The sequence below is a fragment of the Mizuhopecten yessoensis genome, unplaced genomic scaffold (assembly GCF_002113885.1).
Source record: "Mizuhopecten yessoensis strain PY_sf001 unplaced genomic scaffold, ASM211388v2 scaffold10227, whole genome shotgun sequence".
NCBI classification, from domain to species: domain Eukaryota; kingdom Metazoa; phylum Mollusca; class Bivalvia; order Pectinida; family Pectinidae; genus Mizuhopecten; species Mizuhopecten yessoensis.
In genome coordinates this window covers 624268-680815 of record NW_018408441.1, presented here as the reverse complement: position 1 = coordinate 680815, position 56548 = coordinate 624268, and the positions used below count along the sequence as shown (strand labels likewise).

Here is a 56548-nt window from a genome sequence, read left to right as displayed (position 1 = left end):
ATCCAGTCATAACCTTTCTGACACCTCTCTAGATAACCTTCCTGACATCTCTCTAGATGTAACAGTGTATAGTCCGGTATGACCTTCCTGACATCTCTCTAGTTGTAATGGTGTATGCCCCGTCATAACCTTCCTGACAACTCTCTAGGTGTAATGGTGTATGACCCGTCAAAACCTTTCTGACACCTCTCCAGTTGTAATGGTGTATAGCCCGTCATAACCTTCCTGACATCTCTCTAGATGTAACAGTGTATAGTCCGTTATGACCTTCCTGACATCTCTCTAGTTGTAATGGTGTATGACCCGTCATAACCTTCCTGACACCTCTCTAAATGTAATGGTGTATAGCCCGTCATGACCTTCCTGACACCTCTCTAGTTGTAATGGTGTATAGCCCGGCATAACCTTCCTGACATCTCTCTAGTTGTAATGGTTTATGACCCGTCAAAACCTTCCTGACACCTCTCCAGTTGTAATGGTGTATAGCCAGTCATAACCTTCCTGACACCTCTCCAGTTGTAATGGGGTATAGCCCGTCATAATCTTACTGCCATCTCTCTAGATGTAATGGTGTATAGCCCCTCATAACCTTACTGACACCTATCTAGATGTAATGGTGTTTAGCCCGTCATAAACTTTCTGACATCTCTCTCGTTGTAATGGTGTATGGCCCGTCATACCCTTCCTGACAACTCTCTAGTTGTAATGGTGTATAGCCCCTCATAACCTTACTGACACCTATCTAGATGTAATGGTGTTTAGCCCGTCATAACCTTCATGACATTTCTCTAAATGTAATGGTGTATAGCCCGTTATAACCTTCCTGGCACCTCTCTAGATGAAATGGTGAATAGCCCGTCATAACCTTCCTCACATCTCTCTAGATGTAACAGTGTATAGTCCGGTATGACCTTCCTGACATCTCTCTAGATGTAATGGTGTATCGCCCGTCATAACCTTCCTGATATCTCTTTAAATGTAATGGTGTATGGCCCGGCATAACCTTCCTGACATCTCTCTAGACGTAACAGTGTATAGTCCGTTATGTCCTTCCTGGCACCTCTCTAGATGAAATGGTCTATAGCCCGTCATAACCTTCCTCACATCTCTCTAGATGTAACAGGGTATAGTCCGTTATGACCTTCCTGACATCTCTCTAGTGGTAATGGTGTATGACCCGTCATAACCTTCCTGACATCTCTCTAGATGTAACAGTGTATAGTCCGTTATGACCTTCCTGGCACCTCTCTAGATGAAATGGTGTATAGCCCGTCATAACCTTCCTGACATCTCTCTAAATGTAATGGTGTATGGCCCGTCATAACCTTCCTGACACCTCTCTAGATGTTTTGGTGTATAGTCAGTCATAACCTTCCTGGCACCTCTCTAGTTGTAATGGTGTATAGCCCCTCATAACCTTACTGACACCTCTCTAGATGTAATGGTGTTTAGCCCGTCATAACCTTTCTGACATCTCTCTCGTTGTAATGGTGTATGGCCCGTCATAACCTTCCTGACAACTCTCTAGTTGAAATGGTGTATGGCCCGTCATAACCTTCCTGACACCTCTCCAGTTGTAATGGTGTATAGCCCGTCATAACCTTACTGCCAGCTCTCTAGATGTAATGGTGTATAGCCCGTCATGACCTTCCTGACACCTCTTTAGATGTATTGGTGTATAGCCCGTCTTGACTTTCCTGACACCTCTCTAGATGTAATGGTGTATAGCCCCTCATAACCTTCCTGGCACCTCTCTAGATGTAATGGTGTACAGCCCGTCATAACCTTCCTGACATCTCTCTAAATGTAATGGTGTATGGCCCGTCATAACCTTCCTGACACCTCTCTAGATGTAATGATGTTCAGCCCGTCATAACCTTACTGCCATCTCTCTAGATGTAATGGTGTATAGCTCGTAAGGACCTTCCTGACACCTCTCTAGATGTAATGGTGTATAGCCCGTCATAACCTTCCTGGCACCTCTCTAGTTGTAATGGTGTATAGCCTGTCATAACCATCCTGACACCTCTCTAGATGTAATGGTGTATGACCTGCCTTAACCTTCCTGACACTTCTCTAGATGTAATGGTGTATGACCCGTCATAACCTTCCTGACATCTCTCTAGATGTTATAGTGTGTGGCCCGCCATAACCTTCCTGACACCTCTCTAGTTGTAATGGTGTATAGCCCGTCATAACCTTTCTGACACCTCTCTAGATGTAATGGTGTATAGTCAGTCATAACCTTCCTGACATCTCTCTAAATGTAATGGTGTATGGCCCGTCATAACCTTCTTGGTACCTCTCTAGATGTAATGGTGTATAGTCCGTTATGACCTTCCTGGCACCTCTCTAGATGTAATGGTGTATAGCCCGTCATAACCTTCCTGATATCTCTTTAAATGTAATGGTGTATGGCCCGTCATAACCTTCCTGACACCCCTCTAGATGTTTTGGTGTATAGTCGGTCATAACCTTCCTGACACCTCTCTAGTTGTAATGGTGTATAGCCCGTCATGACCTTCCTGACACCTCTCTAGTTGTAATGGTGTATAGCCCCTCATAACCTTACTGACACCTCTCTAGATGTGATGGTGTTTAGCCCGTCATAACCTTTCTGACATCTCTCTAAATGTAATGGTGTATGGCCCGTCATAACCTTCCTGACACCTCTCTAGTTGTAATGGTGTATAGCCCCTCATAACCTTACTGCCACCTCTCTAGATGTGATGGTGTATAGCCCGTCATAACCTTCCTGATATCTCTCTAGATGTAATGATGTATGGCCCGTCATAACCTTCCTGACACCTCTCTAAATGTAATGCTGTATAGTCCGTCATAACCTTCCTGACACCTTTTTAGATGTAATGGCGTATATCCCGTCATAACCTTCCTGACACCGCTGTTGATGTAAAGTCGTATGGCCTGTCAAAACCTGCCTCCTAGTAGCTCTCAAACCCATCATGACCTTCCTGACACCTCTACCGACAAAATAGGGTGAGATCCGTAATGACCTACCTGACACCTCTACCGACAAAATGAGGTATGACTCGCTATACCATACCTGATACCTCTACCAACAGAATGTGGTATGACCCGCTATTACCTACCTGATACCTCTACCAACAGAATGTGGTATGACCCGCTATGAACGTCTTGGCACCTCTAGAGATATAATGATATCTATGATCTACCTGACACCTAAAATGACGGGAACAGGCTGAATTGTTACAGTATGATAATTGCAGATCATATGTGAAAAATACATTTAATTTTTTTGAAACGTATATTGATATTGTTAATGAAAGCATTGATGAATTGATATTGTTAGGAATACAAGATATTTGCTTTCATCGGTTCACTCAATCGTAAAGAAAGTATTCGGCCACGAGGTATTGCTCAACGAATCAGTGAACAAGTGAATCACATGTGTCCCGTAGCTCCGTAGATTCAGTACCATTCACTATGGATTCCTGTGTCCAATACATTCACATTAAGTAATCATTTGTTTTCCTTTATCCTAGACTTGCCTGTGCAATTATCTGTTCCTCTCAGAGAATCTATTCACAAGTATTACTAAGCTTTACAATGGATTCATCAGATTTTCTTTGCGATTAATTTACTCATTTTCTGTAACCTCGGGATAATCATCACCCAAAGACGTTGGGGTTATAACTTCCCTCCTGATGTAGGGGATACTACCACTATCAAGGGAGAATGTGATGATTACCATCACATATAAGGAGTAGGACATACTTACCATCATCAAGGGATTAAAGGTTAATACCGACACCTAGGGAATAGAGGGTCAATTATAATACCCAGAAAATCAAGGGGATATTAACCACCACTCAGACAGTAGTGGTTGATGTCACCATCAAAGAACTAAGGAGTTGTTCCCACCACCAGGAAGTGGAGGTTGTTACCACAACACAGGAAATCGTGGCTATTACCATCACCAAAGGAGCGAAGAGTTTTACCCATAACAATAATAGCCCATACTTCTTTGGTGGTGATAGTAACGCTCTACTCCCAAGTAGGTAATAATAACCCTGTTTCTGTGTGGTTGTTAACGAAGATTGCACTTATATGCAACTAAAGAATGATAATGCAGATTATTGAGGGAATTAAAAGTCCATTTCTAAACAATTTGATCAGAAGAAATAACGTAAGTAAATTACCCGAAAGTTATACAAGTGTATGTGTTCTGGTTTAACCCAAATGTGTATCAATTTGATAGCTGACTATAGCGTCAGGCCTGTACAATTAACAGTTTGTATTATCAGTTTGAATTCCCTCTTTAGAAGTAGATAATGTGCAAACATAACATATATATACTCTCGTTAGTAAATTTTCCAATTGTAATCGGTAAACCTCGTGCCTGCATACAATTTGAAAATTAACTAACTCAACTTAGATAAACCTGATAACCAACCATCACTCGTTGGGGGACCTCTATTTATTAGTAACACATGCAGACATATTCAGATTTTGATTTTCAAGTGTTATTTGCATACCAAATATCTACTTAAATACTATCGAAGAGATACAATAAAAAGAAAATGTGTTCCTAAAATCTAATTTTTAAGCCGCTCTTGGCGATAGCCGAGTGGCTTATTAATTCTTTCCAGAGAACGAAATGACGGACCCACTTCCGTTCGGGGTGCGTGCGCATAATTCAATCTTGCATGCTTCCGCTATATAGTTTCGTTATCGTAAATAGAAAGTAGAATCTCTGACACTCACCTGTGGGCTACATAAAGTCTTCTGATACTCTTCTCCAAATGATACTCCATAATTGCTGAAAACAAAATGTTTATCTCCGGTGCATTATACGAGGGTTGTGATGGTGAAATTCGTGCACTGGGTTTGGGCGTTTTAGCAACTCGGATTGAGGTCTGATGAGTGTTACGCGTGTGAAACACATATGATTCGTGAAAGCTAATGTGGAGACTGTCAGGCATTGACGCTGTCTGTAGAAGGAAGAAGTAAATATATATATTTATAAACAGTATGAGTGATGAAGTATAACCTCTATTTTGATGTTTCAATCGGGAACGTAATATTTAGGTTGATAACGGTAATGGCTCCGAGATGAGACGCTATGTGAACCGTGTATGCTTGTAAATGTAAAATGTAACAATTTAAGAACATGACAAAACTGCCGCTGCTGTTTGACAAGAATAGCGCCATGTCAAAATATTATCTAATCCAGTGTAAGGGAAATAACTCTTACGTTGGTAAAGTCAAGATTCAAGATTCTATATGTAACATAATAACATTAGCACTGTAGTGCTATTCTTGCGACAAAGTCGCATTGAGAAATATAATTCAAATATATTCCAAGAACATTTGTGAGATTTTGTATATTCAATGACAGTAAATAAAGTCACTACATATATGAATAATTATTATTAATATGAAAAAAATAAAAATAAAAATGGAGTACATTGTCTGTTTTCTCCATGCATGTTTTCCCACTACTGTTAATTATCCTTCATTTCACAATCACAAAATGCACCTATTCTTTATTATCCATTCCCCGATTGCCATTCTGCACGTAAATGCTCATGTCACATCATTGGAGGATGCTAATTAATGAAAATTACAACAATGCGTTACACTTAAAGAGGGTGAAAAAAATGGTGAGGGAGAAATGTTTTTAAGGCATCATTTAAGAGGTGAAAGATTTTGGAAATTCCAAAGGCAACATCATCACATGACCTGATTTTCAATTAGCAAAATACAGAACACATATCTGAGGTATTATAGTAGATATTGATGCTCAAAGTGATACTGAAGCAATTAAATTGACGCGTGTTTGCATAGCTATACTGACAACACGGCCAGCAAGGCAGGGACTATAGACTGCCTCACCTGTACGGGCTTCGCCGGAGCGCGGCTTCATCAAAAGGAATACCGCTGCGCGAGTGAGCGGGACAACGACTTAATTAAATACCAAATCATGCGTAATAAATGGTAATGATACATCCGACTTTTTCATGTGCAATGTCGGGGTAAAACAAGGAGAAAACTTATCGCCATTTTTGTTTTCCCTCTTTCTTAACGATTTAGAGGATTTCCTCAATCAACGTAATGTTTCTTGTTTGAATGAAGTGTATGCTCTTAGTGATCAAAGTTTAGGTTTGTACTTAAAATTGTTTATTATATTATATGCTGATGATACAGTGCTTTTATCAGAAACACCAGATGGCCTACAGAACGCATTGAATGAATTCCAAAATTATTGTAATATATGGAAATTAACAGTTAATACACAAAAAACTAAAGTTTTGATTTTTGAAAAAAGAAAAAGTAAAAGAGACCATCACTTTACGTTAAATAATGAGATTTTAGAAATACAAGATTCGTACACATATCTTGGAATAATATTAAACTACAATGGTGTTTTTACAAAAGCCAAAAGTAAACTAACAGAGCAAGCAAAAAAAGCTTTATATGCATTGTATATTAAGATTAGAAATATTTCCATTCCTGTAGATCTTCAACTGAAATTATTTGATGCACTTGTGTCACCAATTTTATTATATGGATGTGAAATCTGGGGCTATGAAAATACAAAAAGTATCGAAAAAATACACTTACAGTTTTGTAAGGAAATTCTTAACATTCGGAAGAGCACCCCAAATTATATGGTATATGGTGAGTTAGGAAGGTATCCCCTAGAAATTGAAATCAGTGTTAGAATGGTTATGTTCTGGCATAAGCTTATAACGGGTGGATCGAAATTATCTAGTGTAATGTATAAGTTAATGTACAATTTGCACCAGAATTCTTTATTAAGTTTTAAATGGTTAACGTATATACGAGATATCTTAAACAATACTGGATTTAATAATTTATGGACTTTCCAAATATCATGTACAATTAATAGACAATGCTTGAAAAATATCATTAAGCAGAGATTATGCGATCAATTCATTCAAAGTTGGTTTCATGATGTTGAAACCTCCTCGCGAGGGCAAGTTTACTCCTTATTCAAATTTCAGTTTAATATTGAACCATATCTTTTAAAGCTAAATCGTAATGAACGAAAAGTAATATGTAAATTTAGAACATCAAATATAAAATTTCCTATAGAAACAGGAAGATGGAATCGAGTCCCACGCGAGGAAAGGTTATGTCCCCTATGTAATAACTGTGTTGGGGACGAATACCACTACTTATACCAATGTACTAATGTATCTGTTGTAGCTCTTAGACAACTTTATATACCAAATTATTATTATGTCAACCCAACTTATATCAAAATGAAAGGAATGTTCTCAATTTGTAACACGGTACTCTTAACAAAAGTAAGTAAATTTATACAAAGAGTAATGAAGCTACTTAATATCTAAAATAATTTAGCTACAAGAATTATTGAAATGGGTTGTTATTGTATGAATTGTATCATGTGTCATATTATATTATGTGAGTACTATGTCCATCAATGTATACTATGTATTATGTGACCTCTTGTTACGCACGTATACGTGTGGCGTGAGTGTAAAAATAAAACTTGAAAACTTGACAACACGGCCAGCAAGGCAGGGACTATAGACTGCCTCACCTGTACGGGCTTCGCCGGAGCGCGGCTTCATCAAAAGGAATACCGCTGCGCGAGTGAGCGGGACAACGACTTAATTTTCGGGCGCCAATGACTAGTTTTCGGGAACAAAGGCATACTCTTAAATGAGGTGTTATGTTCCTAAAAATTGGTTGTTGTTCCTGAAAATTGGTTGTTGTCCCGATAACCTGGATATGGTTTATAAATTTATATAGTGCTCCGCTAATTTAGAGAGTGTTTCCGTAATTTGGGCCATGCATATATGATTTAGATGGTACGTCATTAAGTTAGGCCATGCATATATTATTTAGATGCTACGTCATTAAGTTAGGTCATGAATTTATGATTAAGATTGTGTTCTGTAAAATTCGATGGTAGTTTCAGAAAACTAGAATAAATAGAAATTTTAAGTCGTAGAATTGATTTTGTTGCTTTTTAGTGTTTCCCAGTGATATAATTCTTTTTTTTTGTAAATTTCGTTTAAAATTTACATATGATTTGTTGGGTTATATTCTAGTCGATGATGGCATCCTCGTTGTACTTCATTTCGTTAAAGCTGTGTTGCTGACAAGAAGACATGTGTATATTCATTTGCCAGATTGGACGACAGGGAAAATACACCAAATCTTTGAGACATGACATAAGATTCACAAGACTTTCACGAGAAACCTCATAAATATCGTTTTTACGCTGGCTGTTCTACATGTAGTTCTTCAACCAAGCCATTGTCCGAAATTCTTAGTATAATTCAAAAATGCTTTTGTTGACACTTCCGTTTGCTCTTGTCGATTTGTTACACACTCAATAAGGTAATTTTTCCTTTGGTGTCTCATTATTTGTTTTAATCATTGTTTCATCGCATGGATTTCAGCTTGATGCTGTTCATTGAAGAAATTATTTTGTTTCTTTAAAAAGTAACCAAAGAATACCAAAGCGTTAACCTAACCGTAACTGGAACTCAAAATCGATAGCACTAGGGCAGACTATGAACAAGGTCTAATTGGACCCAGCGAGGCACCGCCTGATAGATTAATTACACGTGTGTTACAGTATAACCCTCGTATCATGTCTGTGATGATGGTGACAGTGTGAATGTATATAGAACAATACTGTACATGTTCAGGGGGATTAAAACTTGTAGAGCTGCTAGAGTGAACAGCCTCCGAGTTCTCTGTAACATAACACATACCTCAGCCACTTTTCTGTGTAATGCTCACAGCAAATATAAATAAAGCTTTCCAAACAAAAAAGGGCGAAAGCTCATTGAGCGAAATATGTTTTTAATATGATATACACAATATCGGCTTGTCATTGTACGTGTACAGTCATCACCGTAACGAAACGGGAGTGATACTGCTGCGCAGGTAAGTCACCAAATCCTGCAATGAACATACACTTAATTAACTTTAAACGATATTTCATAGCTGCATGTCCGGAGATATACTCAAATATTAAAATTGCCATATATTAAAATCAATCTTTAACGGTATATTGCAATCTCCAACAGAAATACTTACAATCAGATGCAAGAAGTTCACGTATTATATCTTTGAAAGTAAGGATACCAATGCCAAACTCGGCCTATATATATATTATAATTCAATACCATGCAAAACACTTTGAAATATACTATTCTTTTTAACGAATATTTAGCATATTGCTTACTGTCCAAATACTTGTGAAACACTTCCATACCCTTTTATGAAATATATATAACTTACTTGTTCATTAAGAAACACAAAATACTAAAGTGTATGGAGTCGACGTTCTCTCCTGGCCAGGTATTGGAACTCAACGCCTGTACCTGGGAAGGTGAAAATTACATCGATGGATGCAATGTAACCAAGTGCATTTATAACAAAAAACGTACTTATAAAGAAAGATTCGTTGAAGCGTTTTTCATGCTGTCCAGTAAGCGGAAAACAAGGACCAGGAACGTGCTGCGAATATATTAGGACGACCTAAATGATTGCTTAACACTTTTTCAAACAAGCTGGTATGAGACAATAACGTATCCTTGTTTTGGTTACAAGATAGAAAACAAGTCAAGAAAATATCTTTTATTAGTTGGTTGTATCATTCAAAAGTTTAAATATTTTGTCAATAGCGAAATGGGAGTTGAGTAACGAATTATTTTGTAAAAAGAAATATAAAGAAGTTTATTGACCAATCAAATTGGAAGGAGGAAGACGTCCTCCACGTCAGAACCTTGCCACACTACCTACTGCTTACTATATCTAACCATATTACAATTTGATTTGTTCTTGTTCCGAGCATCAGGAAGGTCATTCATTGTAGTTATTCTTCAATTGTCACGAAATATACTTTTGACTTATAATTAGTCATTTTTGTCAGATTAACTACATACCTGTGACATCATGCATTAATTCATCGTGTCGAGTGCACTGGTAACTCCCACTACGCTCAACAGTGATCTGTTCGTATACCATTGTATCAAAGGTAATGTCACGGTTAAGTGGACTGACGACAGGAAGGCGTCTGTCGCCAAAGCACACATCATTCGTATCACCAAGTAGATGTTACTACTGGCAGGAATCGTCACGTAGTTATGTGTGCTCTGATCCCAGGCTCCCAAACAAATGTGATGTATAACTTATGACTTAAAATCACATGCAGATAAAGAAGTCATTATGCAAACAAAGGAAATCATTACACTTTAAAAGAACATTTTTACTTCGATCAATACACTAATAAAATATTTTCCAGGGAATGGAGATACTGATGTGAAAACCATCAATGACAGATTTATACTTGATGTTTTAGATAGTTGGCATGTTTCTCTGATGCTTTCTAAATTGGCATTAATTAACTGATTAACCTAGTGGCGGTAACAAAAGCCCCATTATTTCTGTAGATTGAAAACTGCATTAAGGAAGCAAGTTTTACAAATAACTAATCTGTGTTATATTAATTTATAGCTTAGAACAATCTATAAGCACTAGTAATTAAAATCTGCCGTGTCTTTTACCGTGTTTAACCAATCACGTATTGACTTTGTACTTACCACAGACCCAAGTCAGAACACAGACCAACACTCCAATAGTACATACATGTTATCAGATGAGGTCAACAACAATGTTATGCTGATATGTTGTATGTTGATTTCCCTTTTCAGGTGATCACGCGCTTACTGACAATGGCATGAATCACATGGTGATGTGAACACTCTTATTTATTTGTATTTCGCTGGATGACTTTTGATGAATATGCCATTTTGAATAAAATTACTATTTCGTTTTGTAACACATCTAACTGGATCATACTTTTGTTCAACCTAGATTTCCAAATCTTAAACAGGTGACTTATATTGTAGGAAAGAATATAAACGTGTTCTGTAGGCTAATCTTCGACAGCGTCCGTTAAAAAAATTGGATATCTTAGAGATGATGAATGATTCTTTTCGACATTTGGACGTTTACAGGCATAGCTTGAAGTATTTTATTACAATCGATTCTATGCTGTCTACGAAAAGAACCATAACAGAAAGTCCTCTACCGTGAATTGCTGCTTCGACCGTTTATAGCCAAAATATTAAAAACCAAATAGTTGCATACAAAAGAGAGAAATCTCTATTTTTAGCATACGGTAGTATATGTATTTTGAATGATTTCTATGATTCATAATGATTGATATTAGTGATGAGGCACGATTGTTCCAGCCTACGCAGCTGTAAATGAGTACGTGGCTGGGAAGTGCTAAAATATTTTAATGCTAGCTCTGAGCGCCGAAATGGCAGCACTGGCTGTATACTCCCCGGGGAATTGAGAAAGATGTTGGCTGGTTGCAAAGGCCCGCTTTGAGACGACCAACGTACTAGGTTGTGATAGAGCGGTATAGAAGAACCTCGAATTATTATTGTTATCATTATTAACTATAAGAAATAGTTGAACCTCTGCTCCAGATGGAGCGTTATCAGTCATGATACATATGCATAGATTAGAAAAAATAATGATTTACTTAAACTTTCACTGATTACGTTTAAAAGCATATCACCAAGACCTGGCAATACGTAAAAATGTTTGATTATATTTTGCTGTGCATTTTTGCTTCAGGAAACTGCAGAGTGATATGCTCTTTTGCACAGTATGAGCTTACATCGATTTGTACAAAATAGCATACCATTTTATAAAACGCGTAATTAGAATGTATTTAGTGGTTTATATATACCATAAGTATCGGGATATATCATTCCTGTGTATTTCTGAAATTAAAAGCTAACAACTGTATAATAGAGTACTATTCGGTAAATAACAATTCTGCTTTGTGTAGCGGGTTGCATTTAACCTATAAATCGCGCATATGTTGCCAACGTTCCCGAATCAAATTTAATCGCCTAAACATCTGGACCATAGATAGTCAATCATTAATGCATATTTAATAACGACATATTTAAATACAGGTTCATCGACACTGTAATGGACAAATATTTATCCTTTATGTAGAAAAGACATAAATACATGATACCTCGCTATAAAAGTACAACAAAAACATATAATTTATAAACATTATGCAGGATTCCCATGACAGACGCTGACACAAACAACCTGATAAAAGTGGATATACCTAGTTACCCACAGTAACTACAAGTCCTCGATAAAATAGCCTGTTCGACAGTTGTCGTCTCACGAAATTCAACAATAACGCTGTCGACCAAAAACAATGTGACACTGTGTTACGCTTTTATGATATCGTTCGATAAAGTACTAGTTTCTTTCCTATTGACAGCAAGACAGTTTTAACTTTGTTTGCAAGTACAGTATTATAGAACAGGGATACCAAATTTTCAAATTGTAAATACCTGTATTTTGTTTTTTGGGAGAATGGTGGTATTCACTAGTCTCTTAAATATCAACCTTTCCGTTCCACCCCATTTGGTTACGGAGTTTTTGTTTCTGAGCTTCAAAAACTCTTTCCTTTGATTTGGTGTCTTATTAGTTAATCATTACCTTTCGGGGTTGAGTGTATTGACGCCTAGTGTCTTTTTTATCTTGCAATTCGTTAACAGCAACGCTGTCAGTGTCAGCAGATTATTAATGATTATAAAACAGTTGGTAAGCTCGGGGCAGGTCGTGCCTGCAGCCTTATCATTATTCAGTTCTAGCTTAGTTGTTATAGTAAAAAAATGGAAAACCTGCCAAATAGACATGACGTGATATTTCATTATATCACACACACCAGGCACTTATCTGCATATATGATACTGATGGCCTGTCTAAAACCAACAACAACAACTACAACAACAACAACAACAAAACCAACAACAACAACAACAACAACAACAACAACAACAACAGAATACAAATGTGTCAACAAAACCGTAATTAATTCGAACTCAAAAACGATATAAAGATTCTTCCTCAAAGTGAGAACTGAGTAAGTCATAACGAAACAGCAAAACACACTAATGACAATAATAATACAGGAAACTTAAACATTCATATTACAGAAAGAAATAGCATACATACAACATGTATTTCTCAGGAAATTGTGATAAAATATGTCCATAGTTTTCTGTTATCTGCATCTCTTCAAGCCCGTTATTGCAAGTTTGTCTATCAGCAGTCGATATTTATCATAGTTATGATATTCGGAGCGATAGCTTAATAGCAAATCAATCGCGAGGGTTTTTAGGAAGCAGGGTTTTTGCTATCAAGAAAGGGAAAGTTCACCATTGGAAAATCGAAATCATTACGCTTTACATTAACTTTAGCATAGTGACAGGCCGTGGAAAGTCAGAGTGTAAAACATTGATCAATGCCATATTGAAAATATCAAAAATGCTTTTTACACGAACTCTTTCAGACATTATAATCACCTTAAGACTGGGGCTTGATGTTGCTTCGAGGTTAGGCTATGTACTCCTGCTTTACTTTGAATATAAGTAAAAATGACTTTGGGCTAAGTGTGGAAACAAATTTGGTTTCAGTCTGTACAACATCTTAATTAAAAAAGACGACTTTTGTATCCTTACAGTAATCATTGTATCGGATATATGTCCTTAGCATTTAAAAAAAAAAGTTGGATGAAAAGGACTTTATTATATTATTGAATTTAAACAGATGTTCTTACAAAAGAAGTCACAAATTATAAAATCCTGTTCTTTTTCTTATCGATTCACATATAAAAAATATGTCTAAGGCACGTAATACAATGGCTTAATGTATTGATGACGACTTACAGCGAAAATGAAAAAAATGATACAATTTATCAACTATTTAGCTCATTGGCATTATTCTTTACACTGTTCTATTTATGTTACAATATTTGCAATGTTTTGACCGATCCTGTAAAAAGTTGTTCCAGGCAAAGGTGACTGTCAAATGCCGCAGTCAGGACACCTACCAAAAAACTTGATATCTTTTTTCTTCATTAACATTCTTTTTCTGGAAATTTCATATATACTTTGTGATTACTTTGTGCTTTTAGGCTATTTTTTGTATCATGAAATAACGGCAATGAGGGATGCCTAAATAGAAGGAAAGAAGGAAACTATATATCAATGTATCCAAGGTGGTCCTAAAGGTTATGACTGTTAGAGGGAAACAAGATCGATCTGAGTGCGATAATGTCTATGTATGTGTGTGGCTATACCATGATTGCCGCAACAGTGCTACACATATAAAGATGTTTTTAGCATCCAATGAACGATGAAAGATGCATGATTAATATATACACTAGATTATAATGTTAATGGATTCTGATTTGGGCTAATATAAAATATATTATGTATATTGTCGCCAGTAATAACACATTATTCGTCGGGTCAATTTTTCAAGGTCAACTTTGTGTATAAAACAGACAGCAAAAAATCGTTCACTGCCAGTTGCCGTTATAAAACCTATAGGGACCGGAAACACCATTTTTATATAACCAAAGGCTGTCTGGGTAAGTGAAAACCAAATAATAATTTGTTACTCTATGGAAATATTATCATACCAAGGCTTATCGATTCGGTATGATACTAAACACTTTTTAGCAGGTTAATTGCGTGATGACAGGTCATTTGTATTTACGTTATTTTTTCTTGTAGACATTTGTTTTGTATTGTTGCATCCATTTTAGACATACTTGTACCATTTGATAGGTCCTTTTGTAAACCTTATTATATACATATTTATTATGTACAATATGTTTTATTGCTCGAATAATTCTAGAATAGTTTATACAGACTACTGAACAACAATAACCAGGTAAGCTTATGATAGGCAATTTCATTTTTTTTTTTTTTTTATTACGAGGGCACAACCGCTTTGAACTATGATTTGACCCATACATTCGTGCTCATAGTTCAACAACATAATATTTACTTTCCCAAAAAAACATAATTCATATCAGAATGAAATGCATTTCATTTCAATCACCGGAAGGAAATTGAAATTTGTTTAATCACAAGTCAAAAATTCAGAAATGCACTACATTAATGTGTAACGAACCAAAAGCATTATCTTTAGTCTTAGGACGGTGTTCATGCTATGTAGGCGTGACCTACGTACATTTATCAGTCATAATAACCCTTCCTTGTTTTGTTTTATATTCATTCGAATTAAATATGATTGTATCCCTTCATAGTCACACATTGCAACTGTTTTTAAGACAAAAAGCGACTAGAAAAGTAAAATAACATAATACATTACAGTTATTGTTGGAATAGCTTGATAAATAATGGCTCAGGTCCTTCTGACGATTTGGCAAGTACCTTACTGCTCATATTAAATAACAGTCGGCAAATATGTGCCTCCGGGAAATATGAACTCTACAATGTTTTTTTTATTTGTGAACAAATAGATAAAAGTATAGCAGGTTTTTCTATATTTACCGATGGATTGACATTGGAGGAAATATGAAGGTTTTTTCCCGTCCTAGTCCTTTCGTTAAGTTTCCGTTTGTTGGATGCGAATGTCGGGGATCGTAAATGTTCTTGTTGTGACTGACTATAATTTAGACTGATTTGTTGTTGCAGGACAATGTTTCTCCTGGTTCTGATATCATGCGTTCTACTTGTAAACCACGTTGATCCAGGTAGTGCAGAACACATTCTTGTATTGGCGGTACCAACCTTCAGCCACACCCGTAACCTCATGAATGTTGTCCACTATGTGACTCGAACCTATGGCCACACAGCCACCGTCGTAACATCAACACTGATAGCTAATAAGTTGAAACTTCGGTCTAACGCTGCAATCGATATTATCATTTCAAGTGTATTTGACAAAGCAGACTTTAAGGGCGCCGAGACAACATTAGCTAAAGAGATATGCCACTTGAACATAATCGGTAAAACATCAAGCCTTTCAGAGCAAGTAAACATAGTAAAGGTATGCGATGATTTTCATAACGACACGTCACTTCTCACACTTCTTAAACATAGACAATTTAAGTTGGCAATTGTTGACAATATTCCTCTAGCCGAATGCTTTGCATCCTTGGCTTATAAACTTGCTTTGCCCTACATCTATTTTGGAGTTCTGTATGACCCCGTGAGGATGCGGATTCCATTTTCTCCAGCATCAACTCCTTTCTATCATCGGTTTGTTTTGAGTGACACAATGAGTTTCTCTGAAAGAGTACACAATGTTCTAACATCTATTGTGATGGAAATAGCTCCTAGCTACCTAGTGTCAATTACAAATATCGCCAAATACACGTCAAATAAGTCAACAATCACAGCAAACCAGTTGACGTCGAAGGCCTCTTTTCATTTAGTGGAAACTGACTTTCTCATTGACTATCCCAAACCGACTTTGCCTCACATTGCATTTGTTGGAGGAATATCTACCCAGCCGTCTAAACGTTTATCGGAATTGTTTCAGACATTCATGGATTCGAGTGTGTATGGTGCTGTTATCGTGTCGCTAGGAAGTGGACTGAATGGTTTCCCTCAAGAACGAATTGATACTTTTGTCAAAGCATTTAAACGACACACTGACTTAAATTTCATCTTAAAACATGGCAATTCGGGATATATAGATAAAAATATCATGTTTTCACCCTGGATACCACAAAATGACCTTTTAGGCCACCCTAAGACTGTTGCATTCATGACTCACTGTGGAAACAATGGTCAATTTGAGGCCTTGTATCACGGTATTCCGATGATAGGATTTCCACTGTTTTCCGATCAATATTACAACTGTGAACGTATGAGGCAAAAAGTGTATGGCGTTGTACTCGAATTTTGCACATTTGGTGTCAATGACATTGAGGAAGCTTTAAGGAACATTACAACACAGAAACGTTACATACGGACTATAAAGAATGCGTCAACGATATTCCGTGGTCGATCTGAAAGTCCCCTACAGCATGCTTCATATTGGGTAGATCACATAGTTCGATATGGAAACAAGTTTGTCCATTCGTACTCGGTAGACATGCCCTGGTACCAGTACTATCTTCTAGATATTCTTATGTTTGTGGGAATGGTCTTGTTTGCTGTCGTTTACACAGTATATGTACTCTTTGATAAATGGAGGTATATCTATTGTCGGAGGAATGGTAATGGTCTGTTTAATAAGATTAAAAGGAACTGAAGAGATCTTGAATACAAGCTTTGCTATATTATTCCATATTCGGACGACTTTCCATCAATCTTGAAATATCTAGACAGTTTTGTTAGTTAAAGTGCGGTGATGGAATAATTAATTTGCTATTTTCTTCTTTGTAGGGTTTTTATTGATTGTAATATACTCATTTGTTAGTACAGTACAATATGAAATAAAAGCGTTTATCGTAATTAAAAAGAAATTTCGTTATTTATACATTAGCGGTAAAAATATATTTACACGTAGATACCATACTTGGGATGCTTATTTTTAAATGAGGCCGTTAGTTCATTGTATGAGTATAGACGCTAGAGTGATCATCAAAGTGAAGTGTTTAAAGTAGCACGGTGTAGACCCAATATCGACAACAACGTCACAAGCTTTGATGTTACTGTTATGTCTGCCCATTCAGAGGAAATACAACACAGGCTGTAGACGTGACTGTATATAATAAGTGTATTGACATGGAATACATGTCCGACACACGACTGTTAAACAGCGACACTGTCAATAAAACCAATGGCAGACATTATTTTCCGGTGATTAATGTAAAGGTCGTATCAAGTTTAGCAAATAAAAGGATATATTAGGTTTCCAACTCAGAATTCATTATGATCCATGCCAACATAGCAGAATTCGGAGAAATACAAAGGTTAATATAATAATATTATAGCAATAATACTATATTGTAGATTTACAAAGTATACATTTATTGGTCAAATGTTGAGCAAGAAATCAATTGAAATGTCTTATTTTCATGTTTTATCAAGTATGGAAAACAAATATAGGAAATATTTAAAACTCCTCTCTTCAAGTTGTTACAATACAGCCAATCCGGATTGATTGTTGCCAATCTCCAAACGGTAACTCTTTGCAATCACCTCTTTGAAGTTCGAGATGCAACTTTGTTTGTGTATGTGACAAAAGCCATGTCCCCTCTAGTACTATAGTTGACTCAACACAATCATTATAGTTGGACCAAGTCTATAACGTTTTAATTGGTGAGACTTATTCACAAAACTGCTGAATTAAAACTTTGTTGCTATTTCTTTGATTTTCGTCGCTGTCAGTCTTATTTGCCCGCTTTTTATCAATGGATGACCGATTATTTACCGTCTACCTGATTCTGTGAATGGGATAATTTTTATACATTACGAAGAAATTGCTGCGTGTTTCCGTGAAAGCCCCTGATACTTGTAATCACATATTGTTTTCAATAATACATGTATAACTGTTATTAAATATTAAATTACGATCATACAATTTACAATCATTTACAAGTGTACCTGTGACCTGCAAAAGTATGCATCAAGACAACGGATGAAAGGACATGTCTGACTGTGAAATGATGAAAGAAAATAGTGAAATTAACCTCAACCCTTTAACACATAATAGATATGGTCCGAACTAAAGAACGTTTACACACCAGGTTAATTCAACTGTTGTACGTGAGTGAAAACGACTTTTGTCACGTTCACAAACAGAAACGTTCCGCACTTCAAAGATATGTCGCAAAGAAGACAGTGCCACGATATAAGTCTACAGTGTATCTGGACAATGTTGAATCAGCGTGTGTAGATTACCTGTACCAGCATGTATTACATCAACAAAGATAACATGCGCATCATGGTTGGTCAGGGAAATGTTATCGCTCATTGTCTAGACAAATATTTTGATATAACATATAATGTCATTTAATGAAAAAAATATAAGAAAAATACACTCGCATGTAAAATGAACAGTTTGTCTTTCTTCGTCTTTGACGTATTAGCTCTTCTACTTTCCGGTTGTTATACTTGATGATTTCTGAAGGATATTATCGGTTACTATCGGTCAGTATCGTTTATAAGCGGGTATGATCGGTTATCACCGGGTATTATGACGTTAAAGATTGAATGTTAATACGCATGTTTAACGAACATGACATATACTTTTCATAATATTCTTGATAATTAAATATATGTTATTTCTTAGATAAAAATGAACAGCACATCTAACATTAATAACACAACATGACAGATTATTTTTATTGTCATTTATCACCAAGGTTATAATGACAAGCAGATATTACGCATAGAAAAAAACCACCAAGAAAACAGGTTTATATATACTAAATTAATACAACAGCGTCAACATCGTTTGCACTTTTTTTAAAGCAAAAAGATTAGGTTAATTTACATTGATCGAAATAATTGGCAAAACTCTGCATTTACACGTGGAATAAGATTAATGATACGCCTTTTTAATTGATGTCTCTATACAGAAAACAATTAAATGAATTACAAACGACACATTGCGTGAAATTTGTTTTACATTTCATAAAGTTCATTATCAGAAATATTTCTCATTTTACAGTTTTCCCTCGAATTCATCTTTCCTTCTGATCGCCATTATTCCGTCTCGTATAGGAATCATCACCTGTTTAAAAATACAGTATGAAAGTATTAGAGAATGAATATGAATTTATTGGGGATAGTGAATAAAACCCCAACTTAAATGTTGCTTTTACAATATCAACTTATCCCATGACATTCACATCGAAAGAGTTATCTCTATTTGAACTCTTAAAATGATATTTGAGTGAGAATATTCCCGGGCTGATCAAAAATATGGCCAGAATGACGAGGAATGCTGATATATATTACTCATTGAATAATTCATAGTCTTGATTGCACCAGCATCGTGATATAAAAATATTTGCTATGTTTCCTCGGCCTGAAAAAAACATGATGATTTAAACAAGTCTTGATCAGTAATTCGTTTCGGATACATATATAATAAACATTTGGTTTTTCAATCATTTTCCTTGAATCTGCCGATATTGTTTAACTGCTTGAACAGATGTTTTTATTCCCTCTATGGCAAACACATATTTGTGTCCTTGATGAGTTAAAATACTACTTGTATGATACTGTAGACTGGGTTGAAGCTTTTTACCTAAGAGTAAGTAGCCTTCCATTATTGTGACATTGGATACATGTACATGTGGCTGCTATCGGTACAAACTTGTACATTGTATACTAAGTACGCTCTCAGTGTGTAGGGAGATGTATCGTATACATTGATTGGGTGTCTGATTTATGTACAACATTGTTCCTTATTTCCATTACACTTACTGTGTAACAAGTAGAGGTTAAGAAATCATTGAGATTCTATATTTTAAGTCATTTACTATCTTTGAAGAACTTACTTACCCTGACTCTTTTTAATCTGGTAGATGATATATAGAAGTTACAATGTACCTCCCCTTACTCTACTTAACATACCTGCCAAGTGACCCGATTTTGTCGGGTTACACCCGGGATTTTAGCCCTTCACCCGCTTTTATAACTTCACCCGCCGGGTTACGATATTGACCCGGATTTCGTCAATTTCACCCGTTTTCACCCGGAATCTTTTCGTATATTAGAAGTTACCGAAGTCACTCGGAATTCTCTAGACTTTTCCATCCTTCTTCACAAGAAAGACGATCTATTTCCTGTTTCCGTTTCTCACCAACAGGTAAGTTGTGAGTTGTTTATATACGTACTAGAACTGTTTTTACAAATGTTTATATAAAGAACGTTGTTACTGAACTTGCCGACAAGTTATAAGTCAGGTTTTTAACGAATAATTGAGTTGTATTTACGTAGAATAGATCGTATTTTGAAGGTAACGTTATGTCTTCTTGAAGGAAGAAGTTTTTATCGGGACTTGCAGGTTCTACTACACGAATTGCTAAAAGAAAAGATAATTGTACACATATCAAATGTCGTAGGAAAATGAGTTATAGTGTACAAAGTCCCGTGGTCGTGGACCAAACGCTGCATTCTGCACTCTAGTCAAAAACACGCACAGGCATTTGATGATTTGTTTCTGTCAATCAAAATGATCCTTACAATAAGAGTTCAAACCCTACTCGTATAAAACTGATATTTTATATGAGAAGGGTGCAACTTCTTGTTGTCAGGACCATTTTCATTGACAGAAACAAAATGGTATTTTATATGAGCAGAATGTGACATCTTATTGTCGGGACCATTTCAATTGACATAAAAAATGCCTGTGAAAACACAGTATCATATATATTATTATGAATTAATTTTATAAGTTGTGTTGTTGACAAATCTTTTTATTTTTCAGCTTTGAATTTGGTATTGTGGATGAGGATCAGCTAGATCTGCTGGAAGAACAGTTCAATGAATGTAGAATGTAACTTTTACATCATTAAAATATTTAAGTTATAATTTAATATCTATTTTTCTTATATTTGTTGCGAAAAAAGCCGTCGCGCACTATGACCCTCTTTTTAATTTTCAAAAGAGGGTCATAACCCTCTTTCAGTATGTCCAGGGTTGGCAGGTATGACTTAATAGTATATGGTCTAGTGAACGACGATCTGAGGATCAATATATGTTAAGTTACCTTCCCTTACTCTACTTGATAGTTGTTGTTTTTTGTTTTGTTTTTTGTAATTTTCTTTTTTATTCAAGATTGTTTTGCAATATATGGTATAGTTACATTCAAACAATTCATATTATATATTCATACCTCGCACGACTCATATATACTCTTACTTACATCAGTTGATTTATTAGACGCAAGTACATGTAATGGTACCCATGTACACATATATTGCCTTTATGAGAACCGAGAGAGAGATAATAGAAAAGAAGAAGAGAGAGAAAAAAATATAGCAAAGAAAAAAGGAGAAAGTCAACAGAAAAAGGAAGAAAAGGAGAATCTGGTTTTTGCACTGCAGCTCAATAATAAACAGAACTTTGTGTTTAGAATAAGATTATAAGATAATCTTTTGTATTAATTGTAAGTAAGATGGCTTTAAACTGCAAGTAAATACAGCCATATCAATTTACCCTTGGGTTTATTATACTAAGTTTCCTAAAAAGAATGTGGCTGAGAAATAAGGGTAATACTCAGGACAAAATATATTTATATCATAAAAGAAATAAACTATAATAAGTTCAGACAGAAACTTCAACTTAAATTCACAAAAAAAGGGACAAAAAGGTATGATAAAAGGGACATAACTGCCAGAAAAGCTCCTTGTGAAAACTTAGAATGTGCTGGCTACATTTTCAAAATATAAAGTGAGAACTTTGGGTGGTATGGGGAGGAGATGTATTGTATCTTCTGACTTGATGATATTAAATGATTTAATTTTGGCTTATAATTCCAGGAGGTGGTTCCATTTTTTTCAATTCTCTTTCCAGTTTTCTTACAAAATTATCCCCCTTGCAACATGCTATATATTTTTGTACAGAATGATGGTCTTTTATGCTGTTAATTAAAGCATTTACTGACAAAGTGTTTTGAACGCATCTTGTTTTATAAATATAGTGTTTGATCACAATTAAAATTTCATTATCAAGTCTGTTGCCTGTTCCTGACTGTGACACTATTCCGAAAAGGAAGGATTCCTTATTAAAAGAAAATGGAATTATTGAAGCTTCTAGTAGTGTTTCAAAACTGTATAGGAAATTTTGTACAATGGCACACTCCGATCATGTATGAATTATTGTTTCCCTATCTAGACTGCAAAAAACACAAGGGATTATGAGAGAGGCCGGCTTTGCATTGATATATATTTGTTGTCAAAATATGATGGAAAATTCTTACTTGGAGCCACTGGAGTTTTGTATTAGTTCTTTTTCTCAAGAGTTTTGTTGTTTATTTCTTTTACGAGGTATAAGAAATAGTTTCCCCTCTTCAAAAAAGTTGATCATCAATTGTAAACTGAATCAATTCATTTGGGATTTCCGATAAACTATTAACGTTATATATAGGTAGAGAATACTGCAATTTAACTTTAGTAATTGTTTTATTGATAACATCAAGAAAGTCTTTCTCAGATAATAGAGAGTTATTAAATTTCCACAGCCCCTTTCCCCTCTTAAATGTCTAAAACTTTATAGAATTTTTTGGAGAAGAATGATCAGATCTGTATCCAGCATCTATACCTGCATTGTTATCACCACCCAATAAACACTCTGAAACTAGAAAAAAATCTAAACGTGCTTGCTTCAATGGATTAGTCTTCCTCCAAGTATATCCTCTTGTATCAGTGTGATGTTCTCTATAAATATCTACTAAACTAAATGTATCTATAATTTCCAGAACCTTATTCCTAGCCCTTGGATTATTAACTTGTCTATAGTTTTGATCGTAATCAAGGCCTGGGTTTAAAACTAGATTAAAATCTCCACACATTATCACTGATATCAATTAAAAAAACTCGGGAGCATCTGTGTTAGGGCCATATATTACAATAAGTGTTACTCGTGAGCCCTCTATTTCTAAATCTAGTCCGAAAAAAATTGCCTGATGAATCTTTTTTTTCTTTATAAACATTAAATTCAAAATTGTTGTTACACAGAACTGCAACTCCCCTCGAGCTCGACTTATAAGAGTTAAAATAACAACTTAAACCCCACTCATTTCTTATTATTTCTTCATTCTCTACCGTGAAATGGGTGTCTTGAAGACAATATAGATTATATGATTTACCTCGTAAGTACGAAAACACATCTTTTCTTTTAACATTATTACCTAACCCTTGACAGTTTGCCGAAAAAGTTGTAATGCAGTCAGCCATATTTATCACACGAATAATTCAAATGAATAGTGCCGCAACGCAAAGGACAGTATAGAGAATAAAGAGAGAGAAAGAAGAGAGAAGGAGCGACAGATAGAGAGAAAGAAGGAAAAGGAGTTAAGATAAAGCATCTGTGGTCAACTGATAGTATACGGTAGACAATCTGAGGAACACTATTTACTAAGTCTAGTGAACGATCTGAGGATCAATATATGTTAAGTTACCTCCCATTACTCTTCTAAATTCAGAAGACAGTCTGGAGAAATGCGTTTAAAAGAAACGAAAGAAAGAAAATGAAGTAAATGAAGTAAATCGTATCCAGGTAACAGATTCTCAAATCTACCTAATATACGAACAATTAATATACATGACTACTTTTTACCTGGGCGACTCTGTCATCGTTGTACACATACTCGTTGAAGTTTGTAATGATCATATTGGACCCCTCCAGCCCAGGGAGAAGGGATTGTTCTGGGGACAGGTACGCCATGCCTCCGTGTAAGCCGTTGTCTATCAGAATAGTGCCACGAGGGGTAAGCATGTCGTTGTCCATGACAATCTAGAAAAAACCCAGTTAGACAAGATAGTTAATTGGTCGGTACCATAATTGCTTGCCATTAGAAATGGATCATATTATTCTTTGATATTAAAAGATATCAGTATAAGCAAACAAACTTCCAATAGTAAAGGTTTCATCTAAAACTCTGCTTTAAACAAAAACAATATTTATGTGTGTGACCATTTACGCATAGCTAAAAAAAGGTCAATGAAAACCTTATATGAGGGTTTTTTGACGCGCAACAGGTTTTATGATCGTTTATACTAGTTAGCATTATACGATTGTTCATAGTGTTAGAATCAACACCCAGTCTAACCATGCAGTGATACACTTTGTATTTTCTATCCCTGCTGTTTGGTGCATTGGCAACCAACTTCAACATGTCACGTACGTGTTAGTGCAGTAGAGAGCCGACTTATATGACAGTTATATAATGTTTAAAGTAGTCTGGTGCAATCGAGACCCGATCTTGCAGCCATATACTTTCATAGATTTGATTTATTTGCCTTTATCACCTAACTGACCAATTTTACTATGTCATACGGACATGTCATAATATGGTAATACACACGTGTAATAAAAACTGAAGGTGCTGCCATTGGTTAAAACCGTGGAAACCTACTCCTATGCAACTACAGGTACTCTTTTTATTTAACTGCATTTTTGTCCTGAAAAAATAATGTTACTGCTATTGAAATTGAAATGTTTATTTTTTCATTATTGTTTTCATTGCATTTAAAATTTTCATTATTAAAAACAAAACAATATGGAACTACTTTGTACTGCACGATAATTCGATATGACGCGAGCCTTTATATCTGGCTATTGATTTTAGTATAAGTCCTTCGTAGCATATTCAAGTTTAAAAAAAATAAATAATGCTGAAACCTGGAATGAATGCACTGTCAGTCTGGCACCATAACGATGGTGTTAGTAGTATATTAAGCCTTCTGTCCTGGTGCAAAAAAAAAAAAAAAATCCTATCAAACATTCACTTACTTTGTAGTAGTCTAAGTAGCCCTCCTTATTGGCGTCAATGAAGACTATGTCAAACTTTTGTCCTTCTTGTGCAAGCTGTTCCATGTTATCTTTTGCCGGACCTACAACACATGGACACACGATCATTTATTTAGACAGGTAAAATGCATCAAGAGTGAATACAAAGATTGTTTGGTTATTTCATACTAAGTAACTTTTATTGTGTTGTTTCCTTACCTATCATTATGTCAACCTTTTCTCCATGAGGTGATTCATCCATCAACTGTCGAGCGAATTTCCCAATGTATCCCGATATCTCCAAAGCGATCACTTTCCCGTCAACCGGAAGTGCCTCCGCCATGGCAAGAGCACTATTTCCAGTGAACAGGCCGATTTCAAGAATCCTCCTGGCATTCGCCATACTGACAAGAGTTTTTAGAAAGCTCCCTGTAAAAATCAATTAATGCTTATAGAATTTTATTGCCAGGAGTTGGATACTGAGGATCATTGAATAAAAAGTGAAGGATGCTTTCTGACAACGAAGGAACTGATATATCCACGGTTTATTTATTTTGATCATATTTCAAAATTGATATGCCCAGACCTATTCGTCAGTTGTTGAATGTTTGACCCTGTTGGCATGTTTCAACTTACTATGTTTTAAGAATATGCAATCCACTTGTTGTTTCACAATATTTGACATCCATAAATGTTAACAAGGTAACGTGTAATTTGTGATTTAACCATGTTCGGTATGCTCATACATAATGCCAGGCCTCGGGCTAGGCTTGGTCGTAAAATGGTGTGTGAATATTTACGATTATTTTCAAATTTTCAATGAGACCCCTCTATTTCTATTGCTTTTTTGTTCCCTGACATAAAAATGGTTAAAATGCAAGCAAATTTAATAGGCAGATCCCTATTAACCTAATTCTTTATGCTCATAAGTTTGGAAAGTTTTACGCTAAGTATGTTTACCCAAATCTGAACAATAAATTACACCTGTAACATTGTCTTAAAAGCAGGATTGTAAATTGAACGAATTGCCTTGTATTCCGAATTATAACCATACACTTGACAATCAGTTGATGGTATAAAATGTAGTTTCTGATAACCAGGTTTCTGTCACTGTCTGACCCTCCATTTGCCCAGTCCACATGCCTTGCCTCACCTTTCACTAAGTTACCCTCCACTTGCCCTGTTAACATGCCTGGTCAACCTTACACTGCCTTACCCTTCATTTTTCCTGTTAACATTCCTAGCACAACCTTCGACTGTCTTACCCTCCATTTGCCCTGTTAACATGCCTGGCCCAACCTTCCACTGGATGTCTCCTCTGTCGTACACCTGTTGCCAGGGATGTTGGTTTGTCTTTGTGATCATATTCTCGATCGCTGTGCTGGATGGGGACGTGGTGGAATCACAGTAGTCCTCTCTAGACTAGACATACAAATATTGTTTAAGCAAGAGTGAAGCACCCAGCTCTTTAATGTCAACTAAATGCATAAGAGAAGTTATTTGAATGTTTTAACTCATTCACCCCTGAAGACACATTTGAACTCTTCCAATTCAAAGGCTGGGATAGTTCATTATTCAATTTTGGGGTGAATGAGTTAGAGTTAATAAACATTTCGCGTATAATATCTTTGATATGGCTTATATTCAATACATGAAATGTTAGAAACACTGTAGCAATAGCGAGTCATTCAGAATTACGAAATTGATAATAATGTATGGATTCTTATGTAGTTTTTAATTGTCATTTAATATTTAACAAAGCCCCACTACTGGTTGCAAAATATCTATTTATTTATACAAAATGTTCTTAATGAGGATCAATTTTTAAAATGAGATATTTGTCATATAGTGTAGCATGTATCTGAAGAAGTTAAGTGTATACTGCTCTACAATATAACCTGCTGTGAAATATCATCTGCTGTGAAATATGATCTGTTGTGGAATATGATCTGTTGTGAAATAGGATCTGAAATGTGATCTGATGTGAAATATGATCTGTTGTGAAATGTAATCTGCTGTGAAATGTGATCTGTTGTGCAATGTGAACTGAAATGTGATCAGATGTGAAATATGATCTGCTGTGAAATGTGATCTGCTGTGAAATGTGATCTGATGTGAAATATGATCTGTTGTGAAATGTGATCTGTTGTGAAATATGATCTGCTGTGAAATGTGATCTGCTGTGAAATTTGATCTGATGTGAAATGTGATCTGCTGTGAAATATGATCTGTTGTGAAATGTGGTCTGAAATGTGATCTGATGTGAAATATGATCTGTTGTGAAATGTGATCTGTTGTTAAATCTGATCTGCTGTAAAATATGATCTGTTGTGAAATGTGATATGCTGTGAAATATGATCTGCTGTGAAATGTGGTCTGAAATATGATCTGATGTGAAATATGATCTGCTGTGAGATGTGATCTGATGTGAAATGTGATCTGATGTGAAATATGATCTTTTGTGAAATGTGATCTGTTGAGAAATATGATAGGCTGTGAAATGTGATCTGATGTGAAATGTGATCTGCTGTGAAATATGATCTGTTGTGCAATGTGGTCTGAAATGTGATCTGATGTGAAATATGATCTGTTGTGAAATGTGATCTGTTGTTAAATGTGATCTGATGTGAAATATGATCTGCTGTGAAATGTGATCTGTTGTTAAATGTGATCTGCTGTGAAATGTGATATGATGTGAAATGTGATCTGCTGTGAAATGTGATCTGAAATGTGATCTGTTGTGAAATGTGATCTGTTGTGAAATGTGATCTGCTGTGAAATATGATCTGTTGTGAAATGTGATCTGAAATGTGATCTGATGTGAAATATGATCTGTTGTGAAATGTGTTCTGCTGTGAAATATGATCTGTTGTGGAATATGATCTGTTGTGAAATGTGATCTGAAATATGATCTGCCGTGAAATGTGATCTGTTGTGAAATGTGATCTGCTGTGAAATATGATCTGTTGTGAATTGTGATCTGAAATGTGATCTGATCTGAAATGTGATATGTTGTGAAATGTGATCTGTTGTGAAATGTGATCTGAAATGTGATCTGATGTAAAATATGATCTGTTGTGAAATGTGATCTGTTGTTAAATGTGATCTGATGTGAAATGTGTTCTGATGTGAAGATGACGTTCTAAGAACTCTATTGATATGTTGATAATGTAACTCATTCGAAAACAGCGATAATTAAAAATCATTTTTAACATGATTCATTGAGTAAAGTTGTATGTTGTTTGAGTTCCTCTTCCAGATAATGTCAACTATTGAATATTGATATTTACATTGATACAGTCTATACAGTTCTGAATCTGTGTTTTGATATAATCCGGAACTCCTTTGGAGGAGTTTGACATGTCCTGCAGCTTGTTGAGGTGGCGTAGGATTGGCAGGTTCCAGAACTTTGGAATAACGGGGTCATCGTACTGTTCCGTAGTCATGTTTGGTTCCAAAATTTACTGTAAGTAAGATAAATGATGTAATTTGTCATTCAAATCACCTTTGAATTATAATCCTTATAGAGTCATCCACATTGTTAAACATTTTACAGATTAACTGCTGTTGAATAAAAGTCCGAATAAAAAAAAAATTAATCTAAACTACAGCTTTGAAATTTCATTGCAAAAAAAAAGGAATTTAACAAGCACAGAAACAAACAACAACACTGTGATTTTGATATATACTTACACTGACTGACACAGAAACCCAGGTCGTTTTTGTGTGTTTCGTTTCGGTCAATGACAATTGAAATACATTTTGTATACATGATTGAGTCATAATGTTGTCTGTCCTGACTTTTATTTCTTGGATCATGTATTTGGAATACCGCATATAGCGTTAAATTGTATCAAAAATATTATCGTTATTCATGCAAGCCACTTAAAATATTTCTTTCTAAATTCCGTTTGTGCACGAAGAGTTTGATCAGAGGTCACAGGTCAGTTTGTCTGCTAATCCAAATGTTAAAAATATAAAAACGGACGGGGTTAGAATTGAATGTTTTGTGTTAACACTTCATAAAACTAACATCGGTTTTAATTATGGTTTTGTGTGTTTCTATCAATTTCCTGAATGAAAAGTACTAGGGGCGTAAAGGGTCATTTCTCATAAATTAAAGATTATTCAAATTCATACGATAACTGGTATAAGAAATATTGAATAAAAAAGTGGTATAACCCTTGAAAAATGGAAAAAATTAGATATTTCAAAATAATTTAATCTTGCTTGTAACAAGCATTTTCATTTGCTTACACATTTATGTTATCAGCCCATAACGTGAAGAATGACGTCGCCGTTTGTAACGGCGCTTTTGATTGGCTGATACAGCGGCGTAATAACTTCTAAGAAAAGTGGATTTCCAAAGGGATTGTGTATAGTAGATTAAATCATGAGGATTAACTTGAATATATTTTTTTATGTTATGGAGCTATAACACAAAAACCCGGAGTGTACTCTCATTATAAACCGCTTCGCCGTTTATTTAGAGTACACTCCGTTTTTTTTGTGTTATGTCTCCATAACATAAAAAAATATTTAAGTTTATCTTTAAATAAAAATCGAAAACCTAAATTATCAACATTGTTGAAACATAAATGGATATGGAATGCAATAAAACGTTTTAGAAAATATATGACACTATTTTTTCCAAACGTATGGACCGTACTATTGTAATAGCTCATTGTCGCTGTAAGAAAAGAAAGATATTCAATTCAAAATGAAAAGTTATAGTTGAAAGAGACATCAATAAAATTCAGTGAAGAAGACTGTCATGCGACATATACTAATTAATCTGTCAGCTTGTAGCAGCTTCATTAATTAGCTGTCCACTCGTAGAACGAAACAGAGAGCACTTACCGTTCATATGTTATTGAAGGAGATGGACTGTGAACATCTGATTATGTAACGTCTGTTAGCAAATAAATACTAGTCTAGGTGTTATATACGTTTCTACAGGGCCCGTCAAGGGGTGTTCTGATGCGCCTAACAACAATGTGTTAAAACCAAATGTCATGTTCTAATGGCCAGTATAGACACGAAAAACAACGTACCATCCCCTAATTCTAACACGATTCGTTTGCAACGCGTGTTTTGATTGGATACGGACCACGTTCTAATCTGCGATAGAATCATGATCAATCATGTTAAGCTCCTCCCATTTTTTCTCCACGTCGACGTGTGATGTCAGAAGAATGTGGGCCTATACAATGTAAAATTGGTTCCGATATAATTCGAATGACATCAAAGAAAACGTACGCTGGGATAACGTTTACCCATAACCTACAATCAAGCAGTAGTATTTTTGATGCTTGTGTGAAAGAAAGGACTAACCTAAATTCACTTTTAAGTATTGGTATTCACCCCAATGGGCTGAACCCTGTATTAAGTTTTAATATTATTAAACGTGTTGTATATTCAAGTATGTTGTATGGTTGTGAGCTTTGGAATTTATATACTAAGAAAGCTGTAGAAGAGTTGGAACGTACACAGAGATATGCATGTAGACGTTGTATTGGTATTCCTAAAACTTCCTCCTCAGCTGTGACTGCTCAGTGTTTAGGGTCATTTGATATGTGGAGCGAAGTGGAGAGAAGGAAACTAATATTTTGGAAATAATATGCAAAAAAGTGGAAAGTTATATATTATTGGTATTTTTTTTTTTTTTTACATATTAGGGTAACTGAAGCACTTTTGATTTTTGACCCCGAAAAAGGTGAAAAATAACACAAATAATAACGGGACAAGAAAAGAAGCACACCGACCCCCCATTTTTGTGGCTGTTTTAGAAAGAGAAACACATTTTCTTTTGATTCATTGAATACCAAAAAAAGTTTAACACAGGAATTTTTTATATCAAGCGTTTAATCAGCAAAAATTGGTGAAAAAATGTGCATTTTTCATTAAAAAATAAGGGGTAGGGGTAACTAAAATCGCATTTCTGAGTAAAAAGAATAAGATTAAGAAATTTTACTTCTATAATTTAAAAGAAAATGATATTTTTATCAATTCTTCAAACATTCATACATATCTGATCACACACTTGGAAGAAATTGTATGAATTTGTTCTGCAAATGGTCAAAACCCGAAAATTCACCTCAAATCACCTAACGTGTTAAATTGGTATCTTTGACCGATCATAGCACAAAAGCGAACACACGGACATATATTTCTTTTTGCATTTTCTTCTATGCCATTATCTCCTTTTTCCAAAAATCAATATAAGAAAAAAAGTTTAATACGGGAAATTTTTGACTTCTCAGAGGTGTACAGCCTTAAGAAATACATCATACTGCCTGCCACGAAACAATCACCTGCGTCATCGTTCGGTGGTTATGTGCGTTTGTGTTGGTATATCACGTTTTAGAGGTGGAAACGACACTCCTGTAGTCATTTGTTTTTCTCCAACGTATCTCGTGTCCGGGTCTTGACTAAGCAGGCGGGATAACATGAATAATATTGATTTTATGCTTGTGTATTTTGTATCCATTTTTTATTTTTGGTTGAATTTTTTTATTTTTGTTTTAGTACGAATCCTTGCGGTATGACGAGCGATTTTGCTTTTCGACTGTCATTGTCGCATTTTGGTTGTCCCGGATTATATGTATATATATATACATGTTCAATACGTATACGTATCAAAATGTAATAGATTTGCTGATTAATGACTGACCGCTCTACTAGAACGTGCGGCCGGAGAGCGTCCACTCTACCGTCTCCCTTGTTTACTCTTTTTCCCTGTCCATATTTTTCTTCTTGGGTTCAGAATATAACTAATTGATTCACATGTACCTTTATTTCATGCATCCATTCCTCATGTTGTTTTGTAAATAAATCCTCAATTTCAGATAAAATGAGAGCTATACTTACAATGTCAGTGTTGGTAATGTATAGCACGTGTAGTTTTCAGGACAAACTACATGTATATACTAAAGCTATAGAAATTGAAATATAAATAGAAGTTTTGTAACATTCATACCAACGGAAAAGTCATAGCAACATATGTACCAGCATATGTACGGACAGAAAAAATATCCTAACACCTTAATCAGTTTATGCCAACAGAAAAATATACCAATTAAGCATATTGCCAAAAAGGAAATACAAACGAAAAGGATATACCAACAGAGGAGGAACTGCACCTGGAACAGAAATATGAATCGCATTTGCTTTATTTGTTCTTATTTAAAAGATCTCATCTAGATGATAAGTAGCGTGGGAAGACGAAGCTTTTTATCAATCCATTGTAATTAACGTCGATAAGCTAAATGCTGTATGTATAATGCGTGTCATAATCTTTCATGTTTTCATGCTCTCTATATATATATTAGTTACAATGTCTCACACAGTTGTAAATTACTAGTATATATATGTTTGTTGTCTTAATAAATTGGATATTGAAACAATAAGTTGATCTCCTTAAAAAAGGAAAGCAATACTGGGTGTGCGAAAAGGTTTCGAAATACAATGAACAAGTAAAATTGTAAATATGGAAATAATTTGATGAACAATTCTATTTTAAAAAACAAATCAAAATGGAATGCTGTTATTACAGATGATTTTTTTTTTGAATGTAATTTTTAGAGGAATGATTCTATGATTGGATGAGATATTAAAGAAAAAAATGGTTAATAATGTCAACATCAACTGTTTGTAATGAACCGGTACTATTGACACCCCTTGTAAATATTTTTTATATGCAGGTTATAAGGAAATTATTCAGGAAATACCAGTATCACACCTGTATTTAGTAATTTAAATGTTTCATTTTTCTTTCAAGGTCATGCCCAACTGTATAAATGAAAATAAAATAAAATACATTGCATGAACAATAAAAAATATTTAATAAACTATAATTTGACAAGTAAAACCTAAACAATTTTCATCTGTAAAATACCTTTAAACAATACATTTGTTAATGTAAAGAATCATTAATTGATGATATCAAAGAAACATTACACTGTAATTTAGCTGTTGTTTTGAAATATGTTATTTTAAAACAAATATTATTTGCACATTCACAAAGTAATAATTGTTTTCTTAGGGTCAAACGAACTGTCCAAGATAGCTATATATATGTATAGTAAGGAGGGGGCCTTAATTGCTATGTACAAATCAAATCAGAATAGCTAAAACTATTTTGATGGTATTTTTCATTTCAACAAATTTTATTTCATTTAGAAAAAGGATTGAACAACAGCCATAGCCTATATTAGTTCTCTCCTAAAGGTAACAGTGGGTGTATAAATATATATATATGAATAATAAAGTATGTTGTTATTTTGAAATTTCAAAGTTGATTATTTTAAGTATGAAACATAAAATGTTTAAATATGAAATATGCGTTAGGACGTAAGGACAAAAATTTAAGAGTTGTTAGAATATGTGAAATAGTGTATTCACTATGTTTTCCAAACTTATATATTTTTTTTAGAGCCTCGAATCCAGCATCCATGACAGGATTCCCTCCACTCATGGTATACAGACCAAAAATGTCCATATTGGCTTATCAGCCACTGGTCATCCACCCATGAGTTTTGGGGCCAGTCATGGATACTGCATTCTGATTTTCATAGTTAAGATAATTAAGAAAGAATTTGGCAGATTTTGAAGTATTGGTGGACTCTAATCAATATTTTGTAACGATTTTGATGGTATGTGGCTGTATGCACTGTAATGCATTAAAAACCAGACTATGTTAGTGTTCTCGACGTATTTGTCATTAAACAACGTATAGATACATTAGATAACTATTAGTCTAGTCAATTTGTCCTAAATAAGGGTGAACTAATTGCAACAAATGTTTTTAAACGTCAAAACTAAAGTTTATGTACACAACATCTTATATTAAAAATATACAAAATATATTTTGCGGAAAAGAGTCATTTTGGGGTGAAAGTAAAACTGCGAAAAACTGGGAAAACTCTAAAATTCAGTTATTTTTTTATTAATGCTGATTCTTTTTTCTTCAGAATGCAGCCCCTTAATGAACGAATTATTAAAAGATAGTAACACATTCATATGCAATCATTTTGTCCATATATTATCATGATTATAGAGAAAAACATCATAAAAACTAGCTAAAACTGGGGAAAATTCCAATTTTTAAATGTTGAGGTTTTTTTGTTTTCATTTGAAAGCAAAATCTTAATGTTTGTCATATTGAAACACGATAAAACTTCTAAAATTGTATTTTTAACAAATTATATCTCATATATCAACCAGCAAAGTTTACGTGTTGTGTAATACAATATATTGTTTTTGATGGATTTGGTAATCCAAAAATGAACCTTGAAAAATCTATAATTTTGATTTTTTTTAAAAATCTTTACCAAGAATAGTTTAGTGATGGTCTTACTATAAGTCAATGAATGATCAAATTTTAGCAACAACAAAGTCACTCAGAGATATATGTAGTCATGTGTTCTCATCTCCTCGACATCAAGTTCGTCTTGTTCAAGTTTTGAGTTCGAACAGTTTATTCCTCTGCACTCCCCACAACCACATGAACAAGAAATGCCATTATTGCGACAGCTACACCTACGGTTGTCACAATCAGTCTTGCAGTTACAGTGAATTATCTTCAGGAGGAATTCGGGTGCTGGCTGCTTTGACATTTCAATCGGAAAGAGTTTATCACTTTTTACAGTCCAACCCCATTGCAGGGGGTCAATTTCCTCAGCAGTTTTTCCCCTCCAGTATTGACACTGAAGATAAACTCGCATCGAGTGGAACTTTGCAGCATCGGAAGTTGGTGGGAGAGTCTGAACTTGCACGATAAAAGATCTATTTAGTGCCATGGTTTTTGTTGTGAACTTTCTCCAACGAAGTATATCCAGTCCCTCTTAGGGCATGTTACCATACACGTTTACGAGTGCTTCTTCGCCAGCCTTGCATACGTCATCTTTTCCCATTGACTCCTTTAGAAAAAACTCTCCTTGAGTCTGAAGATAATGGTCTGATTTGATTTTCTTTAAGACGGCAGGTTTACCTTTTCCGTGCAATCGGCACACATCTTCACTAAGAACTTGTTGTGTTTTCTGTATATCCCAACCCTTTTTCATCGAACTCTGTTTGTCAGTGGTAAAGAATATGCAATGGGAATTATGTTCTGCATGATGACAGAGCAGTATCAACAAGTCAGTGTCTTCTCCGTATACCACAACTTCTTGTCTGGTTGATTTTTCAACAGCTGTCATAACGATAAGCAAATCTGCATCTCCCTTGGCCTGTATAGCCTCGATACTATGCTCTTGAAGTGTATCCATTATAATTTCAACAAATCTTTGTTTGTTAGATTAGTTTAAGAGAAATGTTTCTTTCTTAATTCGTAATGGCATGTCTCTTGTGAATGTGATTGTGTTTGATTGTGCTCCTTTGCTTTTTCTCAAGTGAGTGATTTCTTTTGTTATTGAACTATTGTAGCCATCCATGACTATTGTTGGGTTGGAAAATCTTGTTCTTATGTGATCGATGTACTTCATACAAATTTGAGAAAATGTCTGACCTTTAATCCACGGTATTCTATGTAAAAGAGATCCTCCGTCAATGACATGAACAATGTTTGTTTCTGGTAGCTCTTCAGCATGACAGTCACCCATGTCTTTGCTTCATCTACATTTACATCGCTATCCGCTACCATTCCAGTTTCGATGTTTCGTAATGTCTTGTCATTTGTGAAGGGGTTTCGATCCGTCAAAAATTCAGTGAGCAGAGTTGAATCTTTGTTGTCTCTTTCAATTCTCGTTTTGCTGTTTTCAATGTGCTTGTCACTAGTTTTATATCCCGTTCCAGTTTACTGCTGCATTGCATGATTGTATTCGGCTAAAATTGGTATAGACAAGAGCCACAGTGCTCTTTTAGCTTCTCCCATACCTCTGCCTCTTGTTAATCCTCCGGTTGTCTTCACACTTCTCATTAGCACTTGCTCTATCACCAAATCAGTTGACAAGCCAGCCCAAAATCGATCGGTTCTTCGAACTACATGATTACCATTCATAAAATGAGCATGGATATCTGGATGGTCAGATTCTAGGTTTTGCATCTGAGAGAGGTGAAAATAGGCAGATTTCAATTAAAGATTGTGACCTGAAGCTGCCAAATATGTTAGCATTTCCTTCAGTGTTGATAAATGGAGCAGCCAATCCCCCGTCCTTGCTGCAATTAGGAAACGTTTTAAAATGGCCACCATGTCTAGAAAGCATAGCCAGAGTTTTGATGTCCTGGATTGTTTTAGCTCATTCCTTTTCTTTTGTAGTAGTTCTTTTATAGCTTGTAAAGTTTGATTTTCAAGTGCATCTTCTAGAGAGATTTTCTTTTGATGTAAGCGGTCGTATATTTCACAAGCTTCCATTAACAATGGATTTTGAATACTTATGCTATGAGTGTTTTCATTCTCATGTTCTTCTGAAACTTCATGTCATTTGTTATCAAAGAGTGAAGAGCTGTGTCAACGAGCATGAATCCCCGGACAGCACGGGATACGGCTTTTCCATATAGCATATGTGTTACTATATTAGGCCCATAAATAATTTCAAGAACCTCCTTTAGCCCTGAGCCTGACATAATCCGCCCTATACTGCCCAAAAAACTCATCTCTGTATGAAAAGCACCTAATCGTACAATGATGTTACTGCATTTTTCCCCACTTGTGTTCATGACAGATTTCCAGTAAAGTGGTTGGTCAAATGTTATAATTGGAGTTCGTCCTCGACGAGAGGCTTCTTTTGATACGAATTAACTGTTGAGTAGATGCAGCTCATATCACTTGGGTTTAGGTCAATCATTGGCAAAAACGTTATATCAGAGAAGCCTGTGTTGCTTCCTTGCTGAACCATCTGCATTGTTCCAGACCGCTCGGGAATAAGTGACTTTAGTTGCCGTGTCACATGTCTTAATATGTCAATTTTCCATGAATTGTTCAATACCCTGCCTCTCAAACTTCGAAGTTCTTGAAATTTCAATGTTGTAAACCCTTTGTGTGTATCTGCATTGTAGTGATATATGTTGATTTGACCACATGATATTTTTTCTTCTGTTGTAACATCTAACCTAGGAATGTGAATAGGCGCTTTTTCCAAGCCTGGTGTAATACACCAGATTATTTCCATGTCATGAAAGGTACTGTTTCCGTCGATGGTATTAATGTTGTGATCTACGTTGTCAGCAACGTATTGGGGACAATGTGATTCATCAAAATGATCAGTTGTTTCTTCTTGTTTCGAGATAACAGCAGATGTTTCGAATTTCTGAACCTCTGAATACGACGAACAAAAACCCATATTGCTTAGTGTATCAACTAAAAATCTCGAGCCAATTATATGATGCATTTGTATGGCAAGTCCAATCTGCAGTGGTTCGATTACAAGTCTTGGTCTTGTTGCTTGCATGATGGCATGTCCTATCGAGCTGATTTTCAATGAGGCGTCCTTTTCCGAAAATAAAACCTTCAAAAATACTGCCAAACTTTCAGGAATATGTTTTTCATTTGACAAAATATCGTTGTTACTCGGATAAAAATTCTTGTCTACCGGCATAGATCTAATTTCGGTTTTAATGAGTGCTACTGCTGTTTATATTAAGAAAAGCTTGCTGTTCTCGTCTGATTTCTTTAGCTTGGATTCTTTGTAAAAAATTGTGTATAATAGTAGACGCAGTTTGTCGGAATGTTACTACATTTTCCTTTCCATTGAGCTCTGTAATTAAAATGGATGTCCTATAATGTTCTTGTAGCTTTTGCTTCATGCATGGTTGACTATATGCTCCATCACCACATGCATCTTTCATTCGATCCACTAGGTCTTTGATGGTTAATTGTTCATCGTCATTATCTTCAAAAAAATCAAGCACTTTTAAGAAATGTTGGTAATTTGTATTTGGTCTGCCTCTTTTTATTTGGCTCTTGTCTGTCTTTGGTGAAAACAAAAGTGGTATATTTTTTCCTGTTCGGAAGTTTGTGCTGCAGGAGCTATGGTATATTGCGTCAACTGCGTGTAGATCTCGCGCAAACTCTATTCTTCCTTTGACTTCTGTTGCCAATTCATCATTTCTTTCAATGCAATTTTGCTCTACTGTTGTTTGAAATTCAGTGGTTTGAACGGCATGCACGTCAAATAACCTTCTTTTTGCTGTTGTTTCAATGGTAGAATTACCACAAAATAGGCAGTCTTCTTGAAAGCTAAACTGTTTTTCTGACCGAAGTGTAGGTGGTGTAGTTGGCGGTGATGGTGATGTGGATTTTCTTTTTAATCCTTTGATGACAATTGGATTAACGTAAGCTAACCAGTCCTGGTAACAATCGTGTCTCCCCTTTCTCTACTTGCATTATTAATTCAAATACTGCCCTTTTCTCGCAGTTCAACAGTCTTGTTTCCATTTTGTATATCGTCATTACATATTATGCAAGTATCCGTGTTTTCTTGTTTTCAGCAACCTACAAAATATAATGAATACACATACATTTATGTTTTATGATTATTACAAAATCATATAAATTCTTATACCGGAGCACAAATACTCGTATAAAATCGAGGTTGAGGTTGGTTTTTCTAGAAATTGATTTGAAATAACAAATTGTTAGTTCCATCAAACTGTATTTTGCTAATGCTAAAACCAGATTTTATAGAGTAAAACTAAAAATTGTTTTTTTTTTTTAATACAAAAGCTCTAACTACTAGTTTGCCGCAATGGGTACATAAATATGATTTTCTAGTGAATTATCGACAATAGAGCTATTTTTAGTTTGGCACCTGTGGGCTTCCATACATTGAAAAATTGACAGCGATTTTTTTCGTCCGTTCGTTTCATTTTTTTTAATTATTTTAAGTACAGAGCTGTATGGTCTTAATATTTATAAAATGTATCATTCATCAATGTAAAGAATAACGACATCTGATAGCCGTTAACATCGTGCTATAAACAATAGAATTTGACGGGCGCAGCAGACGATGGTTTGCAGGGCCATTTTATTCATTTTATTCAATTTAATGATTTTTTTTAGTGTGTTCAAACATTTTACATATTTAAAATAGATTATATTTTGTTTTATTTTCTTACCATTCATGGAATATGGGGTCAGGGACCGTTATTCCTCGTTCTGTTCAGCGCTGCAGCATGTTTGTTTTGGTTTCGTTGGAGGACGTCATAAACAAATTCTCGAGTACGGTAGCCTATACGGAACAACGACGCTCCGTACGATAATATATTTTTTCAATAAATATTTCAAGGGGTTTAGGAGGGGTTGATTTTTGTAGACTTTTTACAGTATGTTAAACTTACATTAAAGAATAGTTTCTGACAAAAACATCTTGTGTTGCATTTTTTTTGAGGTCAAAGTATAGAATGACTAGACTATATAGATTGTCACTGATATAAAGCCTCATATGTGTACAGCCAGGTACAGTAGAATGTATACCCAATACACAGGAATTAATAGCAGGTATCAAGATGAAACATGTTTTCAGTTATAGGAGTAGTCACATTTTGAATATTATTAGGACCAGGATGTGTCAAATAAGTCTGTGACCAAGTCCATCTTTAGTTATAAAAGAACAATATAAACACAAGGAAAATTAAGATGTTTTAAAATGAAAGATGTCAGCTGAGAAAGCCTCTCAAGTCAACGGCTTGTTTGAAATACATGGTTTCGAGCTACTGCAAAACATCAGTCATGTATTTTTTGTTTATATACTCCCACTTTTGGTACACAACACACATGGTAGCTGTGAGGATTTGTATTTGCCTCTAATACTTTTCGACTCCCTGGCCGCTTATATAGTAATAAACCAAATAATTTGAATTGCAATCAAAGCAACTGTAGCAAACGTCCAGCAACCATATGTTCCCGTTTTAATATAATTATGGTTAACCGGATTGTCGTCACCGTTCTTTATAATGTGTAGGTGTGTTTTGACGGGTGCCAGTATGTCGTCTTACTATACAAGAGGGGAAAAAAACAACTGTGCATGCCTAAAATGTGTTATAAAAATAAATGTGTATGACGTAAAACAACAAGGTTTTCAGGGACAAGTTATGTGTTATTTATTAACAGTTGCATTCCATTTTCCACGTTATGGAATCAATAAGTTCCGCTTAGGAGTGACGTAAACACAACAGGGGTCAATACTGAGTTCACAAACATAATACCTCGTATGTCCACCGTTTGCCTGAATGCAAGCCTGGCAACGTCGACGCATGGAGCCTATTAGACGGTTCAAGAATGCTTGTGGGATGGCATTCCAGATTTGTACCAACGCTGCAGCCAAATCAGCCAACGTCACCGGTTGATAAGGTAATGCCCGTAATCTGCGATTCATTTTATCCCAGACGTGTTCAATGGGCGACAGATCGGGGGATACAGCAGGCCAGGGCAACACGTCAACGTTCTGCTGGGCCAGAAAGTGCATAGCGACACGAGCTGTGTTTGGTCTGGCGTTGTCCTGCTTTAGCGTAATGTGACGTTGCTGCCCTTGCACGAATGGAACGACGTGGGTCCGGAGGATCTCGTCAAGGTAACGTAGCGCGTTCAAATTCCCGTTAACAACCACCAGAGGCGTTCTCCCGTTGGCTGTGATGCCGCCCCAAATCATAACGCTGCCTCTGCCGAAAAAAACGTCGTTGTACCACACACGCGTCTCGGAAACGTTCTCTAACGCGACAATACACTCTGTAACGGCCGTCATTACTATTCAGGTGGAATGGCGACTCGTCCTTAAACAAAATGCCTGCCCAATCCCGGCGAGTTATTCGCAGATGCCTTCTGCACCAGTCCAGACGTGCTACACGATGACGACGCAGAACAACTGGGATTGCAGAACGTCGCGGACGGATAGCTCGTTTTCGCAATCGGTTCCGTACAGTTCTCGGGCTTATTGGTACACTGTATCAACCCAGGGATTGTCCATGCAGTCAAACTTGCCGTTTGGAAGCGATTTCTCAAATGGTTTTTCGATGGACATGAAAACGTGTGGATATAACGGCTTGGCCCATACCAGCTTGAAGCTTACAAAAAATCCGGAGGCTGTCATTTTCATTGAGCCTCGGCATAGCTTTAATCACAAATTAAAACGTTATAATACTGTTTTTACTGTTCACTGGTCTCAACAGAGTGACCCAACAGTTGCAAAATAAACTTTCATTGCCGAATTGGATGGCTGGACGAGAAAAATCGTGCAAACTGGTCAACGCCTATAGAGAGCAAACTGCACGGGAAAAAATGTCAATGACACACGGATAGTGTGTATGTGTCATACTCGGTCATGTGTGTGAATGTTCGTGTATGTACAGTTGGTAATAACAATTGTCCGCATGCACAGTTTCTTTTTTCCGCTAGTATATATCCTGGAACGTAAAAGGTGTGTGTCTTGTGTGGGTAACTAGGTAAAGTAGCATTGTTTCTAAGGGTTGTTCTCGTTTGTGAACATTTGTTTGGGTTTTTCTTGTTCATTTTCCCTAACCCCTAATAATTCTACCATTGAAATTCATATCAATGTGCATTTGTACATACTCAAATAGCAACAACTTCAGCATATCTGAATGATGTCTAGCAAACAAATTTAGCTTGCCTTTGACGCACTTGTACTCTACGGAAAACGTGTATTCCATATCATTTTCACTATAAACCTTTGAGGAGGAAGAGAACAGAAATATATTTAATTCATTTCTAAAAGGGTGATGACGGACTAGATTAATTATAAAGGTGTTGACAGACACATATTTGAGTTACATTAACAGGGTGATGACAAACATGAATTTGAGTTACATTAACAGCGTGATGACGGTCATAGATATGAGTTACATAAATAGCGTGATGACGGACATAGAATTGAGTTACATTAACAGCGTGATGACGGACATACATTTGAGTTACTTTAACAGGGGGATCGGACATAGATTTGAGGAACATTAACAGCGTGATGACGGACATAGATTTGAGTTACATTAACAGCGTGATAACGGACATAGATTTGAGTTACATTAACAGCGTGATGACGGACATATATTTGAGTTACATTAACAGAGTGAGACCATACACAGATTTGAGTTACTGTAAAAGGGAAATGACGGACATAGATTTGAGGTACATTTACAGCGTGATGACGGACATAGATTTGAGTTACTGTAACATTGTGATGACAGACAAAGATTGTAGTAACTATAACAGTGTAATGACAGACACAGATTTGAGTTACATTAACAGCGTGATGACGGACATAGATTTGAATTACATTAACAGCGTGATGACGAACATAGCTTTGAGTTACATTAACAGCGTGATGACAGACACAGATTTGAGTTACATAAGCAGCTTGATGACGGAGGAGATTTGAGTTACATTAACAGCTTGATGACAGACACAGATTTGAGTTACACTAACAGCTTGATGACGGAGGAGATTTGAGTTACATTAACAGCGTTATGACAGACATAGATTCGAGTTACTTTAACAGTGTGTTGACGGACATAGATTGGAGTTACATTAACAGCGTGATAACGGACATAGATTTGAGTTACATTAACAGCGTGATGACGGACATAGATTTGAGTTACTTTAACAGCGTGATGACAAACACAGATTTTATTTACTGTAACAGGGAAATGACTGACATAGATTTGAGTTTATGTAACAGTCTGATGACTGGCACAGATTTGAGTAACTGTAACATGATGATGACAGATATAGATTTAAGTTTTTCTGTAACAGTGTGATGACAGACACAGATTTGAGTAACTGTAACAGGGTGATGACAGACACAGATTTGAGTTACTGTAACAACGTGGTAGCTGACACAGAATTTAGTTAATTAAACAGTGTGATGACTGACATAAATTTGAGTTACTGTAACAGCAGGACAGATATAGATTTGAGGTAATGTATTAGGGTGATGACGGACATAGATTTGAGTTACATTTACAGCGTTATGACGTACATAGATTTAAGTTACATTTACAGCGTGATGACGGACATACATTTGAGTTACTTTAACAGCGTGATGACGGACATAGATTTGAGCTACTGTAACAGTTTGATGACAGACACAGATTTGAGTTCCATTAACAGCATAATGACAGACAGATTTGAGTTACTGTAACAGGGTGATGACAGATATAGATTTGAGCTACTGTTACAGGGTGATTACAGACATAGATTTGAGTTTATTTAACAGTCTGATGACAGACATGGATTTGAGCTACTGTTACAACGTGATGACAGGCATAGATTTGAGCTACTGTTACAGGATGATGACAGATATAGATTTGAGTTTCTGTTACAGTGTGATGACATACATAGATTTGAGTTACTGTAACAGGGTGATTACAGACATAGATTTGAGTTTGTTTAACAGTCTGATGACAGACACAGATTTGAGTAACTGTAACAGGATGATGACAGACACAGATTTAATTTGCTTTGAAAGCGTGATGACTGAAATAGATTTGAGTAACTTTGACATCGTGATAACAGAGACAGATTTGTGTTACTCTACAGAGTGATAACTGACTGGCTAAGCTCTTTGTTACTGTTACAGAGTGATGACTGACGTAGATTTGAGTTACTATAACAGGTTGATGACTGGCACAGATTTGAGTTACTGTAACAGGGTGATGACATACATAGATTTGAGTTACTGTAACAGGGTGATTACAGACATAGATTTGAGTTTCTGTAACAGTCTGATGACTGGCACAGATTTGAGTAACTGTAACAGGATGATAACAGATATAGATTTAAGTTTTTCTGTAACAGTCTGATGACTGGCACAGATTTGAGTAACTGTAACAGGATGATGACAGACACAGATTTGAGTAACTGTAACAGGATGATGACTGACACAGATTTGAGTTGCTGTAACAGAGGTATGACTGAAACAGATTTGAGTTACTGTAACAGGGTGATGACTGACACTGATTTGAGTTACTGAAACAGAAGGATGACTGAAACAGATTTGAGTTACTATAACAGTGTCATGACTGACATAGATTTGAGTTGCTTTGACAGCGTGATGACTGACATAGATTTGAGTTACATTAACAGCGTGATGACATATATAGATTTGAGTTACTAAAACAGCGTGATGACGGACATAGATTTGAGTAACATTAACAGCGTGATAACGGACATAGATTAGAGTTACATTAACAGCGTGATGACGGACATATATTTGAGTTATATTAACAGCGTGATTACGGACATAGATTTGAGTTACTGTAACAGTGTGATGACAGACAGAGATTTGAGTTACTGTAACACTGTGATGACAGACACAGATTTGAGTAACATTAACAGCTTAATGATGGAGGAGATTTGAGTTACATAAACAGCGTGATGACGAACATAGATTTGAGTTACATTAACAGCGTGACGACGAACATAGATTTGAGTTACATTAACAGCGTGATGACGAACATAGATTTGAGTTACATTAACAGCGTGATTACGGACATAGATTTGTGTTACATTAACAGCGTGATGACGGACATAGATTTGAGTTACTGTAACAGTGTGATGACAGACACAGATTTGAGTTACATTAACAGCGTGATGACGGACATAGTTTTGAGTTACTGTAACAGTGTGATGACAGACACAGATTTGAGTTTCATTAACAGCGTGATGACGGACTTAGATTTGAGTTACTGTAACAGTGTGATGACAGACACAGATTTGAGTTACAGTAACAGCGTCATGACGGACATAAATTTGAGTTACTGTAACAGGGTGATGACAGATATAGATTTGAGTTACATTAACAGCGTGATGACAGACATAGATTTGAGTTACTTAAACAGCGTGATGACAAACATAGATTTGAGTTACATTAACAGCGTGATGACGGACATAGATTTGGGTTACATTAACAGCGTGATGACAGACACAGATTTGAGTTACATTAACAGCGTTATGACGGACATAGATTTGAGTTACATTAACAGCGGGATGACGGACATAGATTTGAGCTATTGTAACAGTTTGATGACAGACACAGATTTGAGTTACATTAACAGCGTGATGAAAGACAGAATTGAGTTACTGTAACAGGGTGATGCCAGATATAGATTTGAGTTTCTGTAACAGTGTGATGACAAACACAGATTTGAGTTACATTAACAGCGTGATGACAGACATAGATTTGACTTACTGTTACAGGGTGATGACAGACATAGATTTGAGTTTCTGTTACAGGGTGATGACAGACATAGATTTGAATTACTGTTACAGGGTGATTACAGACATAGATTTGAGTTTATTTAACAGTCTGATGACTGGCACAGATTTGAGTAACTGTAACAGGATGATTACAGATATAGATTTAAGTTTTTCTGTAACAGTGTGATGACAGATACAGATTTGAGTAACTGTAACAGGGTGATGACAGACACAGATTTGAGTTACTGTAACAACGTGGTAGCTGACACTGAATTTAGTTAATTAAACAGTGTGATGACTGACATAAATTTGAGTTACTGTAACAGCAGGACAGATATAGATTTGAGGTAATGTAACAGGGTGATGACCGACACAGATTTGAGTAACTGTAACAGTGTGATGACTGACATAGATTTGATTTGCTTTGACAGCGTGATGACTGAAATAGATTTGAGTAACTTTGACATCGTGATAACAGAGACAGATTTGTGTGACTCTACAGAGTGATAACTGACTGGCTAAGCTCTTTGTTACTGTAGCAGAGTGATGACTGACATAGATTTGAGTTACTATAACAGGTTGATGACTGGCACAGCTTTTTGTTACTGTAACAGAGTGATTACTGACATAGATTTGAGTTACTCTACAGAGTGATGACTGACTGGCACAGCTCTTTGTTACTGTAACAGGGTAATGGCAGCCATAGATTTGAGTTACTGTAACAGGGTGATGACAGATATAGATTTGAGTTACATTAACAGGGTGAGGACTGACATAGATTTGAGTTACTGTAACAGGGTGATGACAGACATAGATTTGAGTTACTGTAACAGGGTGATGACTGACATGGATTTGAGTTAATGTAACAGGATGATGACAGACACAGATTTAATTTGCTTTGAAAGCGTGATGACTGAAATAGATTTGAGTAACTTTGACATCGTGATAACAGAGACAGATTTGTGTGACTCTACAGAGTGATAACGTTATCACTCTACAGAGTGATAACTGACTGGCTAAGCTCTTTGTTACTGTAGCAGAGTGATGACTGACATAGATTTGAGTTACTATAACAGGTTGATGGCTGGCACAGCTTTTTGTTACTGTAACAGAGTGATTACTGACATAGATTTGAGTTTCTCTGCAGAGTGATGACTGACTGGCACAGCTCTTTGTTACTGTAACAGGGTAATGGCAGCCATAGATTTGAGTTACTGTAACAGGGTGATGACTGACACTGATTTGAGTTACTGAAACAGAGAGATGACTGAAACAGATTTGAGTTACTATAACAGTGTCATGACTGACATAGATTTGAGTTGCTTTAACAGCGTGATGACTGACATAGATTTGAGTTACATTAACAGCGTGATGACGGACATACATTTGAGTTACTTTAACAGTTTGATGACATATATAGATTTGAGTTACTATAACAGCGTGTTGACATATATAGATTTGAGTTACTATNGCTGTAACAGAGGGATGACTGAAACAGATTTGAGTTACTGTAACAGGGTGATGACTGACACTGATTTGAGTTACTGAAACAGAGAGATGACTGAAACAGATTTGAGTTACTATAACAGTGTCATGACTGACATAGATTTGAGTTGCTTTGACAGCGTGATGACGGACATAGATTTGAGTTACTGTAACAGTGTGATGACAGACGCAGATTTGAGTAACATAAACAGCTTAATGATGGAGGAGATTTGAGTTACATAAACAGCTTGATGACGAACATAGATTTGAGTAACATTAACAGCGTTATAACGGACATAGATTAGAGTTACGTTAACAGCGTGATGACGGACATAGGTTTGAGTAACATTAACAGCGTGATAACGGACAGAGATTTGAGTTACATTAACAGCGTGATGACGGACATATATTTGAGTTACTGTAACAGTGTGATGACAGACACAGATTTGAGTAACATAAACAGCTTAATGATGGAGGAGATTTGAGTTACATAAACAGCGTGATGACGAACATAGATTTGAGGTACATTAACAGCGTGATGACGGACATACATTTGAGTTACTTTAACAGTTTGATGACATATATAGATTTGAGTTACTATAACAGCGTGATGACGGACATAGATTTGAGTTACATTAACAGCGTGATTACGGACATAGATTTGGGTTACATTAACAGCGTGATGGCGGACATAGATTTGAGTTTCATTAACAGCGTGATGACGGACATAGATTTGAGTTACTGTAACAGTGTGATGACAGACACAGATTTGAGTAACATAAACAGCTTAATGATGGAGGAGATTTGAGTTACATAAACAGCGTGATGACGAACATAGATTTGAGGTACATTAACAGCGTGATGACAGACATAGATTTGAGTTACTTAAACAGCGTGATGACAAACATAGATTTGAGTTCATTAACAGCGTGATGACGGACATAGATTTGAGTTACATTAACAGCGTGATGACAGACATAGATTTGAGTTACGTTAACAGCGTTATGACGGACATAGACTTGAGTTACATTAACAGCGTGATGACGGACATAGATTTGAGCTACTGTAACAGTTTGATGACAGACACAGATTTGAGTTACATTAACAGCGTGATGACAGACATAGATTTGAGTTACTTAAACAGCGTGATGACACACATAGATTTGAGTTACATTAACAGCGTGATGACGGATATAGATTTGAGTTACATTAACAGCGTGATGACAGACACATATTTGAGTAACTGTAACAGGATGATGACAGATATAGATTTAAGTTACTGTAACAGGGTGATTACAGCCATAGATTTGAGTTTATGTAATAGTCTGATGACTGGCACGGATTTGAGTAACTGTAACAGGATGATGACAGATATAGATTTAAGTTTTTCTGTAACAGTGTGATGACAAACACAGATTTGAGTAACTGTAACAGGGTGATGACAGACACAGATTTGAGTTACTGTAACAACGTGGTAGCTGACACAGAATTTAGTTAATTAAACAGTGTGATGACTGACATAAATTTGAGTTACTGTAACAGCAGGACAGATATAGATTTGAGGTAATGTAACAGGGTGATGACCGACACAGATTTGAGTAACTGTAACAGGGGGATGACTGAAACAGATTTGAATTACTGTAACAGAGGGGTGACTGAAACAGATTTGAGTTACTATGACAGTGTGATGACTGACATAGATTTGATTTGCTTTGACAGCTTGATGACTGAAATAGATTTGAGTAACTTTGACATCGTGATAACAGAGACAGATTTGTGTTACTCTACAGAGTGATAACTGACTGGCCAATTTCTTTGTTACTGTAGCAGAGTGATGACTGACATAGATTTGAGTTACTATAACAGGTTGATGACTGGCACAGATTTGAGTTACTGAAACAGAGTTATAACAGACACAGATTTGAGTTACTTTAACAGGGTAACGACAGACACAGATTTGAGTTACTGTAACAGAGTGATGACTGACATAGATTTGAGTTACTGTAACAGGGTGATGACAGACATAGATTTGAGGTAATGTAACAGGGTGATGACTGACATGTATTTGAGTTACTGTAACAGAGTGATGACTGACATGGATTTGAGTTACTGTAACAGGGTGATGACAGACATAGATTTGAGGTAATGTAACAGGGTGATGACTGACATGGATTTGAGTTACTTGGCAGCGTGATGACAGACCCAGATTAAAGTTACTGTAACAGAGTGATTACTGACACATATTTTAGTTAATGTAACAGTGTGTTGACAGACACATATTTGAGTTACGTTGACAGCGTGATGACAGACCCAGATTAAAGTTACTGTAACAGAGTGATGACTGACATAGATTTGAGTTACTGTAACAGCGTCATGACGGACATAAATTTGAGTTACTGTAACAGGGTGATGACTGACATGGGTTTGAGTTACTGTAACAAGGTGATGACGGACATAGATTTGAGTAACATTAACAGCGTGATAACGGACATAGATTAGAGTTACATTAACAGCGTGATGACAGACATAGATTTGAGGTAATGTAACAGGGGGATGACTGACATGGATTTGAGTTACTTTGACAGCGTGATGACAGACCCAGATTAAAGTTACTGTAACAGAGTGATTACTTATACATATTAGAGTTTCTGTAACAGAGTGAGGACTGACATAGATTTGAGATACTGAAACAGAGTGATGAATGTCTAGCACAGCTATTTGTTACTGTAACAGGGTAATGGCAGCCATAGATTTGAGTTACTGTAACAGCGTTATGACTGACATAAATTGGATGGTCTGTAACAGGGCGATGACAGATATAGATTTGAGTTACAGTAACAGGGTGAGGACTGACATAGATTTGAGATACTGAAACAGAGTGATGAATGTCTAGCACAGCTATTTGTTACTGTAACAGGGTAATGGCAGCCATAGATTTGAGTTACTGTAACAGCGTGATGACAGACATAGATTTGAGGTAATGTAACAGGGGGATGACTGACATGGATTTGAGTTCCTTGGCAGCGTGATGACAGACCCAGCTTAAAGTTACTGTAACAGAGTGATCACTGACACATATTTTAGTTAATGTAACAGTCATCACACAGAATTTAGTTAATTAAACAGTGTGATGACTGACATAAATTTGAGTTACTGTAACAGGGTGATGACAGCCATAGATTTGAGGTAATGTAACAGGGGGATGACTGACATGGATTTGAGTTACTGTAACAGGGTGATGACGGACATGGATTTGAGTTAATGTAACAGGGTGCTAACTGACATGGATTTGAGTTACTTGGCAGCGTGATGACAGACCCAGCTTAAAGTTACTGTAACAGAGTGATTACTAGATTTGAGTTACTGTAACAGGATGATGACTGACATGGATTTGAGTTACTGTAACAAGGTGATGACAGACATAGATTTGAGGTAATGTAACAGGGTGATAACTGACATGGATTTGAGTTACTGTAACAGAGTGATGACTGACATAGATTTGAGTTACTGTAACAGGGTGATAACTGACATGGATTTGAGTTACTGTAACAGCAGGACAGATATAGATTTGAGTTACTGAAACAGAGTGATGACTGACTGGCACAGCTCTTTGTTACTGTGACAGGGTAATGGCAGACATAGATTTGAGTTTCTGTTACAGGGTGATGACAGACAGAGATTTGAGTTACGTTGACAGCGTGATGACAGACATAGATTTGAGGTAATGTAACAGGGTGATGACGGACATGGATTTGAGTTACTGTAACAGGATGATGACAGATATAGATTTGAGTTACTGAAACAGAGTGATGACTGCCATAGATTTGAGTTACTGTGACAGGTTGATGACTGGCATCGATTTAAGTTACTCTACAGAGTGATGACAGATATAGATTTGAGTTACATTAACAGGGTGAGGACTGACATAGATTTGAGCTACATTAACAGCGTGATGACAGACATAGATTTGAGTAACATTAACAGGGTGATGACAGACATGGATTTGAGTTACTTGGCAGCGTGATGACAGACCCAGATTAAAGATACTGTAACAGAGTGATAACATACATAGATTTGAGTTACTGGAACAGGGTGATGACAGACAGAGATTTGAGTTACATTAACAGGGGGATGACTGACATGGATTTTAGTTAATGTAACAGGGTGACAACTGACATGGATTTGAGTTCCTTTGACAGCGTGATGACAAACCCAGATTTAAGGTACTGTAACAGTAACAGGGTGATGACAGACATGGATTTGAGTTAATGTAACAGGGTGATGACAGACATGGATTTGAGTTACTTTGACAGCGTGATGACAGACCCAGATTTAAGGTACTGTAACAGAGTGATTACTTACACATATTAGAGTTACTGTAACAGAGTGAGGACTGACATAGATTTGAGTTACTGTAACAGGGTGATGACAGATATAGATTTGAGTTACAGTAACAGGGTGAGGACTGACATAGATTTGAGTTACTGTAACAGAGTGAGGACTGACATAGATTTGAGTTACTGTAACAGAGTGAGGACTGACATAGATTTGAGTAAATGTAACAGAGTGATGACTGACATGGATTTTAGTTACTTTGACAGCGTGATGACAGACCCAGATTAAAGTTACTGTAACAGAGTGATTACTTATACATATTAGAGTTACTGTAACAGAGTGAGGACTGACATAGATTCGAGTTACTATAACAGGTTGATGACTGGCACAGATTTGAGTTACTGAAACAGAGTTATAACAGACACAGATTTGAGTTTCTGTAACAGAGTGAGGACTGACATAGATTTGAGTTACTGTAACAGGGTGATGACTGACATGGATTTGAGTTACTTTGACAGCGTGATGACAGACCCAGAGTAAAGTTACTCTAACAGAGTGATTACTGACATAGATTTGAGTTACTCTACAGAGTGCTGACTGGCACAGCTCTTTGTTACTGTAACAGAGTGATGACTGACATAGATTTGAGTTACTATGACAGGTTGATGACTGGCATCGATTTGAGTTACTCTACAGAGTGATGACAGATATAGATTTGAGTTACATTAACAGGGAGAGGACAGACATAGATTTGAGTTACTGTAACAGGGTGATGACAGATATAGATTTGAGTTACATTAACAGGGTGAGGACTGACATAGATTTGAGTTACTGAAACAGAGTGATGACTGACTGGCACAGCTCTTTGTTACTGTAACAGGGTAATGGCAGACATAGATTTGAGTTACTGTAACAGGGTGATGACAGACATAGATTTGAGTTACATTAACAGGGTGAGGACTGACATAGATTTGAGTTACATTAACAGGGTGATGACAGACATAGATTTGAGTAACATTAACAGGGTGATGACAGACATAGATTTGAGTAACATTAACAGGGTGATGACAGACATAGATTTGAGTAACATTAACAGGGTGATGACAGACATAGATTTGAGTAACATTAACAGGGTGATGACAGACATAGATTTGAGTAACATTAACAGGGTGATGACAGACATAGATTTGAGTAACATTAACAGGGTGATGACAGACATAGATTTGAGTAACATTAACAGGGTGATGACAGACATAGATTTGAGTAACATTAACAGGGTGATGACAGACATAGATTTGAGTAACATTAACAGGGTGATGACAGACATAGATTTGAGTTACTGTAACAGGGTGATGACAGATATAGATTTGAGTTACAGTAACAGGGTGAGGACTGACATAGATTTGAGTAACATTAACAGGGTGATGACAGACATAGATTTGAGTTACATTAACAGGGTGATGACTGACATAGATTTGAGTTACTGTAACAGGGTGATGACTGACATAGATTTGAGTTACTGTAACAGGGTGATGACTGACATGGATTTGAGTTACTTTGACAGCGTGATGACAGACCCAGATTTAAGTTACTGTAACAGAGTGATTACTTACACATATTAGAGTTACTGTAACAGAGTGAGGACTGACATAGATTTGAGTTACTATAACAGGTTGATGACTGGCACAGATTTGAGTTACTGAAACAGAGTTATAACAGACACAGATTTGAGTTTCTGTAACAGAGTGAGGACTGACATAGATTTGAGTTACTTTAACAGTGTGATGACGGACATACATTTGAGTTACTGTAACAGTTTGATGACAGACACAGATTTGAGTTACATTAACAGCGTTATGACGGACATAGATTAGAGTTACTGTAACAGAGTGAGGACTGACATAGATTTGAGTTACTGTAACAGGATGATAACTGACATAGATTTGAGTTACTGTAACAGAGTGATAACATACATAGATTTGAGTTACTGTAACAGGGTGATGACAGACATAGATTTGAGTTACATTAACAGGGTGATGACTGACATAGATTTGAGTTACTGTAACAGGGAGATGACTGACATGGATTTGAGTTAATGTAACAGGATGATGACAGACACCGATTTAATTTGCTTTGAAAGCGTGATGACTGAAATAGATTTGAGTAACTTTGTCATCGTGATAACAGAGACGGATTTGTGTTACTCTACAGAGCGATGACTGACTGGCACAGCTCTTTGTTACTGTAACAGTCTGATGACAGACATTGATTTGAGTTACTATAACAAGGTAATGACAGACATAGATTTGAGTTACTGTAACAGAATGATGACTGACTGGCACAGCTCTTTGTTACTGTAACAGGGTAATGACAGACACAGATTTGAGTTATTTTACAGAATGTTGACTGACACAGATCTTTGTTACTGTAACAGGTTGATGACTGACACAGATCTGTGACAAACATAAGAAAAGATTTCGGAGAAAGCATGGCATTTGTGGTTATGTCATCCAGAAAATTGTTGTTTCTATATTAACATAATCTGACACTGAATATAGATCTAGAAGAATCATTTTTACTTTGAAGGACGTCTATACTGTATGTTATTGTCCCTTTGCGACAATAGAAAACGAAACTTGAGATGATTTTAGATAATCCTTACTTATCAAATGCATTTTTTACGTGAAAGTTTTCGAATCAATACTCATGCGGGAATGTTTTATAAAATTGTACGCTTGGTTAACATGTATTTATAGTTTAGTTACTTTAAAATAACTATCCCTACACGTTTTAATTGCTGCGTTTTCCCATTAATATTAACAGAAAAGACCAACATTTCAGATGCTCTTCTAATTTGAATTAAAATGCATTTTTTTATATAGTACAATCTATAATGTTTAACGATGATATGTATATTTTAATTTGAAGTACATTAAGCTTAGGCTGTGAATGAACTTAAGTAAACTTAATGTGGATTCAGGGATTTGATAGTGATACTTCTGATTCTTAAAATTATGTATTAAAAAAAAATCAGTTTACTTTTTTCGTGTTGAAATATCCATGCAACATACAACTCCATCATGCAGCATTTATTGAAGCCTTATTTACAAGAGAGATACATGTAATAGACTAGTTAATTTGTAATTGTTTGTCCCTGTATATTTAACACACAGAACCGCAGATCTATTTTTAGACCGGTGGTACCGCCCCACTAACGCTAAATCTAGCACATAACGTACACACAGCGTATAACTAGTACGGAGACAAGTATTGCAGCAATCACGGGACCCAGGTTATAATTTAGAACATTGCGCAGCACATCGATAATATTGATCGCCCAGCTTATAGAGGATAGCGAGCATCCCACCAGTACGTACGTATTCTTACGTTAGTTATTATATTGTATGCAATGTTGATATTTACATGTTTTGTACAGAGCACACATAAAGAGTAAATTGTATACAATACATGTAATCAATGCATGTATTTATAGTTTGATAAAAAAAAGTACACATTCTTTTTGTTGATAACATTCACTTCACAATTTCCTGTACGATTTTCATATGTGTATGGTTACTCCTGTTCGTATTCATTTAAGTAGTAACAAGGTTGTTTATAATTATGGTTGTAAAATTATATATATACATTGGTAAACGACAGCATCTTCCTTTAAAGCTAACAAAGCTTTCATTTTGTACGTATTGTTAGGTTTAACAGTAATGGACATTGTCTTCAAAACCACATCAAAGCATTGAATCAAACAATGTTATCCTATATCATTGATGTAGAATAACGTGTTCATGTATCTCTTCTCAAATCATTCCAAGTAAAAACGATTTAAACATTATAACGATCAATCACTCGCATACTTCTAGCATTTTATCTTACACGTGTTAAATGTTTAATGGCAATTTGTGGTCACCGCTAGTTTTGTCAAATGCACAAGTCGACATATCACCCATCATACACAATCTGTCATGCTTGAGATATGATTAAACTGTTGACGAGCCGACTTAGTAACTCTGTACAGTACGGGTCAATATTTAGAACATCCAGTTGAGACAGCCATACGACGAGATTTAACAGTTAAGCAATATTAGCATGCAGGATATTTTTTCAAAACTCAGTTTTGGTTTAGAAGTGTGCCTATTATAGGGTTGGTTGGTAGCGAGTCAACACATTTCTTGATACATTGAATTTAATTATATAATTAAAGTTTCATTATGCAAAGAAGTGTATGAGTATATGTGCAATTGTAATCGGGCATACATTTTAACATATTTTAACATAGGCACTGCTAAAAGCGAGCGCACATAGTTCAGTAACCTTTGTGATGATAGTGTAGATCTCGGGCGCCTGCGGTGCCCCATCTTAGAACTTTAAGGTAACAAAACGAACAGAATCACTCCTTAGGACATACGTGCGCTGAATATTCTTCCATGAAAATGAAATGAATGGTAAATTAAAAATAAATGTATTTTAATTAAGAAAACCTGTCAGGTATTCTATGTAGGTATTTTTGTTGTTACTAATTTACTATTATTTTAACACCCTTGTCAATATATCGCCTGCTCCCTTTATTTACTATTATTTTAACACCCTTGTCGATATATCGCCTGCTCCCTTTATTTACTATTATTTTAACACCCTTGTCGATATATCGCCTGCTCCCTTTATTTACTATTATTTTAACACCCTTGTCGATATATCGCCTGCTCCCTTTATTTACTATTATTTTAACACCCTTGTCGATATATCGCCTGCTCCCTTTATTTACTATTATTTTAACACCCTTGTCGATATATCGCCTGCTCCCTTTATTTACTATTATTTTAACACCCTTGTCGATATATCGCCTGCTCCCTTTAAGGCAAACTTTTCTCAAGACAAAAAGAAAGAAATAGGATCTACTGTGCATAGAAAATATTTATCAACAAGGCAAAGTATTGCAAGGCAATCCATAGACCCCCATGGCCACCGGTAAGAATTTCTATACACAAACAGTGCACTTATGTCAGGAAGCATATAGGTCACAGTGAGGTCATAGTGGCACGTCCTTAAATGACCTTAGCTGTTACAGACAAAACAAACCAAACCAAACCGAGCCATTTCATCATCGTAAGTTTGCATATATATATATATATATATATTTGGTACATTTTTTTTTTTTTTTTTTTTTTTTTTGTTTTTTTTTTTATTTTTTTTTTTTTTTTTTTTTTTTATTGGTTTGTATTTTAATTTTCTTTCTTTGTGTTCCATTATTTGATTTCCCGCATGAAGGATGTTCACTCATTAGATTACACTG

At 35.9% G+C, this 56548-nt stretch overlaps 3 protein-coding genes across 4 annotated transcripts in view; 2 read left to right on the top strand and 1 right to left on the bottom strand.

The window, feature by feature from the left end:
• Window positions 1-14415: 14415 nt before the first annotated feature.
• Window positions 14416-17750, top strand: LOC110459832 (UDP-glucuronosyltransferase 1-9-like). Its single transcript, XM_021512285.1, has 2 exons — window positions 14416-14476; window positions 15552-17750. Exon 2 carries the CDS (start codon window positions 15556-15558, stop codon window positions 17116-17118), a length of 1563 nt encoding a protein of 520 aa, XP_021367960.1. The 5' UTR covers window positions 14416-14476; window positions 15552-15555; the 3' UTR covers window positions 17119-17750.
• Window positions 17751-18730: 980 nt separating this feature from the next.
• LOC110459823 (caffeoyl-CoA O-methyltransferase-like) lies at window positions 18731-30250 on the bottom strand. The gene is made up of 7 exons (XM_021512274.1): window positions 30138-30250; window positions 28568-28741; window positions 26543-26699; window positions 25497-25706; window positions 25281-25381; window positions 24105-24281; window positions 18731-19548 (listed from the first exon to the last, which is right to left on the bottom strand). The coding sequence occupies exons 2-7, from the start codon at window positions 28721-28723 to the stop codon at window positions 19480-19482; spliced, it is 870 nt and encodes a 289-aa protein (XP_021367949.1). The 5' UTR covers window positions 28724-28741; window positions 30138-30250; the 3' UTR covers window positions 18731-19479.
• A 24227-nt stretch (window positions 30251-54477) lies between these two features.
• The window catches only part of LOC110459817 (caffeoyl-CoA O-methyltransferase 2-like), a 7156-nt gene continuing 5085 nt past the window's right edge, over window positions 54478-56548 (top strand). Inside the window, exon 1 of one of the 2 annotated variants that reach the window (XM_021512266.1) lies at window positions 54478-54612. The gene's annotated coding sequence lies outside the window, so the exon portion shown is untranslated. Of the gene's footprint in view, window positions 54617-56548 lie in introns of both variants that reach the window. The other variant, XM_021512265.1, reaches the window with a different exon arrangement.

Bases quoted from the DNA above. Each gene is read 5' to 3' on its own strand.
- LOC110459823 (XM_021512274.1), bottom strand. From the start codon at position 28,723: ATGACTACGGAACAGTACGATGACCCCGTTATTCCAAAGTTCTGGAAC. The intron at 25,707-26,542 runs GTAAGACAGTCG...TGATTTTTACAG, and splicing joins GTTAACAGGGCAAATGGAGG to GGAGCTTTCTAAAAACTCTT. The intron at 24,282-25,280 runs GTAAGTGAATGT...GGTTTTTTCTAG, and splicing joins GCTACTTAGACTACTACAAA to ATTGTCATGGACAACGACAT.
- LOC110459832 (XM_021512285.1), top strand. From the start codon at position 15,556: ATGTTTCTCCTGGTTCTGATATCATGCGTTCTACTTGTAAACCACGTT.